The sequence below is a fragment of the Astatotilapia calliptera genome, chromosome 15, assembly GCF_900246225.1.
Source record: "Astatotilapia calliptera chromosome 15, fAstCal1.2, whole genome shotgun sequence".
NCBI classification, from domain to species: domain Eukaryota; kingdom Metazoa; phylum Chordata; class Actinopteri; order Cichliformes; family Cichlidae; genus Astatotilapia; species Astatotilapia calliptera.
In genome coordinates, this window is record NC_039316.1 from 36,054,476 (window position 1) to 36,126,393 (window position 71,918).

At 42.6% G+C, this 71,918-nt stretch overlaps 3 protein-coding genes across 7 annotated transcripts in view; 1 reads left to right on the forward strand and 2 right to left on the reverse strand.

Moving 5' to 3' along the window:
• The first annotated feature begins 19,000 nt into the window (after window positions 1-19,000).
• Window positions 19,001-27,674, forward strand: LOC113006895 (5-hydroxytryptamine receptor 3A-like). Its single transcript, XM_026143136.1, has 9 exons — window positions 19,001-19,124; window positions 19,703-19,863; window positions 19,968-20,012; window positions 20,378-20,484; window positions 22,657-22,826; window positions 22,986-23,146; window positions 23,643-23,853; window positions 24,374-24,583; window positions 26,687-27,674. Exons 1-9 carry the CDS (start codon window positions 19,070-19,072, stop codon window positions 26,989-26,991), a joined length of 1,425 nt encoding a protein of 474 aa, XP_025998921.1. The 5' UTR covers window positions 19,001-19,069; the 3' UTR covers window positions 26,992-27,674.
• A 747-nt stretch (window positions 27,675-28,421) lies between these two features.
• rubcn (rubicon autophagy regulator) lies at window positions 28,422-54,744 on the reverse strand. Of its 3 annotated transcripts, XM_026194764.1 has the most exons (22): window positions 54,421-54,744; window positions 52,402-52,555; window positions 50,709-50,792; window positions 48,672-48,831; window positions 48,462-48,568; window positions 48,011-48,236; window positions 45,417-45,839; window positions 44,743-44,790; window positions 43,751-43,846; window positions 41,895-42,010; window positions 41,513-41,708; window positions 40,498-40,605; window positions 39,138-39,212; window positions 36,524-36,584; window positions 35,410-35,542; window positions 35,188-35,333; window positions 34,792-34,856; window positions 34,458-34,696; window positions 34,095-34,156; window positions 33,850-34,003; window positions 33,621-33,714; window positions 28,422-30,769 (listed from the first exon to the last, which is right to left on the reverse strand). In XM_026194764.1, exons 1-22 carry the CDS (start codon window positions 54,456-54,458, stop codon window positions 30,633-30,635), a joined length of 2,922 nt encoding a protein of 973 aa, XP_026050549.1. In that variant the 5' UTR covers window positions 54,459-54,744; the 3' UTR covers window positions 28,422-30,632. The 3 variants fall into 3 exon arrangements, with proteins under 3 accessions (XP_026050549.1, XP_026050551.1, XP_026050550.1); XM_026194766.1 differs by lacking the exon at window positions 39,138-39,212 and having other exon boundaries at window positions 54,421-54,739; XM_026194765.1 differs by lacking the exon at window positions 44,743-44,790 and having other exon boundaries at window positions 54,421-54,738.
• A 7,363-nt stretch (window positions 54,745-62,107) lies between these two features.
• tsc22d2 (TSC22 domain family 2) overlaps window positions 62,108-71,918 on the reverse strand; it is a 31,160-nt gene continuing 21,349 nt past the window's right edge. For all 3 annotated transcript variants that reach the window (XM_026194273.1, XM_026194272.1, XM_026194274.1), the window contains 2 exons: window positions 63,044-63,095; window positions 62,108-62,722 (listed from right to left, as the gene is read on the reverse strand). In XM_026194273.1, coding sequence (XP_026050058.1) covers window positions 62,432-62,722; window positions 63,044-63,095 — 343 coding nt within the window. In that variant the 3' untranslated portion in view covers window positions 62,108-62,431. The remainder of the gene's footprint in view (window positions 62,723-63,043; window positions 63,096-71,918) is intronic.

A 71,918-nucleotide genomic window follows, 5' to 3' on the forward strand; every position in this document is an offset into this window, starting at 1 on the left:
AAAACCCAAAGATCAGATGTTAAACAGATTTGCTCTCTCTCCTCCTTAAACATTGTGGCATGAATAAGGCACGGCGGGACCACAGAGCGACGTTCAGAGCCAACTTTATTTGATTCACATCACACCACACCACCACCAACCCCTGAGTCCCCGTGTTTTAACACGGCGGGCGTGATTGCGGATGCCGTGCAGGTGCGTCCGCACGGCCCCGCAGACCACGCCCCACCACATACCCCCATCGCCCGATTGAGGCCGGGGAGTGATCCGGCCAAACCTACTCCCCCCCGCGAACTGGGGCGAGACTCGGCCCCTACACATCGGCGCCCCAGCCCCCGACCAAGCGACGGGGAAGCGTCCGTTCTGGTGGCCGCCCGCGCATCCAGCGGCAACGGCGAAGCTGGTCCGGAGGTCGGCCGCGTAGCAAGCGGACACGGCCCCACCGGCATGGCCGTGTGCTCCTGCACACAGGCGGCTGGGCAGACGCCAGGCGCGCAGAATCGACTGGTGGCAGCGAGGCTGGACTAGCCAGCCCGCCGATCCCCGGCCTAGCGGGGCTGTCCCGCTCCTCTGCCTCCAACTCCGGCTGCACAGGCTGCCCTGGAGCAGGGACCTCCGTCTCCCCGCACAGCTGCTCCGCCACCGCCTCCGCCACTCCCGTTTGGAGCGGCTCCCCGCACTGCGCCTCCGCCCCCAGCAGGCACCGCCCCTCGCCCCCCTCCGGGTGGAGCGACTCCTCTGCCTCCGGCAGGTGTAGACCCTCGCCCGCCTCGTCCTCGGCCTCCGATTGGAGCGGCTCCTCCACCGCTCCCGGCAGGAGCAGCCCTTCACCCGGCTGCTGCTCCTCCTCCTCCGGCAGGCTCGGACCCCCGCGTGGCTCGTCCACCACCTCCGGCTGCCGAGGTGACCCACACGGCTCCTCCACTGTCCTCGAGACACACTTGTGGGGGTGGCGCCCAGGCCCAGAGCAGCGCTGCCAGCTCTGCCATCTTCCCCAGGTGGCGTTCGCTCTCCTGCCGCAGCTCCTCCTGTTGGCGACGCACCTCCGCCGCCTGCTTCCGCTGGGTGGCCGCTATTTCGGCCACCATCTCGGCCAGCTCTTTCCTTTCCTGGCTCTGGTAGGTACCCGCCATGCCGCCTCCTGGGTTTCGGCACCAATGTGGCATGAATAAGGCACGGCGGGACCACAGAGCGACGTTCAGAGCCAACTTTATTTGATTCACATCACACCACACCACCACCAACCCCTGAGTCCCCGTGTTTTAACACGGCGGGCGTGATTGCGGATGCCGTGCAGGTGCGTCCGCACGGCCCCGCAGACCACGCCCCACCACAACATGTTTTTAATGTTAGTTATAATTCAGAATTGGCGACTGAAACACGTAGGACACATAAGAACATCAGGAAATAAAACACCGATAAATATAACCTCAGTAAAAGAAGTCAGCGGGGGTTACTACAGCTGTGTACCGGGGCCTGCGCTTTGTCGGTGGGATTGCTTGCGAGGCGAGCGGGTCTATCCCACGCTTTGCCGTGAGACTGGGACGACATCTCCGAAATCATCGAAACACTTTTGCAAAGAGGCTGTATCTTGACAAACCGACCAGACACATGAAGATTAAACCACTACATTCTCGGCTAAAAAAATATTAAAACGGTATTTGGTAACACACAAACAGGGTTTTTCAAAGCTCAGTTCTGTTAGCTTCCACATGCCGGTTGTTGTGTGCTAGAAACAATGGCCACCAGGCCAAAGCAATGGTTTTGACTCGATCAGCGTTAACCCCGCCCCCTGAGTTTGATGGGTGAGGCTGACAGATAAAATTATTTCATGATGAGAGCCAGGCGTCAGGACTGCCAAAATGAAATAAATAAATATATCATTAAATAATTAATTAAATGTGTCAATAATTAATTAAATGTGTCAATAATTAATTAAATGTGTCAATAATTAATTAAAATGTGAAATACATAAATAATTAATTAAATATGTCAATAATTAATTAATTAAATGTGTCAATAATTAATTAAAATGTGAAATACATAAATAATTAATTAAATGTGTCAATAATTAATTAATTACATATATCATAACTATTTATTTAATTAATTAATTCCAATTTTAATTAATTATTGCCACATTTAATTAATTATTTAATGGTGTATTTAATTAATTCATTATGGCAGTCCTGGCGTTCCATAGAAGAGGAAGTAGTTCCTTTGAATGTAAACGATCCGAATGATATAGTTTCTTTCCACTGTTCCTGTTAATGATGAACTACATATTTACCCTAAATTACTAAAATATTGATATTTTATATGAGAATCAATTCTAGAACATAAATGACTGGTATCGGAGGAATCGATATTTCAGGATCGATCCGCACATCACCACTCACAACAATGGCTGAGTGTAATTGGAGTCATGTGCGGACTTATTTTACCTCCACAAACAGCTGAGACGTGGTTTGCGATAAAAGTGGCAAAAAAGTGCTCCAAGAGTGAGGTGTTGTGGCCATACTAGGGAGACATTCAAAAGGGCTGTTGAGGGGGGATGAATGCATTTTACAGTGTTTATTTATCGGATAAAATACGTTAAATGTCACCGTTATTATTGGCCGGCCCGGAAACAGCGGGGGTGTCCAAATTCAGAGGCTGCTTCCACCTGAGGACCCGGCCTTCGTGGTCTAAAGAAAGCCGGGTAGTACATCACGAGCTCCCTCGGTGGAGTGAAACTCTGCCGTCTGCTCCTTGCTATCTAAAATATAACCAGGCGCTGACGTAAACTCTCGACCGTCTCACACTTTGTTTAATTAGTTTTTTGTTTAACGTTTATTCAGCTGTGTGAAAACCCCGGAGGACCCCTCCCGAGGGATTAATAAAGTTAAATTTAATTTAATCTAATCTAATAACTTTAATCTCAGCCAAACCGATTTACTCACGAACAAATAAAACACTGAAAAAGCCAAACAATAACATTTTTAAGTTATCAAAGTGACTTATATATCATGTTTAACCCGAGTAGTGAAAGGCCGCGGGGGTTTGAAAACGATGTGTCGGTCGGCTCAGATATTTGAAGTTTACACAGCTACATGCTCACCTGAAAATATGTTAAAAGTTTTTTTGCGACCCAGAAAGAGAAAAAAGAGTAATATTAAAACTAAGTAGCTGCCGTCATTGTTGGAAACTGGAATTGGCTGGGCCGCGCTATGAATTCTGCGATATGGTTTTTCAATTCTGTTGCCCGGGTGGAAAATCGGGAGAAATTCGGGAGAATGGTGGCTCCGGGAGATTTTCGGGAGGGGCACTGAAATTCAGGAGGGTTGGCATGTATGGTTGTGGCAACATCACTAACCGTGTCAAACACCTCAGAGTAAATCATATCACAGAATATGACGAGCGTATGTTGAGACGAACTGAAGAGGAGGACAGGGACAGGTGCTGCTAGGGCAAGACAGACGTCTCTCAGGGAGTCCTTTAGTGCTGCAGGCAGGCAAGGTGTTCAAATAGCGCACAACTTCAGTTTTTTATTTCTATATGATGAACCCTGCATTATTAAGTGATAAGAACAAGTAATCTGATGTCCTGTAATCATTATGACGCTATTATTATTATACAATAAATAAAATAAGTTTTATACAAAGTATCGGATCAGTATCGTCGATACCACCCTGAATATTACTTGTTATCGGATCGGAAAGGAAATCAGTGGTATCGCACATCACTACCGGAAAGGGTTACAAAGGCATTTCTTTGTGACTTTGGGACTTGAACTGACCGACCTACTAAAATTACTCCAAGGCTACGTCCACACGTACACGGGTATTTTTGAAAACGGAATTGTTTTAAAAAGAAAATCCTGTTGAGCCGTGCAGTTTTGAAAAAATATCTCCGTCCACATGTAAACGCTATAAACTAAATGGTGAGCAATCACAAGTCTAGAAAGACCCAAACGCATAGAAAAATATGCATTTGGGTGCAAAATACCCGTGCACGTGTGGACGTAGCCCATCGACGTTTCATCCAGGGGGTCACAAAAGAACTGGAAATAAAAACCTAAAGGCTTCACTTGTCTCAATTAATGCTCCCTGAAGCCTTTAGGTTTACCAGGGCAATTGTTCCACAGACGATGCCATCTCTCATCTCCTCCACACATCACTCACTCACTTGGACACTAGAAGGGGGAATTATGTTAAAATGCTCTTCATAGACTACAGCTCTGCATTTAACACCATAATTCCCTCCACACTCACCACCAAGCTGGAGCATCTGGGACTCAGCTCATCTATGTGTCAGTGGATCTCCAACTTCCTAACTGGCAGACCACAGGCAGTAAGGATGGGCGGACATGTCTCAGCCTCCACCACTCTCAGCACTGGAGCCCCCCAGGGGTGTGTTCTGAGCCCCCTGCTGTACTCTTTGTACACATATGACTGTGTGGCCACTACCAGCTCCACCACCATCATCAAGTTTGCTGACGACACCGTCGTGGTGGGCCTGATCTCTGATAACAACGAGACGGCCTACCTGAAGGAGATTAGGAATCTGGAGAACTGGTGCCAGAGGAACAACCTCCTTCTAAACGTCAGTAAGACAAAGGAGCTGATAGTGGACTTCAGCACTAAGCAGGAGAGGAACTACCAGACCCCCGTCATCAACGAGTGCCCAGTGGAGAGAGTGGACAGCTTCAAATACCTCGGAGTTCACATCACGCAGGACCTGTCATGGTCCTGTCACATCAACACCGTGGTGAAAAAGGCCCGTCAGCGTCTCTACCACCTCAGACGCTTGAGAGACTTCCAACTGCCCTCCAAGGTGCTCAGGAACTTTTACTCGTGCACCATAGAGAGCATCCTGGCGGGAAACATCTTAACCTGGTTCGGGAACAGCACCATGCAGGACAGACGAGCTCTACAGAGGGTTGTGCGGTCAGCTGAGCGCACCATCCGCTCCGAGCTCCCTGACCTGCACTCAATCTACAGCAGGCGGTGCTGGACCAAGGCCAGGAAGATCGTGAAGGACCTCAGCCATCCCAACAACAGACTGTTCTCTCTGTTGAGGTCAGGAAAGCGATTCCGCTCCCTGAAGACCAACACAGAGAGACTGAGGAGGAGCTTCTTCCCGCAGGCGATACAGTCTCTCAATCACACCACCACACAGTACTGACCCACACATATGGTTCTTACACACACTGGACATTCTGGACATTGTTTTCACTTCATCACTTAAATCACTTTAAGCATATTTGCACTGCACAAGACATAATGTGGATTGCACAACACTGGTCACTATATTCTTCATTTCCGGTTAATACTTGTACAGCTGCTGTTATTGTGTATATATTTATTTATATTTATATTTCTTCATACATTCTTATATAGTTCTATATTGTGTATTTTGTTGTACAGTTATTTTATTTTCAACTTTAATTTATATATTTTATCTTATTCTTTCCCAGTTAAATTTACCATCCATCCATCCATCCATCCATCTTCATCCGCTTTGTCCGGGGCCGGGTCGCGGGGGCAGCAGCCTAAGCAAAGAGGCCCAGACCTCCCTCTCCCCAGCCACCTCCTCCAGCTTATCCGGGGGAATACCAAGGCGTTCCCAGGCCAGCCGAGAGATATAATCTCTCCAGCGTGTCCTGGGTCTGCCCCGGGGCCTCCTCCCGGTGGGACATGCCTGGAACACCTCACCCAGGAGGCGCCCAGGGGGCATCCTTGTCAGATGCCCGAACCACCTCAGCTGGCTCCTTTCGATGTGGAGCTGCAGCGGCTCTACTCTGAGCCCCTCCCGGATGGCCGAACTTCTCACCCTATCTCTAAGGGAGAGGCCAGCCACCCTTCGGAGGAAGCTCATTTCTGCCGCTTGTATCCGCGATCTCGTTCTTTCGGTCACTACCCACAGCTCGTGGCCATAGGTGAGGGTAGGGACGTAGATCGACCGGTAAATTGAGAGCTTCGCTTTTACACTCAGCTCCCTCTTCACCACGACGGACCGGTGCAGCGTCCGCATTACTGCAGCTGCAGCCCCAATCCATCTGTCGATCTCCGGCTCCCTTCTCCCATCACTCGCGAACAAGACCCCGAGATACTTGAACTCCTCCACTTGGGGCAGGAACTCATTCCCGACCCGGAGTGGGCACTCCACCCTTTTCCGGCTGAGAACCATGGCCTCAGATTTGGAGGTGCTGATCCTCATTCCCGCTGCTTCACACTCGGCTGCGAACCGTTCCAGTGCGAGCTGGAGGCCCTCACCCGATGAAGCCAACAGAACCACATCATCTGCAAAAATCAGAGATGAGATTCTGAGGCCACCAAAGCGAAAGCCCTCCTCCACTTGGCTGCGCCTAGAAATCCTGTCCATAAAAATTATGAACAGAACCGGAGACAAAGGGCAGCCCTGGCGGAGCCCATCACCCACCAGGAATGAGTCCGACTTATTGCCGGCAATGCGAATCAAGCTCTTGCAACGGTTGTATAGGGATCGAATGGCCCGTAGCAATGGGCCAGACACCCCATATTCCCGCAACACCTCCCACAGGACACCCCGAGGGACACGGTCGAATGCCTTCTCCAAGTCCACAAAACACATGTAGACTGGTTGGGCAAACTCCCATGCACCCTCAAGTATCCTGGAGAGGATAAAGAGCTCGTCCAGTGTTCCGCGACCAGGACGAAAACCGCATTGTTCCTCCTGTATCCGAGGTTCGACTAACGGACGAACTCTCCTTTCCAGCACCCTGGCATAGACTTTCCCAGGGAGGCTGAGGAGTGTGATCCCCCTGTAGTTGGAACACACCCTCCGGTCCCCTTTCTTAAAGATGGGGACCACCACCCCGGTCTGCCAGTCCACAGGTACTGCCCCTGATCTCCACGCAACATTGCAGAGGCGTGTCAACCAGGACAGCCCTACAACGTCCAGAGCCTTCAGGAACTCGGGGCGGACCTCATCAACACCAGGGGCTCTGCCACCAAGGAGTTGTTTAACTGCCTCAGTGACCTCGCCCCCGGAAATTGGCGGGTCATTCCCCTCATCCCCAGACTCTGCTTCCTCCTTGGAAGACGTGTCAGTAGGATTAAGGAGGTCCTCGAAGTATTCCTTCCACCGCCTGACAATTTTCTCAGTCGACGTCAGCAGCGCTCCGCCAGCACTATTCACAGTGCAGGTAGAGCACCGCTTTCCCCTCCTGAGACGTCTGACGGTTTGCCAGAATCTCTTCGAGGCAGTCCGAAAGTCTTTTTCCATGGCCTCTCCGAACTCCTCCCACACCTGAGTTTTTGCTTCAGCCACTGCCCGAGCCGCATTCCGCTTGGCCTGTCGATACCTGTCGGCTGCCTCCGGAGTCCCACAGGCTAACCAAGCCCGATAGTTCTCCTTCTTCAGCCTGGTGGCTCCCTTCACCTCTGGTGTCCACCATTTGGTTCGGGGATTACCACCACGGCAGGCACCAACCACCTTGCGGCCGCAGCTCAATGCAGCAGCTTCGGCAATGGAGACGCTGAACATAGTCCATTCGGACTCAATGTCCCCAGTCTCCCTCGGAATGCTGTTGAAGCTCTGCCGGAGGTGTGCGTTGAAGATCTCGCGGACTGGGGCCTCTGCTAGACGTTCCCAGCACACCCTCACTACGCGTTTAGGTGCACCAGGTCTGTCCAGCGTCCTCCCCCGCCACCTGATCCAACTCACCACCAGGTGGTGATCAGTTGACAGCTCAGCCCCTCTCTTTACCCGAGTGTCCAGAACATATGGTCGCAGGTCTGCTGATACGATTACAAAATCAATCATCGACCTACGGCCTAGAGTGTCCTGGTGCCACGTGCACTTATGGACACTCTTATGTTCGAACAGGGTGTTTGTTATGGCCAAACTGTGATTAGCACAGAAGTCCAATAACAGAGCACCGCTCGGGTTCAGATCAGGGAGGCCGTTCCTCCCAATCACGCCCCTCCAGGTCTCGCTGTCATTACCCACGTGAGCATTGAAGTCTCCCAGCAGGACAACAGAGTCTCCAGGTGGAGCACCCTCCAGCACCCCCCCCCCCAGGGACTCTAAGAAGGCGGGGTACTCTGAACTGCCACTCGGCGCATAAGCGCAGATGACAGTCAGGACCCGTTCCCCGACCCTAAGGCGCAGGGAGCAAACCCTCTCGTCCACCGGGAAAAACCCCAACGCACCGGCAGCAAGCCGAGGGGATATTAGGATACCCACCCCAGCCCGCCGCCTCTCACCAGGGGCAACTCCAGACTGAGACAGAGTCCAGCCCCTCTCCAGGAGACTGGTTCCAGAGCCCAAGCCATGTGTAGAGGTGAGCCCGACTATATCTAGCCGGTACCTCTCAACCTCACGCACTAACTCAGGCTCCTTCCCCACCAGAGAGGTGACATTCCATGTCCCTATTGCCAGTCTTGGCAGCCGGGGGTCAGTCCGCCAGGGCCTCCGCTCCTGGCCGCCACCCGGCACACAATGCACCCGACCCCTATGGCGCCTCCTGCGGGTGGTGGGCCTGCGGGAGGATGGGCCCATGTCTCCTCTTCGGGCTGTGCCCGGCCAGGCCCCATGGACTAAGGCCCGGCCACCAGACGCTCGCCCTCGGGCACCCTCCCCGGGCCTGGCTCCAGGGCGGGGCCCCGGTAACCCTATCCCGGGCAGGGTAAACTGTTCCCTCGGTTTCCTTTTCATAAGGGTCTTATGAATCGCTCTTTGTCTGGTCCCTCACCCAGGGCCAATTTGCCATGGGAGACCCTACCAGGGGGCAAAAGCCCCCAGACAACATAGCCCCTGGGATCCCTGTGACACACAAACCCCTCCACCACGATAAGGTAGCGATTCAAGGAGGGGAGTTAAATTTACCCTTCATTCTAATTTGTGTTGTACAATTATTTCATTTTTAACCTTAATTTATATTTTATTCCCTCCTAGTTAAATTTACCCTTTTTAATTTTTCATATTTATTTCCTATCTTATTCATAGCCTTTTCTTTTTTTTGTTTTCTTTAGGTCACGAGCAGTTGTCCAAGCATTTCACTACATATCGTACTGTGTATGACTGTGTACGTGACAAATAAGATTTGAATTTGAATTTGAATAATCCAAAACACGAAATCATCATTTTAAAAAAAACGAAACTTAATAAAACTTAAGAAGTCAGGAAGGGGCAAAAAAAGCTTTGTGCTCAAAAAAAGATTGGGAGCATAATATTTTTGCACTGCATTGTAAAATAAAGCAATAATGGATTTATTCACAGTTACAGAGTGGAAAGTGTGGTACTGTTTTACATAACACTTGTCATGGACCAGGGTGGGGGTAGAGAAGATCATGAAAAAGGTTTGGGGTGAGAGAAAGGGGGAAGGAAGAAGAAACTATTGGTCCTCCTTTGTGGATCCATCATTCCCCTTAAACTCGATGTTGCTGGGACAGTTTTTCTTCTGCACTCTGCTCCAGAATCCACTCCTGTCCTCGGCTTTCTTTTCTTTCGCCTTCAGCTCTTGTAAGGTTTTCTTTAGGTGCTGCTTGGCATCTTTAACTTTTTCTTTTTGCTGTTTGGCCAGTTTTACTGTTTCAGGAGCTCTTTAGCTTCTTTTTTGTGCATTTGTAGGTCTTTCAGTGCATTTTTACAGTCTTTCTTGGTCACTTCAGCGTCTGTCATCGCTTTGAGGAATCCCATCAACTCCATTTTCTCCTCTGCAACTTCATCTTGCACTTTCATCAGTTCCTTCTTGAGATTTTTACTTTCCTGCCTTGCGGGGTTCATACACCTTCTTCAGGGTTAAATTCAAGCCCTTTCTAAGCACTTTCAAGTCCATTTTCAAGCTTTTCCAGCACATTCCCCCCCCCCCCCCAAAATGCATGTTTCACTTCGCATAACCTGAGTAAGTATGTGAAAATAATAACATCATTTTTGGTTGACCTTTGTTCCCCTTTTATTAAAACAGAAAAATGCACTACACAAAAATACTGCAAAAGGAAAACGTTGCCTTATATGCATAAAGTACATAAACTCAAAACGCATATTTCACTTAAAAATTAAGATGTGCAAATGTGAAAAAAACTTGTTAGAGATATTCACCTCCCATTGGGAAAAAAAAACAATCCTACAAAACAAGAAAACTGCACCAAACACCACAAAATAACACACAGTAAGGCCAATATCCGATGAGTCTTCTCATCGGATATTGATGCTTCTTTTCCTATATGACACAAAAAAATAGGAGACTAGATTTTTTTTTAATTCATTAAGATGTTTAACTACATTGCTGTCTGTATTATTGTTTAAGTCCTAAATGATCACCTTTAAAGTGTTTGTGTAACAACATCATGTACAGTAAGACAGGCATGGAGAACAGCACTGACTGGGAGGGTCTTTGAACAGATGACATCATACTTGCCAACCTTGAGACCTCAGAATTAGGGAGACATTTGTACATATACATATATATACAAAAAACTTGAATTTTACAGTGTTTATCGGATAAAATAAGTTAAATGTTATTATTGTACAGATATTCGGGAGGGGGACTGAAATTCGGGATTCTCCCGGAAAAATCGAGAGGGTTGGCATGTATGGATGACATACTTCAATAAGACTTTAAGAATGCACAAGCATCTACCTAAAATATATTTATTTAATCATCTGTGATATTACTAGCTACAATTATAATGTATTTTTCATCTCCCTTGAATGAACAGGCAGCCTTAAAGTACTTAAGCAAACTTGGTGCAGCAGTAAAAAAAAAAAAAAAAAAAGCATTTGAAACACCAATAAAATTAAAAGAACTGAGCCTGTGTCAAGGAGGGTGCAGTGGCAGGATGAAGGATCCAAAATGCAGGACTCGTACACAGACTGACAACTTAGAGCAGCCGCTTTTAATTTTGGGAAGACTTTCTATAGAAAAAAACTCAGAAAACTAGAGACGAAACTGGAAACACAAACTAGAAAACAAACCAGGAACTGAGAGCTAAAGCTTAGCCAAGAAACCGAAGGAAGAAACACAGCAAGGTGAGGGTGGAACAACGTGATACCATGTGAGTGAAGTTGGCCCCCCCACCTTCTTCAAATCCAACAAAAGTGGTATCAAACGTTTGTGCTACGTTTGTGCTGGTTTGTGCTGCTAAAATTGTCGTTTGTGCTGCCTCTGTTTTAAAGATATTAATGAAAATGCAAACGTCAAAAGGTCAACCAGCCCCCCACATCACCCAAATCAAACAGAAGTTGATGTCACAGGTTTGTGCTGCAAAAATTTTTGTTTGTGGTGCTATTATTTTAAAGATATTAATAAAATTCCATCCATCCATCCATTTGCTTATCCTTTTAAGGGTCGCAGGGGGTGCTGGAATCTATTCCAGCTGTCATAGGGCAAGAGGCAGGGTACATCCTGGACAGGTTGCCAGTCTGTCACAGGGCCAACACACAGGGACAGACAACCATTCACACTCACATTCACACCTATGGGCAATTCGGATTAACCAATTAACCTATCACCACAAGCTGCATGTCTTTGGAGAGAGCCCGGAGAGAACCCACGCAAACACGGGGAGAGAACATGCAAACTCCACACAGAAAGACCCTGGCTTGATGGTGGAATTGAACTCAGGACCTTCTTGCTGTGCGGCAACAGTGCTAACCACCGTGCTGCCGTAATAATAACATTAAATAACATTTATGAAGAAATTTAAAGGGGCATGCCAGTAGGTGCGTATCAGTTTATAATTAGATAAGGTGTTTTGAGCCAATAAGCTGGTTGTGGATCACTGGCTACCATGTTTCTTAACATTACCTTACTCCATCTAGTGTGCTACCAGCAGGGTATATGCTAAAATGCTAATGGTTGTTAAAACATTAACCTAATAATATGTGAACTGTAGCTTTTAAGTCAAATGCTAATATTAACAAAAGTGCTGTCATTTGTATGTGGGCTGTCATGAGCAAGTTGTATAAAATTAACATACACAGGAGTGCACTTCAGTGATTCAGCAAATCTGGACTCAAAGGCTCCAAACAGCCTGCAGAACTGTGAACCTTAGGTAACTGTCAATGTTACATGAAAGGGCCGACCTATATTTTTTGCAAGAGTCAAACTTCTGTAGCCATGGTCACAAAGGGCTATTAAATGAGTGGGCTATTAAACACGTGTGGGATTGACACAGACACAGATTTATCTCAACAGAGTCTGGATTTATCTACAAGTATTTTAATGATGAGCTTTGAACATTGACTAAATTCATTTTTATACTGATCAAATGAATTTTGAACTAGATCGTGGTAAGGATCAGTGTTGGGACTAACGCATTATTAAGTAACGCGTTAGAGTAACTACGTTATTATTGTGGTAACGAGCACGGTAACTAGTTATTATGTCAAAACCGGGAACGCGTTACTCGTTACTGGGATTTAAATAGGCTCGTTATTCGTTACTTCGTGTGGCGGCATCGCAGAGCTTCCACAGATTCAGTAACATTAGCAAGTGGTGGAGGCCAGCAGGTGGATGAAGGAAAAGGGAGGCAGGAGCAGAGACCCGAAGCAGCCGCTGGTCCGAGAGAGTCAGGTGAACTGAACTTCAGGTAAGAAGTTATGACCTGCAGTCCATCTGGGTCAGATATGAACCAAGTTTAGGTGGAGTTTATTTTCGTTATTCTGACTTTTTCGTACTGCGTGCTAGCTAGCATGACGGAGTTTCTATACAGCTGGGTGGGTGCTATGTTACTGATGTTGAACTTTATTTTGTTTGCCAACCGTCCCATAAAAAACAGAATCGTCTAGTATTCAGAGAAAATATTGCGCGTTTCTTATTGAGGTGAAAAGGAACATTTTGTCCTGGACTTCAGCTACAATGAAAAAGGCACAAAGCTGGAGTTATTCTGTGTTTACACTGCACAGCTGCCTCTTCTTCTCTCATCCTCTCCCCCTCCCTCACCCGTTTCTACTTCAATCATGAAACTGATCAATGATCAGCTGATCGGCTTTTCTCTCTTGTTTATTTATTGCTCACTTTGCGCCAGAAAGAGGAAACCAGCGGATGTCGCGGTAAACAACAGCAGCACGTTTGATCAGCTGTTGTTAGAATTTATTTAATATTACTTTCTACTATCAGCTGATGTTTGCTGGAGCCTCAGCTGTAAAGCTGCTGGTCATGATATGGTTTGGTTATCTGGTGAGAGGGAAACATGAAGATGAAACCAGGAGATGTCCTTACTGGATCATCAGAGCTGTGATGGAGAAACAGGTTTACCTTTTAGCTGACATGAATGAGTTGAAGGGAAGTTATGAACTGTTTCTGAGAGACAAATAACCCCAGGATCCTTTTCTAAGCAGCTGACAGCTGGTAACTGTGCAGGGGCGGGTCTAGCAAAGTGTTGCCAGGGGACAAGGTTGGGCATTAAAAGGGAGAGGGGGGCACAAAGAAACACTTTCTTATTCTCATTTAAAATGTCTCACTTTTAAAAAAATAATTATCTGAGTCTTGCAACAAACAATTGATAAATTGATACATATATACCATCAGAACAGTGTACATCACTGCCACAACAGTGTTTATTTTCATTCAAAGGCTTTATGATTTTTCCTATAATGGCGGCCGGTCTCTAGTCAAAATGCCCGGGACGATTTTTTTGTCCCAGTCCAGCCCTGTAAGCAGCTCATCTGCAGTCTGGTGTTACCTACATCTTCCTATTCAGAAGGCAGAATTTCCGAGTTCTGAGTACAATCGAAAGCACCACGACTGCAGTTTTTGTGTTGGATGTAAAAAGCAGGCTAGGATAGAATCAGGTGTGGGATTTCTCTCGTGGAAATGTGCACATTATTTTTTCCTTTCTATTGGTAGGTGGCACAGTGCACTTGTGGCAAGTAAGCAAGCTAGAAGACTGGCAAAGTTATGGAAGAAACACATTAACAAGAGAATTCTGAGTAAAACCAAAGTTATTTTCCCTAGTAACTAGTTACTTTGAAAGTAACGAGTAACTTGAAGTAACTGAGTTACTTTTGATAGAAGTAACTAGTATTGTAACTAAGTTACTAATTTAAAGTAACTTACCCAACACTGGTAAGGATAAACTGATAAACTCTGCCAAAAAAAACAAACATAGCAACCTGTGTTTGGTTTGTGATCACCAGGGGGTGCTATCATACACATTCTTCTGAGAGAAAAAAACAAGAGTTGAAGAAAACATGTGCTAGCTATCTTATTTGCATTTTTAAGCTAGATCCCATGAGCAACAGCAATCATCAACACTTCAATTTACTACGTCAAAACAGTGTATCAAAGTAAGTAATTTAAGATAAGATAAGATAAGATAAGATAAGATAAGATAAGATAAGATAAGATAAGATAAGATAAGATAAGATAGAACTTTATTAATCCCTCGGGTGGGTTCCTCTGGGAAATTCGATTTCCAAAAAAAGCACAGCACTGACAGAAGTTACAGTTACAGAATGTTATATATATATATATATATATATATATATATATATATATATATATATATATATATATACACACACACACATACACACACATATATAAATACACAGACAAATATAAATAAAATATACAAAGGGGATAAATAGAATAAATAGGAATAAAAAATAAAAATACAAGTGAGTTGCACATTTCAAGTATTGAGTCTATTTCACTGTTGACTATTTACAAAAAGTATTGCACAAGGTATTGTACAGTGAGGTGAAGAGGCACTACAGCTTAGTTGTTCACTTTTAATGTCAACTTAAAGATGTAGAATTAAAGTTATAACCAAATTATAGCACTAATATATCACATTTTTAATTTTTGCTTGACAGATGCCAAAGAAATCAGTGGTGGACAAAATTGCAGTATTTGAAGTCCTTCGTGCTTCTAAAGAAGCAGTCATAAAAAATGGAAAAGTTTCAACTCCAAGTGATGACATATGGCAAAATCTATGCAAACAACTTGGTGAAAAGATGACACCAAAAGCTCTTTACACTTTTGTTAAATTAAACAGACACAATGTATGGGCTGCTCTGGATTACAGTGATGAAGAGAGACTGACTGACACAGACAGCAGTGACAATGATAATGATTTTGAACAAAGCAGCTCTCCTTTTCAAAACAAAGACTGCAAGACTTTCAATGTGGAGCTCCCATTTGAACAGTGGATACATATGATTCCACATAAAGTCACATACAAAAAGAGTACTTTCAAGAAAAGGGAATACACAATTTTGAAGCCAGGTACATGGACTCATGTTGTAAACCAGGGAATCTGGAAAGAGGTTAAAAGTACATGCACCATTACTTTTAAACGAGCCAAGGTGTACCTCAGAACTGTATCTTGTTTTATTAAAATCAGAGGCTTTTGCAAAGAGTGTAGTGGCCAGCTGTACATTACATGTGAAAAGGAACCTGAAAATCACTGCCCAATGGTGCTGAAGTGTGTAATGGCAAACACGGATGAATCCATGCACACTGGCTTTTCTTTTTTTTCTTTTTTTTTTTAAACTGCTTTTGGTTAATTTATTGCCTGTTTTATTTAGTCGTTTTTTGTTTTTGTTTTGTTTTTTTGGCCTGTCCCGTTTGGCTCTTTTGCCATCAGAATTATTGTCTAAAGGCAAAGAAAGATGCCCAACGGATTTACTTTACCAAATTGACCATCCCAGCCTTGCCATAATGGTCCATTTGATTCACCTTTTATTGTTTATTTTATTTTCACTTGCTGAATACGGGACAGACTTGACTGGGGGAAAGAAAGAGGGAAAGAGAAACAGCTGAGAAGAGGGACGGGGGAGAAGGGCAAAAAACAAAAACCAACAGAACGGGCAGAAAAAAAAAGAAAAAGAAATGCATCTATCGATCACCTGTTGAGAAAGAAAAAAGAAAACAAGCAGAAGAGAACAAGAGTAATAGAATAAACAACATCACAATGATATATGGGAATATGACAGTAAATACTAAATATTAAACATTATTGTGCAGCACATAAGATCAACAGAACACAGTGTGCTTTGAGGTAGGAGCCAAAAAGGGTGTAGTTTGTGGGTGTGATCACCCGTGTGTACACCTGTGAGCATGGATGCGCTTGTTTTTTTAAAAGGTTCCTTCATGTAATGATCTGCTAGAGGGTGTGGGGGGGCCACAGCCCCGTCCTCCAGGGCATGAAGCAGGTATGGAGGAGATCAAAACTCCAGACATCCAGAGGCCCCCAGAACACAAGAGACCAAGGAAGACCAACAGAGGGGCAGCCGCGCCACTGTCCCAGAAAGAGCTGAGGAGAGTCCCAGATGAGGGCTCACCCAGCAGCCGCGGAGCAGAAGCCAGGGGGGGTTGCAGTGACGCACCCGTGAGCTCCGCCGGCAGCCAGCTGTGCCTGAGTGACCGAGCCACCCACCTCCGAAGTGGCCCGAGCAAGCCCCAGGCTCCAGGCCCCGATAAGCGGCCGCCAAGGAGTGAGCCGGTGTTTACCCGGACGCCCATCCCCGGACACAAAGAACCACCAACGCACCGATGTCTGAGGGAGTCCGCCACTGGCATATAGACACAGACATACAGGCACACACAGATACAAACATCCATTCCCACCCTCATGCTCTCATATGCACTCACTCCACACTCACCCAACGTGGAGACAGACATAAAGAGACGCTGTACACACGATCACACTCCCCAAGCGTACTCTACGAACCGGGTCTAGGTACCCTTGCTCCTGGAGGGGGAAACTGCACCCAGACCCAGGTGGTGTTACCCTTTTCCCTGCGGTGGGGAGAGGCAGACCGCCCCGACTCCGCAGCAGCAGGAAGGCCCCACACTCCAGACCGCAGTCGGACAGCCAACTCCTCCTCCTAGCCCCCCCGCTCCAGCAGGCCGCAGAGAACGGGGGTGAGAGAAGACTCCAAACCTCCCTCCACCCGCTCATATGTAGTGTTGATGCATATGTGTTCTAAGGGGCATTTAAAACCCAGGAGGGCATGGAGCTACCTGCCAGAGAGCAGCAGGTAAGCGCATGGTCCCTCCTGCTAGCCCTCAATGTCTACGTGTATTTAAAATTGAGAGGTGGGCAACGACGCCAGGGGTGAGGTGTACCCCCTGATGGTCTTTTGGATACCGTGTAGCGTGCCCATACCCAAGATCCTATATGTATGTGTAATGAGAGTGTGAGTAATGTGAATGTCTAAGTTGTGGGATAAAATTGAAGTACAGGCAGCCAGAAGGGGACAGAGGGGGAGATGCCTCCCCCGCACCCTGGTGACATACCTTTACCCCAAGGCCCTGCATGTGTGGGTGATTGTGGTGGAGTGGGAAGAGGGAGGCAGCTGGAAATGGGGAGGGAAGGAAGGGCGGGGCAAGTGACCCCTCCCTGGGGCCAGCCGCTGACCCCAGTAGGCACCCGCATACTCTGCAACCCACCAGCAAAAGGGGGCCCAGGCCCATCCGGACCGGGGCCCAGTTCAGCAGCGCCGCCTGGCCCTACAGAGCCCGGGACAGCCTACCCGACCCCACCACAGAGAAAACTGCACCCACCCCGTCATCCACTCATCTTCCAGACTGCACAAGACAATAGACGCCCAGGCTGAGATCTTCCTCCACCTCTCCTAACTCCTAACTCTCCTAACACAAAGCCTAACTGAAACCAACATAATAAACTCCAATTGCCCCCCATGGTCCCGAGTTATGGAATGAACCAATTTGCAGTCTTCCTTTAAAGCTCGCTCCGCCCCTTTTCCACCTCTTGGCTCCTCAAACAAGAGACTGGAGCAGCTGCAACTAAGGTAACTCAGAAAACAAAAGATTAGTCATACATAACAGTGTAAACTAAAATGTGCGCACTTATTTTAGAATGCAGTGTTATGTGGAAATGTGAATTAATTCTGAACCAAATCAGTTATTTGTCCTGTAAATTAATTCTTATACTTAAAGACAAGTGTGAATGCAATGTTATGTAAAAGCCTCTACACTAATATGGTGATATTACCACTGTGTGGCTGTAAGGGCAGCCATCACATCAGCACATTTACTTTTCTTTAAGCAGGCGTGGTGGGGTCCTCCTAAGTAAGTTTGAACTTTTTACCAAATTATTTCATCAAAGCTTCTCCATCACTGAGATCATAACAGGGATTGTTTGGGTCTTTACACTCATCTCCACGAAACCTGACAAAATGAGTCTCACTTTGCTCATATAATGCCAGGAGTGTCTCCATATTCCACAGAAGTCTATGCAAACATGTAACAGTATTCCATATTTATATATATTATTGATACTATAACAAAAGCTGTCACCAACACAATTGTCCTAAGGACTTTTTAACAGGATTTCCAACATAGAGGCAGGAATCAAGAGAGTTCAAAGACTCTGGAAAGAAAACTAGTGAGAGAGAGAATGTGTGTTTAAAGACTCCATAACAAATGCTAAGAGATGAGTGAATGATTTAGTCAAGTCAGGAACTGTGGTCTCAAAGAAGACAATCACTAGAACCCTGCACAGGAATGGACTGCAAGATTGCAAACCAAGAAAAACTCAACTTCTGCAAAAGAGACACCTTCACAGCAGACTGAAGTATACTAAGGACAACCTGAAGAAAGATTATGCACACTAGAAGTGCGTCCTTTAGTCAGACGAGACAAAACTAGAGCTCTCTGGCAATGGAGAGGCTGCTTGCTGCCCATTTATCTCCATCAAACCAGCTCAAATTGGTCTGTAAAAACTATTTGCCAGTTAAAATCTTCACTGATCTCCTAATATCACACCACAAATTATAATTGCGTACCTATGTCACATTATTGGAAATTGAAAGCAGCAGAGCCTGTTGCCAAAAAAAAGCTGTCACAACAGTCATCATGTGATTGACTCATACGGAACAAATCCAAGTGAAGATGATAAGTGATAAAAACCTGCTTTGAATCCAAACACTTGCAACAATGTGTGGATGGACGCGTGCATCAGGTACGTGTGTCACACTGCAAAGTCAATATTAGTTTCTGAAGGTGGTTACTGGTTTCACCTGCGCATCCTCACAGCTTTATCTGTATGTGACGGCACCCAAGCTGTTGTAATTTAGAGTATCAGCCACTTGTCATGTTAATAAGGGCTAAATAAAGCTGAGACAGAAAATGGCCGGTGTGAAAGCTGCTGAGCTGATCGTCATCTGTTTCATGTTGCTACAAGGTAAGGCAAGAAAACATTTTATCAACACATTTCACAACAAAGAAAGCGACAGCAATGTGTTGATTTACTTCCTGCACAGTCGTAACACCTTACACATATTTAGTAATGTATGAAGGATTTATTAAAATTTAGCATTAAAACGTCCTGTAAGAAAAACAAACCTAACTTAGAGACTAAAGTTAAAGTATTGCCTTCATTTCTTTATACGTGATATACATGCAGATTAATACATAACAGAGAAGCTAAATGGTTAAATGTTTAAAAACTTTCCCATCACTATTATTTTTGTCATTAATTTTCAAACGAAGGAGGTCATTCAGTTACATCTATCTCAATAAAGGGCAGCACTGGATCTGCTTTTATTTTTCAGTGTTTTCAGTACAATTACATTTTCATTACAAACTAAAGAAACGAGTAAACACACTCGGCTCTCACGTGTTTACCCGCTGTAATAAAATAAGCATCTGCTGCACTAAAAAAAAAAAAATACAAATGGAAGAACTGAGCCTGCGTGTTTTCATGTTCAAGCATTTAACATAATGGTACGTTTAATTTGCTTGTTCTCTTCTTGATCTCAGGCTTTGTGGCGGCTTTGAACTGCACCAGCCCAACTCCTGCTGCCCTGTTTGATGAACTCACAAATCATTTGTTCCCTAACAAACTGCTGCGTCCTGTCGAAACCTTTGCAAAGCCAATAAACATATCCATCAGCATAACAGTGGCAGGAATTTTAGGAGTGGTGAGTCTACACAGCTTATACACAAAATATTAACATCATGTCATCTATGTGGAACTAATAATCCTTATGACTCTAATATACTTTCTAATGTTACTCATCTTTAGAATGAAAAATCCCAAACACTGTCTTCAGTCATATGGCAGGTCCTGGTATGTTTTGAACAGCTCTCAGAACTAATACAATAATGTCACATTTCTTATATGATTATACTGACATTTTGTAAATTATTTCTGTTGCAGCTATTTGTATTTTCAGCACAATGAACCAATCCAGAGCGATCATAAGAATGAATCAAAATGTTTGGCCACTGAATTAATACATAAAGAATACATTACTTGTTATTTTAGATTTCCTTAAGTCTGTAACAGTAATTTCAAATATTTATTATCACTTGGGAACTTTTTCTTAACGTCTAACATGACTTAATGCCAGATGTTGTGTTTCCCTGTTTCAGCAGTTAGCATGATAGCTGTAGTGCTGTGGAACAGTTTTGCTGTTGTTCTGTTTAATGTAGGAGTGGGATATCGAAGGACTGAACTGGGATGAGAAGGAATGTGCAGCTAAAAGAGTTTCGGTTCCTCGGGACAACCTTTGGGTCCCAGACATTCACTTAAAACAGCTGTAAGTTTAATGAATTTTCTAAATCAAGTCGAAGAAACTAACTTTTAATTAAAACACTAAAAATGTCAGAAATGACAAAGCAGTCATGAGAGACATCGCCGTCCACAACTGAGCTGGGAGACCAACACTTGCTCTGTAAACAGAAAGTGGAAGAGCAGGTTTTCTTTGCTAAGGAAGCTTACGTCCTGATGAGTGCAGTGTACTTTGCTGTGGTCTGCTGGGGGAGCAGGAGATAAATAAACTAATCAGGAACCCCGACCACCCTCTGCACCACCTACTGGACAGGCTGCGACATTTATTTTCAGTGTTGTTCAATTCAAATTTTATTTATACAGCGCCAAATCACACTTTATATTGTAAGGTAGACCCTACAATAATACATACAGAGAAAAACCCAACAATCATATGACCCCCTATGAGCAAGCACTTTGGCGACAGTGGGAAGGAAAAACTCCCTTTTAACTCATTCACTGCCAGCCATTTTCAAATCAGGTAACTCCCCACTGCCAGGGTTTTTGAGCATTTTTACTCATTTTTGAAGAGCCACAGAAAACTGTGTGTTATGATCATATAAACGCTGAACCTACCAAAATGAAGAACAGACTCTCTTCTTTCATCCAAAAAAAAAAGCTTGTTTCTACCATTTTCCATTCTTTAGTAATCAGCTGTAGAAGAGAGGTGGGTTCCACCAAAAATGCCTGTTTTGACCAAAAAAGGGGAGAAAATGAGCTTTTTGTGAAAAATACATTTCAAGCAGAAAAGTGCCTTTGACACTAATATTTCTTGCTTTGTGACACCTCTAACATATAAAATAGTTTTTCACTTCTATAAAACAGAAATAACACTGAGAAAGGTTATGTTTTATCAAAACAATTTATTTACAAATATATGAAAAAATAAAATTCACTGACAAGCTGCCCGAGGTTGTATTCTGGCCCCTCCCATTGAAAAACGTAATTGACGTCTATAGACGTCAATGGCAGTGAATGAGTTAACAGGAAGAAACCTCCAGCAGAACCAGGCTCAGGGAGGGGCGGGGCCATCTGCTGTGACCTGTTGGGGTGAGAGAAGGAAGACAGGATAAAGACATGCTGTAGAAGAGAGACAGATGTTAATAGCAAGTATGATTCAATGCAGAGAGGTCTGTTAATACACAGTGAGTGAGAAAGGTGACTGAAAAGGAAAAACTCAATGCATCATGGGAATCCACCTGCAGCCTATGTCTATTGCAGCATAACTAAGGGAGGATTCAGGGTCACCTGGTCCAGCCCTAACTATATGCTTTAGCAAAAAGGAAAGTTTTAAGCCTAATCTTGAAAGTAGAGATAGTGTCTGTCTCCTGAATCCAAACTGGAAGCTGGTTCCACAGAAGAGGGGCCTGAAAACTGAAGGCTCTGCCTCCCATTCTACTTTTAAATACTCTAGGAACAACAAGTAGGCCTGCAGAGCGAGAGCAAAGTGCTCTAATAGGGTGATATGGTACTACAAGGTCATTAAGATAAGATGGGGCCTGATTATTTAAGACCTTGTATGTGAGGAGCAGGATTTTGAATTCAATTCTGGATTTAACAGGAAGCCAATGAAGGGGGGGCAGCACGGTGGTTAGCACTGTTGCCGCACAGCAAGAAGGTCCTGAGTTCAATTCCACCATCAGGTCTTTCTGTGTGGAGTTTGCATGTTCTCCCCGTGTTTGCGTGGGTTCCCTCCGGGTACTCCGGCTTCCTCCCACCGTCCAAAGACATGCAGCTTGTGGGGATAGGTTAATTGGATAATCCAAATTGCCACTAGGTGTGAATGTGAGTGTGAATGGTTGTCTGTCCCTATGTGTTAGCCCTGCGACAGACTGGCGACCTGTCCAGGGTGTACCCCGCCTTTCGCCCTATGACAGCTGGGATAGGCTCCAGCGCCCCCCGTGACCCTGAAAAGGATAAGCGGAAGCAAATGGATGGATGGATGGATGGCCAATGAAGGGAAGTCAAAACAGGAGAAATCTGCTCTCTCTTTCTAGTCCCTGTCAGGACTCTTGCTGCAGCATTTTGGATTAGCTGAAGACTTTTCATTTAGTTTTTAGGACATCCTGATAATAATGAAACACTCATCACCTGATTTGAATATATTGTTTTTCATATATATTTTTTCAGTGTTTTATTATTGTATTCTGTTCTATTCCAGCCTGGACGAAGCCAGCTCTACCAAAACTCCCTATGTCTACTTATATAATACAGGTCATGTATATGATGATAAGCCCATCACAGTGGTCACTTCTTGCCAATTGGGAATCTACACCTTTCCCTTTGATATCCAAAACTGCTCGTTGACCTTCGGATCATATATACACTTTGGTAAGGCTGCCTGAAAATTTAAAAAAATAATAATCTCAAAGAGTCTTAAAAATTATTTTTTAAACTCTAAAACATCCCTATAGAGCATCCATATTCTGATTTTAACACAAAACTATGTGCTAATATGCAAATAAGCAAAAGTCTTGAATGTCACTCTAGCTACGGATATTCAGATGATTCAAGGCGCCACAGCTGAAAAGGTCCTGAAAGAGTCCCAAGATGTGATTGTAACCAGTGGGGAGTGGGAGCTGACAGATATAAATATTGCCGATTCCAGCCTGCATTTAGACAGTGGAAGCTACTCTGAGATCACATACTATGTAAGCGTGTTTTTACTGACTTTTTCATCCTTCTGATAATTTATTTTGTACTGTTATAGCTGATCACACTTTATTGTTTAATAGTTCCTAATTATGGGAAGCCTTTATAAACCAGTCGCTATCATATTGAACATGTTTGTCGTGAGAATGAAAGTAAAGTAAAATCAGGTGCAGATGATGCATGAGTGAAACATAAAGAAACTGAACTGTGCTGTGGTGGCACAGGACAGCAGGGATTACGTCCAGCATTTTGGAAGTAGTTTCCGTTTTAAAAGCTTCATTTCTAATATTTGATGTAATGAGACATCTCATTTATTGACCAAAATTCTGAAGCAGTTGGTAAAAACTAAGTACATCCTATGATTCAGTGACTTTAGCAGCAACAACTTGATGTAATCATTTTCTGTCAGTCACATCGCTGTAAAGGAAAAAGATTGATTGATGCATACAATCTAACAAAATTCTTACAGGTTTAATACTTTTGTCTCTTCCCAAGATCGTGCTAAGACGGAGACCAATCGCCTATGTGGTCAACCTCCTGGTCCCCAGCTGTTTCCTAATCACAGTGGACCTCTTCAGTTTTGTGCTGCCCCCACAGAGCGTGGACAGATCCTCCTTCAAGATGACACTCATCCTGGGCTACACCGTCTTCCTGCTCATAATGAATGACCTGCTGCCTGTTACCGGGGAGAAAACACCGCTCATCAGTGAGTGTACATAAATGTAGTATCGGCTGCATAGTTCTTCTTTTGAAGAAATACACTGTGCTGTATTTATACACTTAAGGAGGTTAGAGACAGTGTTTCTGAAAGACAATACAGTGTCCTTTGGATTATGAAGGGTTGAATTCAAACATCTGTGGAACAGACGTCTCGAAATCAAATTTTCACCAAAACTGTCAGTTCCTAAAAAAACAAGTTTTCTAAACTGTGAAACTCTTCACCGAAGTACATTTTGCAAAACTGGATGATCCCGATCAGTGTCAACTTGCCAAAAGGCTCCACCTACTAAAGACACATTTATTCTTGGGGTGTGGGGGGTTTTTTTTTTAGCTCTAGTTGTCATGTCAATGACACACAGCAAGATAAGGCATCTATGGCTGTAATCCAGACATTTCTTAAACACGATGGTAACTAAGACTGAGAAAGAGAATATGAGCTCACATGTGAAAATGATTTAATGAAAACTGTTCTGAGTTCTTCCTGTCTTTGGTGCTGTTTCCTGCAGATGTTTTCTTCTCCATCAGTCTGGCGCTGATGGTTGCCAGCCTGTTGGAGACGCTGTTCATCACAAACATTCAGTACAAGCCCAGAGAGTACAGCGCAGTGCCTCACTGGCTCAGTGTCCTCGTGTTACGTTATCTAGCTGTTCTTGTTTGTATCCCTCCAAAGCAAAAGAGCAACCGAGTCACAGTCTCCCTCAATCCATCTCACAAAGGTACGTTATTATTTTTATAGTCCCGTTATTACTAGAAGATTTTGTTAAGAGCCCAAGCTGAAGAAACAGCTGTGGCCTGTATTGACTGTAGTGGACTATGTGTTAGGTTAAACAACATAATGCTGGCATTATGGCTGAGGATTGTGTGTTCCAGCTATAGGGAGATCACATTCCTGAGCCCCCCTGGGAAAGTCTATGCCAGGGTGCCGGAAAAGAGAGTCTGTTCGTTAGTCGAACCTCGGATGCAGGAGCAGGAGCTTGGTCCGCATAGCCAGCAATAAGTCAAACATGTTTCTGGTGCGTTGGACGCCAACAGTGCTGCCCTTTGTCACTGAATCTGTTCATAATCTTTATGGACATAATATTTAGGCATAGCCAAGTGGCAGAAGGCTTCCACTTGGGTGGCCTCAGAATTTCATCTCTGCCTTTTGCAGATGATGTGGTTCTGTTGGCTTCATAAGGTGACGGCCTCCAGCTGGCACTGGAGTGGTTTGCAGCTGAGTGTGAAGAGGCAGGATTCAGAATCAGCACTTCCAAATCTGAGGCCATGGTCCTCAGCCAGAAAAAGGAGTGCCCACTGAGGGTCAGGGACGAGTTCCTGCACCAAATAAAGGAGTTTAAGTACACTCTAAAATGAAAGCATGATGATGGCTGCATGTGTTTCTTTGCAGGTAACCAATGATTTAAAAAATGACCCTCCTTTTAACAAATCCAGTCCGCTATTTTAACTCAATAAATGAGTAATAATAATGATCTCCAGCCTTGTGCTCATCAACATTCTCATCTGAGTTAACAAGAAGATTGTGGAAATGATGTCAGCAGATCCTTTTATGGCAGCGATGAAATGCAGTGGAAATGCAGGTTTTTGGAATGACGTTTATTTTCATGTCAAAAAGGACTTTGCAATTCATCTGATCACTCTTCATAACCTTCTGAAGTATTCGCAAATTGCTATGATAAAAACTGAAGAAGCAAACTTTGTAAAAAATATTATTTGTGTCATTTTCAAAACTTTTGGCCACGACTGTATCTCGTGGTCTTGTTCACGAGTGAGAGGAGAGGGAAGCCAGAGATCTACAGACAGATTGGTGCTGCGACTGTAGTGATGCGGAGGCTGTACATCATGTTGAAGAAAGAGCTGAGCGTAAAAGCGAAGCTTTCAGTTTATCCATCGGTGTACGTTCCCACCGAAAGAGCAAGATACAAGTGGCAGAAATGAGCTTTCTCCAAAGGGTGGCTGGCGTCTCCCTTAGGGATAGGGTGAGGAGTTCGGCCATCCGGGAGGGGCTCAGTGTAGAAACACTTCTCTTCCTCTTTGAAAGGAGCCAGTTGAGGTGGTTTGGGCATCTGACAAGGATGCCTCCTGGGTGAGGTGTTCCGGGCATGTCCGACTGGGAGGAGGCCCTGGGGCAGATCCAGGACACGCTGGAGAGATTATATCTGTCAGCTGGCCTGGGAACGCTTTGCTGTTTCTCTGGACAACCTGGAGGAGGGGGCCGGGCAGAAGGAGGTCTGGGCTTCTCCGCTTAGGCTGCTGCCACCGTGACCCGGCCCCGGATAAGTTGAAAACCATGGATGGAGGGATGCAAGAAGAATAAACGAGTTGAAAGTTTCTCCTTCACTGAATTATATTAACTTGTACCAGAGAGCCAAACCACTGAGAGCTTCAAGAACTAATAGAAGGATTTTTAAGGCAAATCTGTGTGTGTGTCCTGGGAGCCAGTGAAGTGACATAAACGCTTGGGTAATGGTTATATTTGCCTATATGCAAGAACTCTGATGATGGTGTAGTCCTACAAACAGAGCGTTACAACAGTCTGACCCGTTCGATATGAACGCATGAATCATTTTCTCGCAGTCAGTTCGAGGTACCAATTTTTTTTAAAACTTGTAAACAATTTGATCCTGATGAATCTGGACACGTAAACTTTAGGTCACAACTCTCCACAGTCATGCCACGTATCTCTCAGCTGAAAAGTACGTTATGCTTATCCTTATTTAAGCCGGTAGTAATATAGTCAAGTCGATTTTAATCACCATCTACGACTTAAGAAAAAGTAACCACTTTTTGTGGTCTCAGGGTGTTTTGTTTGTGTTTCACAGCACCATCAGCGAACACCAGCGCCACAAACCTCTCCGACCATCAGAGCATCTCAGATGTTACACTTTCAGCTTCTCTGGACTCTCCGGACCCAGTTCTGGAACAACTGAGGATGTTAGGCAGAGAGCTCACAGCCATCCGAGTTCAGATGGACAAATACTGTCAAGGGACCAAAGCCACGCAGGAGTGGGAAATGATCGGGACAGTGATCGATCGTCTGCTGTTTGGCTTGTACATCATCTTCATTTTTGTGAGCTTTATCACAATAATAAGCATCTGGATATGGAATAATTCATTTGCTACATGATTAGATCAAAAACTGCATCACATGGATTAGTGCCATGGCAATCTTCACTTCACGCATGCACTTGACCCCGTGCTGATTCCTTATTTGTTTGCATATTTGTCACACGTACATGTTTCAGATCAAAGGAATTGATGACCTGAAACATTTTAGTGTGACAAATACACAAACCAAGAGCAAAGAGGGCATGAGTTAGATTTGCTGAGATCAGGAATTGCAGCATTATTTAGTATAATGAAAATAGCCCTGCTTCTGTTATCTGCATTTCATTCCTGTAATCAAAATAGCATCAGTTAATGAGCTGTAAGGTAGCTGGCCTTGGCAAACTCTGCATTTTACAGTCACAAACTGTGGTTTACTGTATCCTGACACTATTTACTGGAGCTTCCCCCCCCCACAAACATATCAGTAGCCAGAGAAAAATAATGAAAGAGGGACACATTCATAAACTTACAGGCCTCGGCTTACATCCAGTAACCACCATTTTCCTTGCAGATCAGAACCTTGAACACATTTAGACTCTAATGCCATTAATAGAAGTTGTACTTGTCTTTAAGATTCATTAGCAATTAAAACTATTACAACTATTATTGTATTGTTTTTCAATTTCATGAGTTGTGGTTTACCTGCATAATCATAAACAGCAATTTGTGACAAAGAAAATAAATACATGAGACATCAGCTTCTGTGACAATGAAATGTAAGCGATGGTTTCAGCTCTGCTACTTAAACAGCTTGGCATCGAAACTGAGTAACTAAAAATTACATTTTATGACAATTAAAGCTGCTTCAGTTTGAGGTTATACCGCCACCTCGAGCACTCCACATGTTGGGTTGGGCCAAGCCTGATTAGTACCTGTACGGAGACGACTGGGAGCAGGCTGTCCACCGATCAGGTTTGATTTGCAAACCACTTCAGTATTGAACCCCAAATTTGCTCCAAATGCATTCATCAGTGTGACCGGATATCACCTAAGGCAATCATTTCCAATCACCACACCAGCAGAAAATGAAGACTTTCAGCTGGGTTTTCATTTATTTTGATTTTCTGATGACTTGATTCTTCATTAACAGCTTCACTTTTGCAAATTAGGATTTTTTATTTTTTTTTTTTTTTTATTTTAAATAGATCAAAAATGAAAGTAGCCCCCCCCCCAAAAAAACAAACAAACAAACAAAACAGCGATTAATTTTTACGGATTTATTCATTTTTAAAATAACTTGGCTTTATTTTATTAGTTCAGTTTCTTTTTCATGGAAGGACTCCAAAATTATCATAATCAGAGTTTTTAAACAGAAAAATCTATGAGATTTTGGAGCCACTTCCAATGAAGTTTTCCTATAGACTCTTATAGAAATCAAACCAAAATGATAATCGTTTGATTCACCGTATAAATAGGATTATGGCTTATTAAAGGTTCAGAAGTGCAACATTAAAAATTATACATTCTCTTTTATTTAAACTGCATACAAATTACATGTATGAAGGAAATGTTCAAAATGGGTTATTGTTAATGATCTCCTATAGTCGATCTGAAGTACCTTCATGGCCCACCAGGGGGCGCCAGCCTATTGTTTTGCAATCACACAAAAACAAAACAGGCAAAGAAAAACCTCCACCTCTGGGTCTTGGCAGCTGTGACTCTGATGTATTAAATACTAATTATGAACATACATAGCAGATGAACTTCCAAGACTTCAGTTTTATTTACCAAGAAAAGTTCAAGTGAAGAATGACACTTATTAACAGTCTAGCCAGTCATTTATTATTAACATGATTACAGAACCAAAGCAAATGAACACACAATATTAATCATAATAATTAACTTTTTTAATAGCATACATTTGGATCTGTAGTGCACTGTAAGGCTCCTTCGCTCGTCCATGTTAAAGGCAACAAAACCAATAGTAATAATCATCTAAATGGAGGTTTGTCAGTAGAGCTCAGCAGTCACTTTGTTCAGTGTTTCTTCTAAAAAGCATCTCAAAATTCAAAAATCAGTCTCTGGCAGTTTTAAATAAAGATATTTTATCCTTATGTGCCCAAAACCTCAACAACTCAAATCTACAGATGGGATACATACACTGGAGTTTTATCCAGTCTATCAAAGGACTTCAGGACTACAAATGTGATCAATTCAGCTCACAACAGAGCCAATAATCAGACATTTCTATTCCTCTGTGCAATACTGGGTTTGCAAAAAAAGTCATCAAAATAAAACGATCAGAGTTGTAAAGATATTTTTTGGTTCAACTACTGAAATTAATCATCTGCTACAGGTGATAACAGCACGCTCATACGTGGTCAGAACCTTACGGTCAGTTTAAACAGTTAAAGGAGACTCCAAGCTAGCAGTCCCATTGGAAAAATTGCTTTCGCACACAACTCCGTGTTCAAACAGTGAACCGTCGTGTTTACACTTTCAAACTGCTGGAAGAAAAAACTAAATTTAGCCCAAGAAGTGATAATGGTCTCTTCTACCTTGTGGATCTTCACAATGTTGAGAAACTCAACCGGCAGGAACTTTTAAGACCGTTCAAGATCAGGGTTCATGTTCCTGACACATCTAAAAACTCAAAGAGTGATGTCCCACCATCGGCCCCTCCAACAAAAACATGGGATCAGTGCAATTAACCAAACCTTCTCCAATATTCCAAAACCTACAACGAGCAGCCGTGTGCCAGTTGGGCTACACGCACAGCAGGTAGACGTGTGCGCAAATAAACACAAGCACCCACACTCACAACACACCTCTCTCCAGTAACCAAATGCACACAAAGCAGCAGCACAATTCTTTAAAAAAAACAAAACAAAAAAAAAAACTCAATGCTGATTTGAAACACCTCCTCTAATGTCCAGTGTTTTTGAATGCAGCTTTGTCCAAGAGCCACACAAATGTGTGTAAAATAGCTAAAAACAGGACAGTAAGGAGCGAGGAAGAGAGCACTCCTGGGTTATTTAAATACACCGTCTTAACTGGGAAACTGATCAGCTCTTCAAATCTAACGTTTTGAAATCCCAATTTAAAGATTTAAAAGTGAAAAATGGGGACTTTCTGACAGGTCGAGAATCTTTGGCTGTTTTCACACATGAAACTACAACATAAGAGCATCAAACATCTGTGTAAGGCAGCACGTTTTCTCATTCACACACACGGAGCGATTTTATTAATTCAGGAATGATTCAGCACAGCTGAAGCAAGAAAGGTGCCCTGTTGTAAAACTCCCTTTGGAGCAACAGAAGCACTACCATACGGAGATGCTGGCAAGAATATTCAGTTCATATTTACAAGGAAATTTAAATAAAGTCATCAGCAAAGGACAGACAAATCTAATCCAATTGCCAAATCAGGGAGCTGATTTCTAAAAATCACTACCATTCTAGCAGGACGCATTCTTAGAGTAAAGTGCATGTCTAAAAGAGATTCATAGGAAAAAAATCAACACCAGCCTTGGTGCTCTTTCTGAGTGATGCGGCTGCCCTGATGTAGTAAAACCTGCATGTGAGGCAATCAGCTGTTTGCAAAGGCCGTCTCGCCGGGTTACAAAGGCTGGAACAGAACGGGAGATGGTCAGCCACTACAATCATCGTCGTGTTGTGCTTCTCCTCCTCCTCTTTCTCTGAGGTTCCCCTGTTGCCAGCTTTAAGGCCCGCCTCCCTCATCTTCTTGCTCCTCCATGTTTTTGCGTGCCATCCTCTCTCTCCGGTCTGCCAGCCGCTGGCAGCGAGGACAGTCTTTACCTGTGCGGAAGCAGGTGCGGTGGTAACACGCGTGGCAGTCTGAAAAAAGCGGAGAGAAAACATTTTTTTAAAAAGAAAGCCAGTTTAACTGAGCTTGTGTGTCATCTTAACAAGAAAGCAACACCTGCGCAGTGTAAACCAGTTTAACTAGTTTCATGTTTGGACTGCACAAACAGCAGCCAATCACAATTAGAGCTGAGGGACGATGGGTGGAGCGGGGAAGGTATAAAAGCCGCAGAAGAAAAAGGCAGAAAGCCACAAGGAGCAGGTATGTCAGGCAAGTCATATCCCGGGATAAGCTCAGCACAAGGAAACTTGTCCAGACATGTCCCGTTTCATTACTCAGCCTCATTCCCATACGATGCTCTAACGGGGATCTCTTTTTTTTCTGTTGATGATGGACTCATGAAAAAACAGGCAACTCAAATTCAAAAACAATGTTTATTTTACGAGGACATAAAATAAAAACCAGCTTAAATAATAGCAATCAGAAGCAGAAGCTACTAAAAAGCATAAATTACACATTCACATCCATGTCGTCACCTCCGCACGTTAAAGTAGTTCCTTCGACAAAAGCCTAAATACTAAAAGAAAATGGTTTAAAAACACAGACAGGCGAGGCAGCGTAGCAACAACAACAGCAGAGTCCAGATTTACTTGACTCTTCTTCAGCCGACATCACACACGAACAAAGGGAATGAAATCACCAGCTCAGGTGGAACACGTGCGAGAAAACGACTCAGACAAACACAAACACCCACCGAAACGAAGCATGCAGAGATGTAAACGTTTCAGAGCGACGCACCACTGTAGTATAGTTGCCACCCGTTCCCAGAAAAGCTCTTAAGAAGAATAAAAGCAGCAACTACAAGGAGCAGCGTCTCTTTCACTGTGACACACACCAACAACACGGAAGCAGCTCAGAGCTCAGAGAGAAAGATGGGAACGTAGAGCGCCAGCACCTCCACAACCTCAGCCGAAAGAGATCCACCGCAAAAAAACCCCGCCCAAAAACATCGCCCCTCCACCAGCACCGTAACTACAGAAACACACCAGACCTCAGTGACAAAAACCAACTGTAAAGGGAAAAAGATGGCTGAAATATGAAGGTACGACTACAACATCTAATAATAATTTAACACACAAGACATATTACAACACCTAAAGGGACAGTTCAGCATGTCCTGTGCAGTTAGAGAACACCACTCTTATGTCTGCAAAGTAAAGTTAAAACTACATATTTAACACTGGATGTAAACACGTGAGGCCCAACTCGTGCATCTGCAAAGTTTAGAGACGTTTATAGGCCGTTGTTTTACCTTTAACAGGCAAATATAAGAGTGGTATCAATATAATCATCATCATCATACTCTTGGCAATAAGGATTGTCCAACTTGGTTTCTGTAAGACTTTCTGGTTTTGGTAAACATTAATGCACAGCTACACAAGTGTTAACTGCCAAAAATGTGCGTTTGGGGTAGTAACATTTTAAATATCAAGACTGAACACTGTAAAAAAACATGTACCTCAAGGGTAGACAAAATTAAATCACTGTACAATAACTGCTCAATAGTCTTATTCAAAGGATAAATAACCGTGAGGCCTTTGGTTAACTGCAACCAGAAATCCATCGCTTGTTCTGGACAAACAGGAGCTAGTTTTAATCCAGCAAATGTATGAAATTAAACTGTTTGCTGTGAGCTGATTCCAGGTTTACTCAGGTTTCCTAATCCTTTGTGATCCCAGGACACAGCCCTCCTTACTCGTGTCCTCCACCTCCCCCTGCATCATGATCTATGTCGCGTCTCTTTGTGTTCTCCCCTCTTGTCTTATTTTTCCTCCATGCCTTCCCTCATCTTCCTGCCTCTGGTTATTTTCCTGCCTTTGCGAGTTTTATGATTTCTCCAGTTACTCCGCGTCACAATTCCTGATTCTTCTTGGCCTTCCTCCCCAGGGTTTCTTCCTCTTCCTCCATCACTTTCCCCACTTCCACTACTCTCCTCCTTCTCCTTGCTTCTCCCTCTGGAGACAACAGTTGTCAGCTGATGAGATTCTAGCCTCATAACGGGATGTTTGTCAGCCACAGATTCAGTTTTCCCCGTTCTCCCAGCTTGGGCCCCATCTTTCTTTTCGTCTGCCGTTCCCCGTGCTTCCTCTGAGGATCTTTTTTTAAACTCTTCATTTCTGTCTTCCTCTTTCACTTCTGGTTTCCGCTCATCCTCCACATCTGTTTTTGAAGAACCTTTGACTCGACTTCCTAGCACTGATGCCTTGCCACCTCCCTTCCCCTCTTTTCCAATTTCATTTAAACTTTCCACGCTGCTGCCTATTTCTCTGTCGCTGTCCCTTTTGTCTGCTTTTAAGATGCTTTTCTTTAATCTGTCCATCTGAAAAACCTTCAAGAAGTTCATTTTTTCCTTTCTTGTATGTCTGTCCTCCTTTTCCTTGCTCTGTTCCCCCTCACTGCTCTCCACCCCACCGTGCTGACCAACGCTTCCGTTGTCATCATGCGCCATCTGTTCCTTCCTCCCCAAATCCCCCCCTCTTGTCATTACCTGCTCCTCCTCATTAAGCTTATTTCGGGAAAAAGCTTTAACCAGTTTTCCAGCAGTAAAACCTTGAAATAGTCCCCCTTTCTCATGTCTCACTTGTGCTGTGTCTCTTGATGCTTGTCGCACTTCCTCCTGCTCCTTTTGCTCTCCACTCCTCACCTCATCTACTCCCATCCCTAAATCCTCCTCCCCACCCACCCCCTCTTTCATGCCCATCGCGAGGGCCTTTGCCAGGCTACGAGGCTTGGGGATCTTCCAATCTGGCCAGGTAAACTGAACGAAGAGGCGGGAGGAGGGCCTTGCACCACCCAGGCCTGCCACCAGCAGAGAGGGCTCACCTTCGCAACGCTGGCACTTGCTCAGGTGGAAAGGGAAGATGATGTCTTTGTCGTTCCCGCAGAACTCGCAAATAAAGCCTTTTGCTTGGCACAGCTGAGGATAAGATGAGGGGAAAGGAAATAAGGAAATTTTAGATTAACACGAAAAAAAACAAAAAGCATTGTATTTGTTGATGTTATTGTCCAAAAGCCCATTTTAATCTATAGAGGAACCTGACTCTCATCTTACCACACAGCCGGCTACGTGCATGGTACCAAGTTTCAGCAGCTCTTTCATTCGGGAACCCAGTTCCCCGTTGCGCACAGCAGTGAGGTCGTTGAGGGAGAAGAGGTGAAAGTCCTCTGTCAGGTGACCCGGCAGGCTGTCGAACTTGTCCAACAAGCTGAGGAGAGAGACACACACAACCTCGAATTAAGTTTGTTACCAAGCTTTGTGAAATGATCGTGGACTACGAGAAAGCAGAGATCTCTTACTCTTTAGCGAGGCGACACGTCTTGAAGAGATTTTTCATGTGAAAAAGCTGCATCCTCAAAACCTGAATACCACATTAGAAAATTATGTTTACTTCACTGTGCATGAGAAAAATAAACATGACTTGTAAGGCTGTGTTACTGTATGATGCAAAAGTCTCAAGTCAACCATCATCTCTTTATATTTTCCAGGAAAATCAGAAGTATGTGCAGTAATTCATTGAAGCACTTGCAAAAATAAATTCAAATACAGGATATAAGATAAAGACAGAGTGTGAATTATTTTCCAACACTCTTTCTTAATGATATTGCATGTTGGTGATGTTAGTCTGAACATGATAATGTCACTGCTGCCTCTGAACTCACTCGAACAGTCTCCAGAGATTTGTTTTTCTTGTACAGCTCGCTGTTGATATCGTTGAGGTTGAAAAGCGGATCTCCAGAAATCTTGCTCAGCAGGTCCCGGGCAAAGTTGCTGACATAGTATTTGCTGAAGTCCCACTTCCTCAGCACCCGGCCGGGAACCACAGCCTGAGAGTTTTCATGACAGCACTGGCAGAAGTACCGGCCGATGTATTCACAGTAACGTAGCCGCTTAATGTAGTCTGAGGCAGGGACAGGCAACAAAAACACAGGGAGGTAAGGTAAGGATGTGCACGCAGAACAGTTCCTTTAGCTTTTATGTTGTTGCTGGTTATACCTGGGTCAATGCGGGTGCCACAGCCAGCACAGCGGTAGTTCTGTTTAGCCACAATTATCTTCCTCCTGAAAGACAACAATAAGTAAAAAAAAAATGCAAACTGCAAACAGTTGTGTCTCTTACTTGATTACTGCATGTCTGAAATGATTAATAAATATAAGCATATCTTTAAATTTTCTGTGAAAGAGCCCACAGTCATCACTATTATTCCTGAAAAATATAAATTAAGTTCATTGGTGCTAACAGAACCCTAATTTAGACTCCTCTTCTCCACCTACTGTATCCACTTTAATCCCTGTAGTATGCTTTTATTTATTTTTCATACATACATTTATTTATTTATTTATTTTTTAATTTATTTTCACAAAGATGAAGACGCATATGATGTGGACTCACTTGGGTGCAGGATGAATGTTGAAGATGATCTGTGGTCGCGGCGGCGCCCACTCGAGGTTACCTCTGACCCGAATCCTTAACTTGTAGATGTCTGCGTGCTCGCCGTCATCAGGAGAGATCGGCAGAGAGTCTGGGATAGGCAACAACTGGGAGACAGCATGATCAGTTGAGTACAATGTTCAGTGCCATGTTTGGAAAACTGCAAGCGGCAGGGATATGTACCTTCTGAGGGGCATCCTGTTCTGGGACCAGCCAGTCGAGCTCAGAAGCTGCAGGAAGCTGCATGCCCTCAAACTGCCTGAGTAAACCCATGGCTACTGACTCAGCTGAGTTAGACTGGAGGAAGGAGGGGGTGCTACACACAGGAAAGCAAGACATTTTTAAAAAAGGGACAGTAAAATCCACAACTTGATTCATTTTAATGTTCAAATTTGGAATTCAACTGATTGATTAAACTAACTAAATGAAGTCAATGGAGTGTAGGAAACCTAAAGCACGCTTTGTTTTGTTTTGTTTAAGTGACTTCAACTCTGGTCTTCAACTCCAAATAGGTCCTTGTGTATTATCAGTAAGTTATTAGTATGACAATAACAGTAAGAGCAATGGGGCATGGGCACGTAGAGGAAATACTTTTGGCCTATTTCACCTAGCACCTACTTGGCTCAACTTGACTTAGTTGTAATGAAAAAGTGACCTGAGTACCATCCAATGTACACGAGCTTGATACAGCAATCCAGCTGAAAGTCCAGTGACGTCATTTGCATGCGACATGAACACCACAACAATGGAGGACATTGAGGTGACGTTATACCTGCTACTCAGTGTACGGCACTTTGTCAGCCACGGGAACCATAGAGTTTTGTGGGTAGTCATTTCCCTCGTTGCCAGGTTTCTGTGGAGACGCTCATGACTCATCAAGTGACGCCACCGAGTGTCAAATTGGTGGCATGCAGTCTGTTGATGTCAAATTTTCCAATTGCTTTAGATTGTTTGGAACCCTGGCTCAGTAGGTAATAAAAAAGGTACCTGGTATCAGGTACTGCCACCTAACAGAAAACCTGAAAAACCGAGTCGAGTCGAGCTGAGCTGCCCCCAGTAAGTACTAGAGGAAAAGGGCTATTTGAAAATGCCTGTGGTTGGGCCAGTGGCTATTATAAAGGGGGTCAGGAGACCCTCTGTCCTTGCAGTGATTGGTCTGTCTAGAACGACGATGTGGTAGTGGAGCTTTCATGATTTGTCGAGCCAGAGGGCTGTTCCTTAGTGAGGTACTGAGCCAGTTTTTAAAGTAAAACTGACAAAATTATGATGTAAAGAGAAATGAGAAAAATTTACTTACAATGAATCTGAGCTGAGAAAAGATCTGCCGCTGGAGCTTACACTGTGCTTTATGTCTGCATCTAGAAGACACAGCAAAACGTTAAAGGAGATTTGGCCGAGTGAAAACAAACAGTAACAGGACTCATTTTTAAGAGAGGGCTTCCAAAGGCTTGCAAGCAACTGGCGAGTGGATGGTGTTTCTTTGGTTTGTTGCCACTATTTGCTACAGCAAAGCAGAGTTAAAAACAAATAGTAATAAAAAAATTAATCAAAGAGGTTGAAGATTAAAAAGTGAAACAAATCGAGAAAGATAAATTTGACAAAAAAAAAAAAAAAAAAACCCACACCATCTCTTCTCTTCTAATTCAAGCTAATTTTAAATTCACTTAAGCAGAAAACATGCAGTGAAAGCTAAACAGTCTCAATATCATCACTAAAACGTGTTCTTAAAAAAAAGAAAGAAAAGAAACTAGCGAGCAAAGACAAAAGCAGCACAGGTTTGGCAGAACAGGAGACCGCCTGCATGGATTTACCAGTTTCTTTCAGGATCAACATTCCTGTTTGCTCATATGAGTGCAGGTTACAGCCAAAATTTCAGGATTGCAGGCAATTAAAGTTGGTGCAGAACAGATAAGATGGATTTTAAAAATCTTTTGATTATGTGTGTTATGAATAGCTTCTACTAAGCAAACTCAAGACCTACAGATACAAAGGTCTGAACGGTTGCATTTGTTCTGATTGCTCGAGATGATTAAAAATCATCGTGTGAATGTGCAATTTTCAATTAGTGGCACAACGTAAATCATGTGTGCATAGAAGCTCTGACAATTGATCTTTTTGATCAGTCTGTGTTCAGAGGAGTGAGTTGCAATTACAGCACAGTTAGAAAGCTGTTAGATTTGTTGGGATATTGTAGTCAGTGGTGTTAGCCAATTTCTTTGCCTTCCCTTTAAACGGTGCATTTTCAGGAAAATGCTACGAGAAAATTAAAGCTGTGATGTCTAAATGAAATCCCCCTAAGAGATAACCGCTTCTTTGTTATTCCTCCTGAAGTGTACCTTATCAGGAATAATCCTAGCACCATTCTGGTTACTGAGCTAACTTCTTTAAATATGAACACGTGGTGGAAGGACGCATGTGTGACAACACCAGATGGTCATTGGACACATGTTGGAAGTAATGAATAATGACTGGGATGAATGAATGGATGGATGGATGAATACGTGATAACCTCAAATGTACAACAGCCACATGATGCAACTGGTTAACTCCCTCGTCTCCTCCCGAGAGCCTCTTTAAACCCCGACAGGTACAGGCACATTCGTCTTCCTGCACCACCAAAACCCCGGAGCATTGAGCAACAAGCACTAACACAAAAAGGCAAGAGCACAGTTTCACTGAGGTGAGGAGGCAGGTGGCTCATCTCCAAACTGACAAGTTCTTGTAAAGAGATTAGATACTGGACACAAGGGAAATAAAATAACTGAGTGAGTATGAGACTGAGCCGATAGCATCTTAACTGTGTTTGGTTTTTAGTTATGGAAGGAAACTACATGTTGCCACTGCTAAGAGTGGTTATTCAGCACGCTATCATTTGCAATGCCAATTTCATAAACTCACATTTTATTCTTAATAGAACAAAACACACCAAGTGCTTAAACTGAGACATATTATACACATAAATATTAACTTGTTTTGATTTGATGGCAGCAACATCTCAAAAAAAGTTTGGACACAAGAAACAAAAGGCTGAAGCCTAAGTGTTTCTAACCTATTTTGTCCACATGAACAAACACAAGATGGAGACCATCCAGCGTGTTATCAGCACTCACTTCAAACAATGGTATGCGAGTACATTATTGCCTATGGAATTAGCAGCTTGTACATCAGCCATCAGACCTGAAAGGTATATACAGGTTTTAGAGCAGCACATGCTCCTATCAGGATGACATGTTTGTCAGAGAACACCTTGAATGTTGCAGACTCCATGTTCTGAACTGGCCTGTCTGCAGTCCAGATCTTGGAGCACAATGAAACAAACGAAAAACTAAATAAAAAGTACAACAAAGACAACTGAGGACTGGAGAGCAGCTATTGTGAAATAATGAAGGGATGCTATGCTCCAGTAAAATTTTAAATGAGCTTAAAATGTTCTTTTGTAAATAAGACAAATCTGTACGTTCTCTTTAATATACATTTTACACAGATTCCAACTTTTTTGTAATTCGGTTGTAAATTAAACCCAGAAATGTATCATCAATTTTTAATGCCTTTGGTGCACAGCTTGCATAGCTCTCAATTAAATACTTAAAAACTATAAAAGCAGGTAAAGATAAGATATTGCAAAACCTTATATGCACAATAGTATAAAAATTAGTGGTGAGAGCTGGGTGAAATGGAAGTTGTTTTTTTTTTTTTTTTTTTGTTTTTTTAAAAAGTATTACTATGAAACCAAAACACTAACTAGCACGGCAATTATGCAGGACCCACATCCAGCACAGTTAGAGCGATTAATGAAAGAAGGTTTTTCAGTTTGGAGTAGAACCACCAGCTTCCTCTCAGAGGAGCACAGCCACAGTAAACTGCCTGTAAGTAGCTGTGGAGCCACGCCCACCACTCCAGCCCGCAGATACCTGAGAAGAGGGAGGCGAGTGACAGGGAGAGGCCGTTCTGAGACATCGCCAACAGGGACTGACCCTCACAGCCATCTGAGAGACACAAACTGTCACCACATGCATACATTTTTACACTCCACAGAGTGTGTCAGTGCCACCCTGCGCTGCCGCATCCAGAGGAGCATGTATATGTGGAAGTCATGCAGGTACAAGGGTGAAAACACATGAAATGATTTTACTCCAATCTTCTCCTCTGACCTCTCATATCAACAAGGCTTCTTAACCTGGAGAATAGCCACGCACTGGATATTTTCTCCTTTTTAGACCAGTTTCAGTAAACCCCACACATGGTTATGTGTAAAGATAACAAGTTAGCAGTTTCTCCTAAACACCTTTCTTCCCTTCTGATGCTTGGTTTGAACTTGAACACAGTATTACAACCAGCTTAATGTTTTAATTAATAAGTACTTTAACAGGTATATTGAATTAAATGGCTGTTGAGTTCATATACTGAGGAAACAGTAAAATATTTTAGTTCTAGGTAAGAATGTTACCAGTAACACCACACAATAAAAAACAACAACAAATAAAACTGCTGCTTCATTATTGCAAAAGCAGGAATACATCTGAATGTATTGCAACAACCAGTAAAGAGAGTCTGTAACAAGCACCAGTGCTAAAGGACTGAAGTAAAGACGAGTTGTAAATGATATCAGGTCGACAGATGAATGACTAAATATCAGCTTCACAGCATCTGTCCATGATTGTAACTTCCTGAGAACTTTTGGGTCAAAGTTTCTTTTTCCCCCTAACAACCAACCAAACCAATTATCCTCTGTTAACATTTAGTTAAATGTTACAGGACAGCCCTACTGTTAGCAGAAATCCCAAAGATGTTCATTTCCAAGTACAGTTAAATACATGTATATACATTCATACATAAAACCCACCAAGACACGAGAAAAACCACAACCCTTATTAGCAGAATCAAAGCAATTCATAGACTACGGTTGTTTGTAGCATGAGAAATATGACAGACCTCCTAGAATAGCTACGCCTTTCAAAATGAGTATGACTATACAAATACTTAGCGTGTGTGATCACATGACTTTAACAGCTATATATAAATGGCAACAGCAGAAATAGCTAGTATTATGTGAACTCTGCACTCAGACATTCATATTTAGGGTCTTCGGTGAAATGTGACATGCTTGGTGAGCAGACAGGCTGATGAAGAGGTTATGAATTATGACCAGAAAGTGAATTAATCGAATCAATGATGAATTATAAAATCTAGGAATAAAACTAATAATTATTCCAAAATATATATATTTGATTATTTAGCCCCCCACCCCACCCCAGTGTTCCCTCACTCTACCTCGCAGTTCACACTCCTCCACCTCCTCCGCTGAGCCCGAGTCAGACAGGCCCTGGTAGGAGTCCTGAGAGCTCCTCCTGGAGCCTCCACTGTCAGTGGAGTGAAAAGCTGCACAGAAGAAAGGACACAGAAATAAACAACACGTGCAATAAAAATTTTTTTAAAAAAAATCATAAATGGTTTCTCCAGTATTTCTGTGGTCCATCTGTATGTGTAAGTAAGTAAGTAAAGTTTATTTATATAGCACCTTTCACAGACATGTGTCACAAAGTGCTTTACAAAAACACAATACAGTCATAAATACATCATAAAAACCCTGGTCTAATTAAAAGCTTTTTGAAATAAAAATGTCTTTAGCTGCTTTTTGAAGGTCTCCACTGAGTCCAAACACCGTAGAAATAGGGGAAGTGCATTCTAGTCTGGGTGCAACAGCTTGGAAAGATCGGTCCCCTCGGGTTTTAAAACGAGTGTGGGAGACCACTAAAAGGTTTTGGTTTGATGACCTCAGGTTACGAGTGGAAGTATGTGTATGAATCTAATCAGCAATATGGGGGGGGGGGGGGGGGGGGGTCCCTGTAATGCTCTTTAAAACAGGGGTCATATGAGCTCCCTTGTTCGAGCTGGTCAGTAGCCTCGCTGCAGAGTTTTGAACAACCTGTAGACGAGCTAGCCCTTTCTTGTTTGGACAAGTAAGTCAAGTCTAGTAGAGACAAGAGCATGTATGATCATCTCAAGTTCACTTGTTGACACGATGGATCTAAGTTTAGAAATGTTCCTCAAGTGAAAAAAGCAGGTTCTTACTGTCTGATTTAAATGTGAGGATCTATTAAAAGCTGATACTTGTTTTAAAGATCTGTGCATCAGTGAAAGCTACTTTAATTAAACAGACACATTGTTTTTGAAGATTGACAACTAAAAAGCTCTCTCTCTACTGAGAGACCTAGAATCACATGAAGGAAGTACTGTGTCTGTGTACAGATGACAAAAGGATTTCATGTAACTGATGTTTGCACACCGTGTTGGGAGTTTGCTGATGGCGGCAGACGGCTGCGTCTGATCTGCTGCCTTCGCAGGCGAATCTTCTGCTTCAGCTGCTGAATCTCGTTGTCACTGTCTCCTTCCTCCTCGCCCTCCTCTTGGCGCCGCATGTTGTACTTCATCAGCTCGATGGCAGCAATAAGCGACTCGGAGATGCTGAAATGGGCATTTTCCTGCAGCACACAGAGGTAATTAAAAAGGAGAATATAATAGAATAGAATAATAATTTAATTGTCCCACAAGGGGAAATTTGGTTGTAACTATCATCATATCTTCACCCATAATTTCTACATTTTTCTCCATTTCAATTATGTTTGCACTGAGATTCAATTTACATTTGCAATGAATTAAGCCCTGACCTTCTCAAGGTCTGCACAGCTGCCAAAGTCCTGCTCTGACAGGTAGCTGATGAGGCTCTGCCCCTCTGACGGCCTCCTGAACATCCCCTCTGAGGTACTGCTGGACTGGGACCCATCTGAAGTAAACAAAGCATACACAGAAACACAAAGCCATAAAAACAGACATTTACACACTGCACTGGAATTTTAGTGCCATAATGTTGCCTACAAATCAAAAGGTTCTGATTTTTGGCTGCCAGAAGAAACACTTTAATTGGGTGTTGGTCAAGACAGATTTACTTTTATCCATTTTACATAATATTGGACAATAGAGATCGAAAATGTGACGTCATTTCCGGGGTAAAACCGCAAAGGATTGTAGGTACAAGAGGCAGCACGCGCGAGCTATTACAAGACAACAGTCACACAGAGATAAACTGAGACACAAAGAATGGCAAGAAGCTGTTGTATTATTAACTGCCATAGGCGGTCACATGACAGTCACGGGAAGCCGACGGGTAAAGAGATCGTTTTTTATCGGATTCCTTCGCGGAAGAAAAATTGTTCAAGTCATGTTTCCGAAGTCACGAAGAGGCGACGGATGGCCTGGATTACAGCTATTCCAAGACCAAATCTAACGTTCCAGCTCACATGTTAGTCTGCTCCAAGCATTTCCACAAAGGTAAATCTTTTGTTGTAGTTAACACGTAATTTATCATAACATAATTGTTGATGTGGGTTACAAATAAGTCTTATATGGATTTGAACTGAATTCGTTGCGCTTTGCTGCTTTGTTCACTGTGGCTTTGCCTGCTAATGTTTGTTGTGTTTTGCAGGAAAACCAGCCTACAAAATGCTGCGGTCCAGACTGGGCACCCTCTATCGACCTGGGTCATACTGAGTTTAAAGCTGCTACCACAGCGAGATTTGATCGGTTAAGAGGGAGAGCGAGATCAAAACAGCCACGAAAAGTCCGACATATATGTGCCCAAGGGTTGTATTGAAGCAATCAAGTGATGAATAACTGTTTTCCAGTATGTTGTTTTGAAATGTTTTGTGGTTCTTTTGTTTTGTTTTTTTGCATTGTTGATTTGTTTTTCACCGAAGCAGCTAATAAAGCATAATGGATTTGCCTCTTTCTTGTAAGAATCTATAATAGAATGAAACAATAATGCCAGTTATAAATAAAGACAATAAATTGAATGAATTATGAAAAACTTATTTTATTTCTATTGGATCTGAAAATGTTGTGTAAAACTACAACCTGAAAAGACAAATAAATTGCGTTGGCCTGCACAGGAGAAAATGGAAAAATTTTAACGACAGCTGTAAAATGAAATAGTCCAAATCAGAAAATAGACACACCAAAATAAACTGGACCTGGGCTTGTTGCAGGGATCTGAAGTTACTAAACATTTCGTGAGTGTATGCACTCACACTTAGGACCATATAATTCTAAATATGAGTGTGATGAAAGTTGGGCAGCACGCCAACGTCTTTAGCGCACTCTGTATGCTTGTATGGTCTGACCCTTTCACTCCTTTGATTTTTTCCTCGTACTTTTTTTTTTTGCCTTTTCATCAAGTCTGTCTTTGTACGGACCTGCTGTGTTCGCCTTCGTTTTGTACGCAACTGTTTTGGGGGCAAATAAAATGCAAGCAGGGATTAAAACCGCAGAATGAACGATTACCGGTGCTGGAAATGCTAGCGCCTGATGCAGTGTTTTGATTTTGCTGCCATTCGTACCTACAATGCAATACGCGAAAGTCGCGTGGTCTGTCGATCTCTATTTAATGACCTAATTGCATTTTGAATAAACAAAACTCATCAAGACGTCAGCTGACATATGCGTGTCAGTATTCACACAGAAAACTCACAAGACTCCATGTAAAGAGAACTGGATGTGCTGGTATCACTGTGCTGAGGTGAGAACGGGCTGTAGTCTTTCATGCAGCAGTCCTCGCCTGCTGATTCTGAGAGACACACACACAAAAAAAAGGATGTGTGTTAATACATCCTTCACCTCATTACAGTATTCTTTTAAGAGAAATGGATGCAAACATGCTTGAGTGCAGGAAAAGCAGCTGGTTAAATGCTTTGTGTTGGACAATGACGTCTAAGGCTATTGTGTAGTGTATGGCTACACTGAAACAAATGTGGCTTTGAGTGCCAACCAGCCTAACTGCAGAGTGAAACAGAGGTAGTCTATATCACTCAGTGACCCACTTTTACTTAAAGACCACAAACTTACAGTATTGTTTACATTGTCATTGCTTTGCAAATGTAAACAATACTGCATTAAAGTTATGTTTTGCATTGGGAATCTTCCTCTCTGTGAGCTCCAGAATTTATATTAAAACTTCAAAACATCAGAAGAAAAGACAAGACTACATGATTCTTTGAATACAATACTGACACGTAGTCTTAGGGAACCTTTATGGTCGCCGGTCACCCCCATCACACTTCAGTTAAAGGCAATGTTGCTTTTTGGGTTCTCAAATAGACGGGACACTCCCAGGTATTTAACCTCTAATGGGGCTGTAACACTGACAATTTTGAGAGTCATTGAGCCACCTCATTGTCATGCGAGTCGTAAGGGTCACATGAGCCAAGGTGTGAATTGTAATAGAGTCCCAGAACAAAAGAAAGCAAAGTGATAAAGTGACTTCTTCACACCAATCTGATTTGGTTTAAATAAACAAATAAGAAGAAAAATCCAAAACACAAATGATGGGCTGAAGACAAGAGTGGAAAATAAGAGGGATGGAGTTCTTCACCATGCACACAAAGAACTTTTTTTTTTTTTTTTAAAAAGCGGAGGGGAGATGAGAAGTCATGTGATGGAGTACAGTGAAACTGCACCGCCAACCTGCTACCGGGTCCTCTATTATTATGGTGATTTTTCTGTGGCCCCCTCCTTTGTGCAAACAGTAGAAGGGAGAGATAAGACAAGGACAGAGCAGAAGAAGAGATGATTAATTCAAGCCAAGAAAGGGGAAACAGTCTGAGCAAACGGAGCCGATATTAACTGGTTGAAAGCTTTAAAACCTCAGACAGGAAGCGTGCGAGAACACGGCTTAACCGCATATCAGAGAGCTGTGAAAAAACACACATACTACGCAGGTAGAACTACAGCTTAACCTCACCCTTAACTGCATTAGTCAGGTACATTTCTGCTACTTACAGTAAAATTAGGGTTAGTTTAATTCTGAAAATGACCTAAACTCATGAGAAATTTACAAACTCGCTCCAGAGAAACACGCCAGACAATTACAAATAAATACCACAAGTACTACAGGCCACGTTGTGATCTATGAACATGCAACACAAAGTAACTAAGCAAGAAGTGAACTGGCTACCAGCTGAAGCTGAAGTTCACCGCTTTAGGAAGTATTACAATCAATTTTGAAGTACAAGTTTATCTTTAAATGTTTCTCATAGGAAAGAGAGGCTCCTTAATTAAACAGAAAATTGCTATACACTGTAATTTAAATAAATAAAACAATCCCTTCCAAACGGAAACTCTTGAAATCTCCTACTCACCATTCCTGAGTTTCTGATTGACCCCCGTGTCAGAGAATGATCGAGTGTGTCCTTTGAGCCCCCTCCCCGGCCCCTTCTGGCCCTCTGAAAAAGATGAACGCCTCTGCGGGGCCTGTGTAGTAGAACGCTGCAGGGATTGGTCCGTGTTCCCCCCCCGCTCGCTGCTGTGGGTGGAGCTTTGGGAATTGCATCGATCGTTGCGTTGCCCGAGGTTACCGATGGCCAAATACTCTGGACCATCGTCAGAGTCACCGCCGCCACCGTACTCGTCAGCCTCGGGCTGAAGGAAGGAGTTTGTGTCCGTTAATGAGATTGAAGGGATGGACGCTGAGCCAGGTGGGGGTGTCGCACCTCGTGCGTTCTCCCCCGGACTGGTGACAACCACCCATTCAGATTCCAGGCTGCTGGTTTGAGAGGTAGTGTCTGCAAGACAAATGGGACAGATTAAGATTTGTACTCAGATTTTGCTTATGGGTTTTTGGTTTTTCACATATTCAAATTTTACTCCCAGAATTTTCTGCCCCACAAGGGCTTGCGTATGTAATAGAGATGGCACGATACCACTTTTTTATGTCCGATACCGATACCGATATCATAAATTTGGATATCTGCCGATACCGATATGAATCCGATATAGTGTTTTTTAATCAACAAAACTGTTTTTTAAAATATCTTGCTGCATTTTGCAAGTCTGCAAGTTCATACTCAAGTTTAAAACAACAACTACACTAAAGCTATTCTGTTATACCTGTATACAAAAAAAATATTTCATAGTTCAGCAATACTGATCAATCTAATAAACTTAGACCTACACCATCCTCCCTATTCTGGTATTTTAAAGAGTACTTAGCGTAAATATTAAGCAACCTAACTAATAGGGTTCCAACTCCCAGCAACAACAAACATAAATAAATAAAAAATAAGGAACCACCCCTCACGCGCCACCTCATGATGCTTAATCGACGTAATCAACCTTAATTTGATGCAGTGTGAAAAAAAAAATGCATAGAAATCAATTATTTTTCAAGAAATATTAAATAGATTCAACATCTTTCTTCAACAAAATTGCAGACTGCACAGATGGTACCTTCCCAAAGTAAAAAGTACTATAGCTTACTAGGGTATATATTAGACTTAATAGTCACTATATACAGTAATTGACTTCTATTCATTTTACATCAAATTAAAACTTTGGGTGTCAGATAATTATTTATTAAAAGCTCGACATTTTAAATGAGAATAAGAAAGAAAAGTATGTCTTTGTGCCCCCTTTTCCCTGTTAATGCCCTATCGGCCCCCCTGGCTAAACTTTGCTAGATCCGCCCCTGCACAGTTACCAGCGTCAGCTACGTAGAAAAAGATCCTGGTGTAGAAAGTAATATTAAATAAATTCTAACAACAGCTTATCAAGCTTAAACGTTCTGCTGTTGTTCAGCCGCTGGTTTCCTCTTTCTGGTGCAAAGTGGGCCAAAAACAAACAAGAGAGACGGACTCCCGACAGAAAAGCCGATCAGCTGATCATTTAAGCAGTTTCACGATTGAAGTAGCAGCCGGAGAGCGAGAGGCAGTCGCTTGTTAAGCTTAACGTGGGAATGCTTTACAAACATTCAGAGATGGACTTACACACTTGCTTTACTTCTCTCGGGGATAACTTTGTCGGAGATGAAATGCCAGGTTGCTAGCGAAGCTCCACATGCTATCCAGACCACCGACAGGTCCGGCATGCCACAGCTGCTCTATCACGTGATGCATACTGCTCCGACTGCTAACGTTCTGAGGTGAGTTACGGCGTGTTGCAAGTTTTGCGAGGTGCTTTCGTGATATTTAATGGATCGGATTACATTTTTTATTTTTCTCCGATATCCGATCCAGTAATTTAGGTCAGTATCGGACCGATACCGATACGTAATATCGGATCGGTCCATCTCTAGTATGTAAGTATTTACATACATATAAGTATCGCGCATGTCTGTTTTTGTTTATACAAACCGACTGTCTAAAAATGGTGACACGCTGCAGAGATTTTAAATCCACTTAAGCTATTTTTTAACCACCCTTGTCCATTTCAGTGAGCACATTCAGCTCAGGACACTGACTTCGCCAACTGCATTAACACATTCTTCACCAATTGGCTTTGCCAACAAACAATCAGGCCTCTGTACGGTTAACTCAGCCTGCCTATTCACATACAAACTGTAGTGTATTCATAGCGCCTTGCCACAAATCCACCCGAGAGGGGACATTCCCCAACTCTCTGTGAATGATACTCATGGCCATTGATCAACGGTTCTTGATCAATGGTCATGAGAATTTGCATAATTATGATGAAGGAACTGACCTCCCAGCCCATTGTTCCTTCACTGGGCTGGTTTCAGTCATTATGCAAATGTACTGTTTATAAGATTGAAACCTGCAGTCAGCTGAGACTGAAGAAGTCACTTGGATGAGTGACGAAACGTTTCTCCCAATGAGAACGCGACGTCCAGATGAACAGAATCAACTTTTGGAGATTTACTTACCTGGATGATTGAGCATGCATCAAGACACTTTAAGTATAAGAAAAAATAAATCCACAACCCAGCCTCTTTTCTCACTTGTGCTGTTGCTGTTTGAGGATCCAGCCGCTGTAGCGCTTGCAGAGTTTTGGCTGGTGGCGACTGCTTCTCGCAGAGAGCAGTTGGAGGTGGTGAGTCTGCGGCTTAGAGATTCTCTACTGGGAGCCTTGTCGGCGTTTCTCCAAGCCCCACCAGATCCGGGCAAGACACACAGACTCTGGCTCTTCAGTAGTCCCAGGCAAGGTGGGCCCTTCAGAGGGGACAGCTGGGCAGCGGAAAGAAAGATTTTTAATAAAAGTAAAAGGAGTTTCTTTTCTTTGAAAAATTAAATCACTTTAACACCACTCATCAAAGATGGGTGATGGTTAAAAACTGAATGATGTGTTTACAGTCTGGTCAAACTTGAGTGAAACAGCGATGAAAAACATTTGCACAAGTGACCTTTTCATGAATAAACAGGTGATATGTGCAAAGATGTCAGAAAACCCACCCCAACAGTGTCTACTTGGGCGAGCAGTTTGGGATTATTCTGCTCCACAGCTTCCAGGCACTGGAACATGGCGGTCACATGAGGCTCGCTCAGCAGAAAAGCATCATCTGAAAGACGAGAGAGGGGGGAAAACAAAGTTAACACAACTTATACACCACAGCAATCTCTAATACAAGTATATCAACCTGGGCTGTTATTAACGTGGCTCACCATTGTAGTATTTACGCATGTGTCCCAGATGCTTGAGCAAAGGTCGGAGCTGCGATGACAGCATGTGAACCTGTAAGCTGTGAAGCAGCCAACGCTCAGCCTTGTAGCTTTCACCAGCACTCTTCATCCCAGTGCTTAGCACCGGCTCCAGGTGCCTGAACTGAGGATGGACAGAGAACAGCAGATGGGGAAAGTGTTGACACAGGCTAAAACTTTTATATGTCTGTAAAAGCACATTTCCATCTCTAATTATGTGATCAAACTTGTAAACCAAAAAAAAAAAAAAAAAAAATTCGGCTGATGAGGCCATAAACATTTCCTTAACTGGATTTTGTTTTTGTGACCATTCAGCAGGTGGTGCTGGCTTTGGCTTTGGAGTTCATCCTTGGCAGTTAATTGTTTCTAACACCTACCCAGATCTTCTTCTATATATTTCAAACTAGTTTCTATTGTTAAAAGAAACATTAAGCCAACACTGAGTCAACCTAACTGCTCCTCTTTTGAGTTTTCCTGCAAACATTCCCCATAAGTGTTTCCCACCAGTTGGTCTAAAGCTACGAAGAGGGTTTAGGAAGAAGAGACAGAAATAGACACCAGGCTTGAAAAGAGAGAAAAACAAGTGGAATGTCAGATGATAAAAAGCAGCACAAAACTAGAGGACGGCGGCTCAGATATGAACAACAATCATCACATGGTGATTGCATTATGCCCGAGTGAGCCCTGCTGGTCTGTAACACCAGGGGAATAATGAGGATAACTAGATTACTCCAAGTCCATTTGCTGTTATACAACTCCATTACCTCCTGACAGACAGGACTGGGGTTAAAGGCAGACCGTTTTCCACAACAAACTAGGAAGCAAAAAGTCAGCAATCTAAGCAAGTGTAGTGGCTCTACCCAGGCCATCAGATCATGTGAGTTTGGGGGGGATTTTTCAATAAATTTATTATAAGGCCCGTGTTATTTTTCTCAAACACATTCTAACATCACTTTATGGGGATTTTCCACAAAAGGGAGGCAGTTCCAGCAAATCTAGCGCTTCAGGCTTGATGGGACAAGAGCACATTACAGGTTTTAAAAAAAAAAAAAAAAAAAAAAAAAAAAAAAGGTAAACTATCATTTTTCCTCCAGAAAAGATAAATCCTCCAAATCCAACAGTGTCATTTTCTTAAATGCAACCTTCACACTAAAGATGTGTTTGGTTTGTAGTAAACAAATGCTTCTTCTGAGCCTAAATTATGTAATTGCTTACTCTTTGCTTTTGCAGCTCTCTCAGGAAACTTGCTATACTTTCAAAACTAAAACACACAGCAACAGCAACAACATAAAAGATATAAACATGCATGTGTGCATCCCTGGTAGCTGTGAACAAGGATTGGAGAACTGAAACATTAGCTCTTTTTACAGGTTTCACATTTACAGTAAACTAATAATAAAAAATAAAAAAAACAACAACAACACCACCAGACAGTGTTTAAAGCTTTGAACAAGATGACTCAGAAGTAGGAAACGAAGCGAGAGAAACGAAGAAAGAAACTGATTTAGAAATGAAAACCGCATTAGCAACCAATGTAGCGTAAATAAACCACACTTAGCATTAAATCACAGTAGCATATTTTTCTCAAACACTGCTAAACAGCAACTATTAATTATTTAGTTAAGGAGAACCAGAGCCAAAAGAGTGTATACTGTATTTTGCCACATTATTTAGGGGGGAAAAAAAATGTAAATCACAATATAAAAACAAAAAACTTGCAGTGTTTGATTAAATAAAGATGCTTTTTAATTTTTTTTTATTTTTGAACTGCTGTTCCAAATCTCTGTTTGTAAAGGCCAGCCAATCAGAAGAAAGCCGGCTTAAAGTGGGTGAGCGCTAAAGCAGCTTGTTTCAGCCAGAGGATGTATTAAGAGTCTGTATCACAGTTTCGAATAAGAAAGAAATTGAATCATGCACAGAAAGTCTAGTAGAAATATTTATGTGTCAGGAAAGAATAAGAAAAAAAAAGTTACATCCCAGCTTTAACATGGCTGGGCATACCTGTTCAACGTGGGAGGCGAGTTGTGGGCTGATGTAGCGAACACACCAAACAAACGGCCAATAGTTTCTCTGCTTGTAGTACACCTGCAACACAAGGCCAAAGGCGTGTATGACCCAGTTTCAAAAGTATCAGCTTCAACCAATACAGCAAGTCATTATGAAGAACGAGAGTTGTGTTTCATATCATATTTTCCTTAAATTTTAGAAGGGCAACTGAAAAAATATATATATTCATCCAGTTAGTTAAAAAGAAAGTTTTGGTGAATTGGTAGTTTACAGAATCGCCCTTAGTAACAATAAGTTATGATTTTCTGTTAAATTTATTAGTCTCTCACAATGCTGTGGAGCAGCTTCTCTACAACACCACTTCAGTTCATTTGCGGGCATTTGTTTATACACAGCTCTCACGGCTCCACCACAGCATTTCAATCAGGCTGAGATCTGGACTTTGACTGGGCGGCTGCACTACTGTGATTCTTTTTGTTTTCAGCCATTCTGTTGTGCTTGGGATTATTTTCATGCTGCATTATATAATTTTGACCAGGCTTTAACTGTCGGACCAACGGCTTCACATTTGACTCAAAAATACTTTGATATGCAGAAGAGTTTAACAACTGCAAGATGTCCCAATTTATGTGGCTGCAAAATAAGCCCAAATCATCACTTCTCAACTACAGTTCTTGACAGCTGGTATGAGGTGTTTGCACTGGTATACTGTGTTTGATTTTCACCAGACATGAGGCTGTGCACTATGGACAAAACTCTCCAAAGTGCTCTCATCTGTCCAAAGGACATTGTTCCAGAAGTCTTATGATTTGTTCAGATGTGGTTTTGCAAGCCTAAGCGCTGTTGCCATGTTCATTTTAGAGAGAAGAGTCTTCCCCTGGTAACGCTGTCAAACAAGCCAAACCTGTTCTGTTGTTTTTTCCCCCCCATTATACCATCATTTAGCACTTAACATGCTAATTGACGATCAAACCACCAAAACATTTGCTTCTACAGGAGGTCCTCACCCTTCCTGATGATCTGTTAATAAAATACATTTGCACTTTCCTGCGTCTTATCCTCCTAATTCACGGACGTAAGGGTGTATTTAGATTTCACAAGACTGCACAGTCCTGTGAAAACTTTTTTCCCCCACATGACTGTAAACCACCTGATAAAAATCACACGCTTCCATCCCGGCCAGATTTATTATGGTTTTATTTTTTTCCGGTTTAGTTCACATTTGTGTTTCACTTTTGTTTTTAATTTAATATGAGGGCAGGTTGTTTCCAAAGCAGGTACTCCCATTACCATGATATGGAGAGTATCTGTCAGATCAGAACAGGTTTTTCAATACAAACACAGCACTTCTGTCAATATCACTCACATAAACATCCCAAGTCTCAATACATGCATGCACCAAAACCTCATCAGGCATGCTGTGTTGATACAGTTGATCAGGGTAAATGCACCTTCAGTGCAACACAAAGTGTTTTTGTCTTCATACCAGAATCAGATGGCACAGACACAGCACGGGAAATAAGATACAAAACACACAGGACGTATCTAGCAAAATCAGCATTCTTTATTTTCCCCCAAGCATGCGAATATGCTGGTGTTATTTTAGTAAATGCCATCCTTGTTCTGTTAAAACAAAAACAAAAAAAAAGGTTTGTTGTTGAGATCGATATGGGCTTCGTGTGCTGACCTGCTCATTCCTCAGTCCATGGCTGAGGATGTTGTTCATGTCCTTGTGCAGCCGCTGCAAGCCACCATACCGCGACCACACGTTAGGGTTGTTGGTGGACAAGAGGCCCTCCACTGTGGTCTTCAGGCTGGACAGCAGCTTCCAGTGCTCCTTTCTGGAAGGTAACAGGGAAGCAAGAAGACATTTAACAAAGAGGGAGGAGGTACAGAGGTTCTGGTGTTGGCAATGCAGCTGATTAATCCATTAATCATCTAGACCAAAATTCTTTTCTCAGAAACAATCAGAAATTCAATGACTTATTGGAAATGCTGAGGATTACTGAATGTGTGAGCAGTGTGATTACATCCCAACATGAACATGTTGACTTTTCCCGATAGCCAAGAGTCTGCCTATCAGGAAAGGTCAGTACGTTTGAACCCATTATTGATGTTCATGACGTTCTATCATGAACATCAATATTTTGTGTACAAATGTAAATAAAAGGCAGGTCTTGAACCTAGTGAGAGCCCACTTGAATTCTACAAGTACCTTCATGAAGTATACTGCAAAACAAATTCAGTCATTGACATGTACCCACTGAGTACTGAGTCAACCCTTATCTTTAGGATACAGTCAGCAGTGGAAGAAAGAAAAAAAAAGTCAGATACTAGATATTAGACACTCCCCAAGAGCCATAAATTGCTGGCTCACAGGACTTCCTCATTCCCCCTCAGCTCAGCAAGTCAGACTTCACCAGCAGCACACAAATGAAAAAAATTAAACAAAGAAACCTTCACGTTAACAACTGAGGGTGAACTCCTTGATTATAGGAGAACTTAACTGGACATGTGCTCCATGGTGTTAAATAAATCCAGTAGATAATATAAAAACACAACTGCAACAAAATAGAGAAGATTATGTGTTGTAAGGCTGTGAAACCAGACTAAAGAGTTCTTTGATCTAGGCTGACATGGCCAAAGACAAACACAACAATTTATTTTCCTAATAGATCAAAAACAGTATCTCAGGCAGAGACGGTGTGTGAAAGTAGAACGGCCAGCTAGAAAAGTCAATAAAACCTGGAAGAAGCACAACAGTGAGCACAAGGTCTTTTCTTAGGCATCAGCAGAATTTCTGAGCAGCAGCAGCATCACGAGTTAAGACACAGAGCCAACTAATCAAATCACATAATATGTGTAACACAGGAGTGTAAGCGGGACGAGGCCGGAGGTTAGCGAGCATTCTGCACATACTGCGGAGCGTGGTGCATCTGTGAGAGGGGTAAAGTTATGTAATTAGCCCCTCCACATCCAGGGGTAAAATTCCTCTAGACTCGGAGAGATTGAGGTTTTAAGGATTACCTTCCACTCTTATCTGTGCGTGTTCATGTACGAGAAACCCCGGGCTGTGCAAACTAAGAGGATCGGCAAACATGTATCCTTCTAATCTGCTAGGGAAAACACTTGGAAATCCTTGAACTTCCCAAAAGTCTTCCAGTACTTGCACTGTCAGTAATTCTGCTGATCTTCAGTAAACCTTCATAAAAATAACCACCTGCTTAGTTTGCTGATATAACCCATATTTTAATCTTATTAGACAACAGGTACTTTATGTGGTCAGTTTAGCTGTTAGCACCATCTCACTGTATGACAGCTAACAGCTCTAATAACGCTAACGAATACAAGCCTTTCCGTCATCTTCCAAATGTGCAGTCTAACAACGCCATATTTTTTTTACAACACAGTAAATAATAAACCAGGAGACCTTTGGGATAGAGCCATTAGCTCCAGCCTGTCAAACCTTGGCATGTCAGGTTAGCCTAGCCTAGCTTAACGGGTAATACTGGTATTAGTTCTTCACTAGTGTTCAAACCTACTTAGGCTCGCATTTTTTTACAGTTGACTCAGCTTAAATGCGTTCACTGCTGGTCATCTTTTTAAACAAAGATCACAGGTAACCAGTGACATAACTCTTTAGTTGCCTTGTTTATGAAACCATGGGTGTTAGCCGTATACCAACGCTGCCTAACCTGTCACTCACCTGCGCTCCTCAGATTCTCCCTCTGCCCTGATCTCCATGTCCTCAGGGAGGAACCGAGTGCCGTACAAAGCCGCCAGCTTCTCGGAGAATATCCCGTCCTGTTAGGTACAATAGAGATGTATCGCAGTAGCAGAGTTGCTTGAAAGAGTCACCCGGACTTAAAGTCTTCCGCCATCTCTACCCTGTCTGTCAAAGCCGTGGATCAAAACAGAGGAGGCCGCATGACCTGCTACAATCATCAGTGGGCGGTGGTGTTCTGCGTAGCTCTGCCCACTATTTAACGTAACAGTGCTTACTTTAAAATAACACCAGATAATACCGCCCTCAGTAACTTGCAAATAATTTGAAAATAAAAGGCTCAGTTGTGTTTTATAAATAAGTTTATAAAGAGTTATGGCTTTTAGGCGGCGGGTGAGGAAAGAGCTTTCTAGAAGACTAGATAGAAACCCGGTCCATGTCGCCACCTGTTGTTACAGAGTAGTACTGCAGGTCTGTATTTTCAAGCTGAAACTTTAAAATATTAGCAAAGATTAAACCCATAACCACAGCAAGGGAATTACCACTGACCGTTATAATTTTACACTGCAGTAGACTGAAACATTTACTCAAAAAAGAAATTATTATGATTACAAAGGACAGCCTGATATAATAAATGAGGGAATTAATCTGAAAATCTACTTGTAACTACAGTGGACTCTCTCTCTCTCTCTCTCTTTATACAAATAATAATAATTATTATTATTTGTATTTTTTCACGCTGTTTAAAGAGTCGTATCTATGCCTTCAATACATCTAGCTATATCTATAGATAGATATATAGCGTGAAAAAATACAAATAATATTAATTATTATTATTACTTATCCCTGTGGCAGTGGTCCCACTTGACCAGTATGCACAATAATAAGAATAGAAGAATCTCTTCCGGTTTCAATTCTGTCCCGTAGAAAGATCTTTTTACTTTAGTTAAAAATGTGTTCACAACGAGACAAGAATAGAATAGAAAGAATAAATAGCAACCAGAAGAGTCAGTCGAAAGGATTATAGTGCAGAAATGACATTTTTTCACTTTCAGACCACTTTATTGGGTACTACCGGCTTGAACCCCCCATTTTCCCTTCAGAAATGGCACAGACCTTGGTTACAGCCAGCTGTTAACGGAGTTAAATATGAGTGTCGATGAGCGGTTGTGCAGGTGTACCTAATAAAGTGGCCGGCGAAGCTACTTTTCTGCCCTCCCCACATGATGGCGCCACAGTCTTACACTGTGTGTCTGCACGAGGCCGTAGGACTCTGCTGTGACGCCTGATGGCAGTGGAGAGTCAGCGGAGTACAGTGTTTCCCTGTAACAGCAAACTTTCATCCTCAGTAACTGCCAGGCGTGGTTACAAATGACTGAATGGTGAGTAATTGCCCTTGCATAACGCACATGGACATGTATAACGTGGACAGTCCCTCGCCATGTACAAATCACCCCTGTGATTAAATAAGACTTCCTTCCTCTGTGCTATTTGACAGTGCGTGTCTGTGTTATACAACGTTAGACATTCTTAGCTGAGTCAGACGTAAGGAACACTTTGACCGTAACAGAGACGTCCGACCTTATTTCCGTACTCTCTGTAAATATCAACAATGTTCAGTTTCAAAGTAGAATGTACCTCCAGAAAAAAGTACCACTGTCAACATATTTATTGGATTTACTTTAACCAACTCGAAATAACAGTTTAATTTTGGTATTAGACGGGGTAAATGCTTTCATGTGATATTTTTGTGTAATCAAATGTTCTTTAAAGAATAAGATGTCCTGCTTGGCTCATCAGAGCTAATCTGATTTATATGATCATAGAATGTTTTTAAGTTTTTAAATTCAATATTTCCATTTGAAATTTAGTGAAGCAGGAGAATGGAGTGATGTAACTTTGTACCAGCAGCTTTCCAACAGGGTTTAATAAACCATTAAGTTGCGCTCAACATATTTAATATGACCCATCTTGACCTTTGACACACATTTTACCTGTCACCTGACATGTTCATGAGTCAGAACATGTCAGGTGACAAGATCGAAGTCAAATCAAGGAGCGGAAATGTTGATTTTAGCGTTCTTCCTTCATTCATAGTGTTGCATTTGCTGAACTGTATTTGCTCACAGTGACGTTTGAAACACTCCCAGTTTTGAGCAAATACGGGGTGAACATGCTGCCGCATGACCGCATGTTATAATGTGTGGAAAGTATGTGGTTGGGAAGACCTGTCACGCTGACACAAAAACCTGGTCCATCCAGTTCTTTAGTTTTGTAGCAACGTGCAGTTTGCATCCTTTGTGTTGTAGCGTAGCCACAAATACATGCCCTTTAAATTTCAGCAGATAGAAGAAAAACTGAGAAAACTAAAGTATGAATTTTGCCATTTTGTGCAAAATGCAGATCATCTTTCATTATTCCTGGCAGAGCAATGAAAAAATTATGAATGCAATGACATAAAAACCAAAAACTTCAAATAAAGCTGTCTAAAAGTTAAGGGGTAAATAAAACAGGGCGAAATCTTCATTCTCTTTTTAATCTGACTTGAATTAACCTTGATGAGATTAGATGCAACTCTGTAAAGCTCAGACAAGGAAACTGGATCCACATGACGCCACCTGTAAACACAGAGAACGGCGTTCCAAGGAAGTCGCTGTTTTCTGCAGAAAAGTGCAAGTAAGGGCTGATCAACCAACCTGCTGTTTGACTCAGACAAGGCCAACTCCTGATACATGTTATTCCAGATTTTAGGTATAAATGTTGAAAGCATTCACAGTTTTCAAGAGAAAGAGGTTTGAAAGAAAGGGAAGCTTAAGAAAGACTCTTACAGCCCAGTGCAAACAGCATTAGCTGTATGTGTCGACTGATGTTTTGCAGTTCAAAGAGGCAAAAGGTGGCTGTGAAGAAGCTCACATGGGTTTAGAAAATTTCCCACTTTTTATAAGTAAATGTTAACTGAAGTGCAAACATGATTTCATGCTTATTCAGTTTCGTACAGAGCAGTTTCCTTAATTTATCCTCACATAATCACACCGACAGATATTTGCATGTGGCATATATTTCCAGAGAAGTCATAAATCACATATTTTGCTGATGGGGAAGGGCATTCGGTTTATTGCCTGTTCGGTCGTTGCCAAAAATCAAATTGAGCCAGTACCGAAGAGGTTATGACAGCCGAGGGTCCGTTTTAATAAATGAAAAGGATTTATTACATAAGAGTGTCCCAGAAAAACAACTTAGAGTTAAATTGGTTTACATGTGACCACAAACTCAGCTAACTGAGAGACTCAGGCCAGAGGGATACTTGGAAAAGAAAAGCACGGTATTCCGAATAAGCTGAATAAAGACCTTTCAGTTTCAGGTGTTGTAGCTGTGTTGGTTTGAAAATAACTACCTTTGTTCAAATTTATGCCTGAGATGTCAGGCAGGCGATGAGTGATGCCTTCATATGAGCTGGTGTCAGTTTCCGTCCTCCTTCAGGAGACGTTGAGGCAAGCAGGCAGAGTTACTTCCTCCTTGGAAAAACGAATTACTCAGAATGAGATATGTTTTTCCTCAGAGCTCTATCAGTCTGTGAGGAATTTTGGAAGAGGACAGATGATTGTTACGGTGATATAATGAGGTCATAGTGGGCTGCATGCTTCGTTACACATGTAAACAGCTATTTTTGGTCAGAGCTTTGTTTTCATTGTGAATTATTTTAATTACAATCATTCATCAGTCACTTTGCTAGTTAAGTCTTGCTAGACTCCCTTTTTCCTTCGAGATGGACTTAATTCTTCGTGGGTTAGATTCAAAGGTGGTGGAAGCAAAATATGTCAAGCACATATCCATTACACCAGCCTGAGCTAGTGGTATAAGGTGGGATGGATCCATGCTTTCATTGTGGCTGATGCCAAATTCTGGCCATACCATCCAAATGTTGCTGCAGAAATCATGACTTGTCACTTGCCAACTATTTTCAATCCACCATTGGAGGAGTCCATGCAAACTGTAGTCTGGCTTTCCTGTTCAAAGCTGACTGGAAGGCCACCCGGTGTGGTCTTCTGCTGCTGTGGCTCATCTGCTTCAAAGATGTGTGTGTTCTAAGCTGCTCCTCTGCATACCTTTGTTCCTACAAGTGGTTATCTCAGTTGCCGCTGCCTTCCTATCAGCTTGAAGCAGTCTGGTCATTTTCCCCTGACCTCAGGTAACAAGTCATTCTTACCCAGAGAGCTGCTGCTTACTTATTTTCAGTCTGTTTGTTTTTTTAATTCTGGTTGTGTGGGAAAACCCAGATTAGTTTCTGATGCATTCAAACTAACCTGTCAGTTCCCAGCAACCATGCCACATCCAAAGTCATTTAAATCACCTTTCTTCCTCATTCTGTTGCTCAGTTAGAGCTAAAGCAAGTCCTCTCAACCATGTCCTCATGATTAGACACCAACATGATAAGACACTGCTGACGAATTTGGCAGCGATGCTAAGTGGTGAGCGTGAGGCTCCTCATATCAGTCTGGGGAAAAGGGAGGGGAAGATAAAATAATAATATTTGTAATAACAATATTGAATTAGGAAGAAAAAGAATAGTAAAATTAAGAAAGATATTGGTGAAGAATATATGGAATAACTAACAGTCCCCAAGTCAGCAGCACTGGAATGATGGAGAGCCGACTCACAGACTATACACAGAGGGTAGCTTTGCTGGAAGAGGTTACCCAGGTCAACAGCAATTCTGTTTTATGATTCATGGAGTGAAAATTCTCCTCTGTCTTACTGTCTTTCAATGGGACACGTCAATTTGGAGACAAGTTCGCTGCTACAGAGCTGAGTCGACCCTAGACCTGACCCTCTTTAACAGTCCCGAAGACCCAGATGAGCCCATAAGCAGGCTGTCGATAATATTAAACTGAATTCTGTGTTGCTCACAGGAATGATGATGAAAGTGAGCTGGAGCCCCTCCAAAGCAGCCCACTCTTCAAGTTGACCAAGTCCTTGAACTCAAGCTCCAGCTACTGTGAACAGGGTGGAGAGTAAATAAGGTATTCAATTAATCAGTATCATTATAATACAGTATTATTAATTCATTACTAACACATAGATATAGATAATCCAGTAATGACAGGTTTTATACATACACAAGACCTTGGCAATAGTAGTGCAGAGAATTCTAGCAGTAGAGGTTTGTAATTGTATTGTTGATAAGTCTCCTAGGAGGCAAACCTCGGGGGGATGAAGGGATGTGGCATTCCAGTGTGCGTGGTGTTATATAACTGCAGCGTGGTGCCAGGTTAGCATGCAAGTACTTGTCAGTAGTAGTGCTTTGTGTGTATATCTGATTCTCCAGATCCCTTTTTGTGTTACTTTTCACCCATATAAAGTTTATTGTGAACAGGTGTACCTAATGAAGTGGCCAGTGAATGTAGTTTCTCATGTTTGTTATATTCATTTCACAGGAAAATTGAAGTCACGAATGTTTTCTGTGCCTCTTCAGACAAAACCACCTCACACACAATTACTAAACGTTAATGAGCCAACTCTCAGGTTGACCCCGTTTTTCTGCCATCATCGACTTCACTTCTGTATTTGTTCCCATGCAGGACCCCTGTAACCTACAGCAACTTTTTTATTTTACAGTATTGTTTATTTGCCTGTTTGACACTCTGGGAGACAAAAAGCCAGATTTAGGCAAAAGAAAAAAACAAAAACAGTAAGTATATGATTTAAAGGTGAAATCACAGGATGTGACAAATTTTATTTTGTAATTTTGCTGCTTACAAGAAAATAAATCTTGGTAATGCTGGCAGGATGACACTTCACATATCCCCCGTGTGTTGCGAAAGGAAGAATAAAGACACATGAAGACATTCTCATAATAAAACAGTAATTTATTATCTTTTTTTTTGTTGTTGTCATTGACTGAAAACTAGAATTGTCTGAACAGCACATTACAAGGGCATCGTTAAGATATTTTCTCCAAGGCTCAGTGATCACTTTCATACAGTACATTTGGCATGTACACGGTATCTCCTTCAAATGAAAGAACAGAAAAAAAGAGAAGCCCATTTGCCAAAAAAGAAAAGAAAGATGACTGATTGTACAATTACCAAGCAATTTGGTTCTAAGCCACAGAGAGAGATGCCGATGGCCTGCTGACAGCAAGCGTCGGCAGAGGAGGCACAAAAGATGCAATTGCAGACAGGACATCCCATAATATGCTCATACGCAGCTGACTGAGTTCCAGCTTGAAAGTGAGAAATGTTTAATAGTTTGGATTGTTTTGTTTTGAGTATTGCTGTTTAGTTTGTTTTTTCCACTGTAAGCAAACTGTTATTCATTACAATTAAATGGTGCATTCATCAAAATCTGCAATGTAACAAACCCTTCTCTATGCATATGAAATTTAACAGCATTTAGATGAAAACAAAGACTGCTCCTTTTCTAGCCTCATGCACAAGACTTTTCCTTCCATTCTTCTTCTTCTAACTCACACCATCAGCTACTTACTCCAACCTCCTATCAATTTTCTCTCTCGGAAACTTTCAGATTTTCATTCAACAGAAAAACAAGAGTTCTGGATAAAAACCATGAGGTACCGAAGTGGTTTGATAACAGATCACGCAGAATATGCAAAATGGCGACAAAGAAGCACAAGGAAGGAAAGAGTAGAAAAAAATATATATAAGTGCGCGGTTTAAAATAAAAAAGGAAAAGAAAGACTTACACAGCTTTGTGTCTTTGGTTATAAAGTAGGTCAAACAATTTTCACAGCTTTTCATCACCCCAAAGCCAAACCCAGCAAATTCATTTGTTTTGACAAAGAAAGTCTAGAAAAAGTTAATCAACAGTTTTCTTTATCAAAACATCCCATCACATATATTTATCTTAAACAACAGGTGTTCTCCCGTACAAACTGCCCATGCTCTTAATACTTTACACTTTACAAAATATACATTCAACCTGGATTTCATCTAATGTAAGCGCAGCTTTAGTGTTAGCACTATTTCATGAAGAGGCCAAAAAAAAGTTTCTTTTTTGGAAACATTGCCTACCTGTTGAGAACTACGAGTTGCAAGAATCTATCAAATTTAATACCCGACAGATTCTAAAATACCAAAAAGAAAAAAAAGAAGTTTCTTTTTTGTTTTTTAATAAGCATCTCCATGACATTGTTCATTTACATTATGAAAATAGCAGCCCTGAAATAAATAAACGCAAATACTAAAACTGAACTAATGAAAATTTATTATGATTCATGTCAAACGTATGGTGGCTCTGAGAACAACACAAGATTTTTCGATGCAGCATATAACAAGCCGAGGCTGTCGGCTCGATCCGCTCGAGCTGAGCCGCCTGCCGGCGGCGTCCTCTTGCGCTCAGGAAGGACGTATCCTCCAAACCACCTCTCCATCACCCTCTCTGCACTCTTGGCCTCTTCCAGCCCTGCAATGACGTTGGGTGCAGACACTGGGAGGTCAGCCCCTGCTGGATGTTTCCAAGGATCCACGTCACCCCTCTGGTCCCTCGCAGGTACACGCTGCTGTCTTCCCCCCATTTGTTGCCCCACAAATCCAGCTCTCTGTGCCCTCTGACCCCCGCCATCCCCTACACAACATCAACATGCAGTTGCTGGTTTTTGTTTTTTTTTGTTGTTTTTTTTTAAATGCACACTGGCTGCCCTGCTCCCCCTCCCCCCCCCCCCATTTGCCCCCCCCCCATCTTCTCCTTTTTCAGCTCTGTTGCAGCCAAACATAAGGCCCGAATAAGACTTTGCACAGGATGGTAAATGTCTTAAACAATGTGAAGGCCTGATGACATCAGCACACGCTGACACAGCTCTTAGTGACAAACACAGATGTTGCTTTGTTGATTTGTCCTCAAGTGGAGCACTTTGAACACAGAGCCAAGTCCATTTGCTGTTTGGGGTTAAGGGGACGGTAGTAGTTAGTTGTTGCCTTTGCCAACAGACTCCTGTCCATGGGACGTGTGTTTCTGACAGTTTATAAAGAGGGAATCACGCTGAGGTGATGTCGGGCTGATGAGGGACGCTCTGGCTTCCCTCGTGGTGAACCAGAGAGGGGGTGCTGTTTGTGACGAGCGGGTGTTGCTGCTGCAGCGGCGGCGATCTGCTGCCATGGGTGAGCTGATTGGTCAGATGGCTGAGCTGCTCCGAGTTGGCCAGTGACTTCAGCACGGCGTTCTCGCGCTCCAGCATAGAGTTTCTCTCGTACAGCTCCTTGATGTGCTCCTTCAGCACCTCCACCTCCTCACGAACAGCGTACATCAGGTGACTCTTAACCAGATCCTGACAGGGAGGACAAACTAAAATTAGCACAGAAAAATAAATGTGGTCTTTGTACCGAGGCGTCACTGCTGCAGTTGCTTTTTAACAAATCCCCGGTCAATCAAAAGGGACCAGCAGCACAGAAACCAAATGTTTGGGCAGATTTGAGGCTAATTTTTCCTCTTTCCTTCTACAAGACGTTTCACGTTCATCCTCTTTCAAGCACTTATCTTAACATCAGCAAGGTAAAAGTTATTGTGAAATGTGTAATTGTACAGACTGGCAAGGAATCCATATCACAGGATTCATTCTGATATGACTTAAATATGCGGAAAAACTCACCATTGCCTGCTCAATCTTGTTATCGATGGCAACGACGCTGGCTCCCGAGGCACTGTGGACGGAAGAGGAGGAAGTTTAGATATCAATCTTGCTTATGACCATTGGACATTTCACATTCACTAAGTGCCAAAATTGGCTCTCCCACAACTTGAGTTTTCACTTGCATCGCTCAGGTGAATCAAAGCAAACCCTCGAGCGTTTTCACTCATGCAGATTAGCTTCTAGAGAATGAGATTAGACCAGGAAAAAACAAAACAAAAATAAAACGCGTACTATTTTTAGTGAATATTCCATTGTGTTTAACACAAACTGGCAGAGGGCCCATGTTTGGAAACGCAAAAATGCAAGACGGCACGCTACAAACGTGATGCCGTTTTCAGAGACCAGAAGCACGGGAAAGATTGAGGTGGAAGGTGAAGACATGTCTTGTTATACACACCAAACTCTGTTTCAGCAACAGCTTTATAACCCGGACTTGAAGCCTTTGCTCTACACGCCTGCATTAAGTGAAGTTGGCTTTCATCGCTCACACTATCTGTTCAGTATAAACAGCTGTCAGACTCTACTTTCAAATGTGCCACCAGTGAATCAGAGCATAGCAGCAACCCACAGAAACCAAGACAAAGTTCCACTTGTTATAACAGCTAAATCAAAATTCAACTATCTGCACATATATCCAGGTCAGACTGCATCTATGCATGGCAGACAGGGAGTCTGGTCAGTCTTGCAAAACGTGTTCGGTAATCAGATTACATCATCAGTGCACGCTCTCTTTTCTAAATTGTATCTGCATAAAATACCAAGCACCCACTTAGCTCCTCTCTGCCTCTTACATCGTTATAAAAACATCTTGATGTGGCCTCAGAGGAGCTCAACCCTGTAGTTTACATCTCACCATTTCTTCACCAGAAAGCGACGATTAAGCGTTTAATTAAAACACAACGATTAACTTACGAGTCCGTGCTACAAATCCTCATGAAACCAAACGTTTGCCCTTTAACCTCCTCCACAAAAAGCGCCTTTGTTTTCGAACGATCACCGCCCTGCTCCGCTGTGGAGCGAAAACAAAGGCAATCGATGTGTTCTGGAGCCGCTGGACGGCGCTCTGACTGGGAACTGGAGCAGCAGACGGAACACAATGTGCAGACTGCCTCTAATTATTGTTTTTAGAGCGTCCACGATGTTAAAAATTGGTTAACGTTATAAGAATGTGATAAAAGTAGATGTGAAACAGTTTCCTTTGAATTAAATACAGACGCAATTATTGTGTACCGAGGTTGGGGGTTGTAAGGAGCTTAAGTTAAGAAAAAAAACATTTGTTACGTTATGTTTACATCTTTTTTAAACGTAATTAGATAAAAATTAAAATTAAAAAAAGAACGTGGAAATCGCACATTGCGCTAACATCAGCCTGGTACCAGTCTATCCATCATTTACACTCCGCGTGCTAGAGCGCACGTAGTGTACGGCTCCGTGGACATCTCGTGGGGGGACACGTGGTATAAACACAGATCAAACTGATGCCATATGTTCGGGAAGAGAGTGGTCAACACTCGGAACAGCTGCTGGCAAAACACCTCAAACTATGCGGGGGACAAAACGAGCGCAAATGGCCACCGAGCAACACTCAAAGCACGTGTAAAAACATTGACAAGGAGCCAAATGTCTGCAGTTCGTAAATAAGAGTTTATAAAAAAGGATGCAGGTATGTAAATGTTTTCAGTTAGTAACGCAAAGATGCCGTAAAAACTCCAAACGCGGTCTCCATATGCACGCGTAAAATAAGCCCACACGCGCGGACACAGAAACAGCTTTTAAAGGTGTTTACCTGACGCATCGCGCTCTGTAGGCCACCAAACGCCCTGAATGTGGCGGGGATGTTCCCGGCGAGCAGGGCAGGCTGTAGCTCATTTTGCAGCGCATGGTTCCTGAAGTTTTCTCGCGGCTACACGTTTCTTACTGAGTAACAAACACAAACAACTGTCCTGTTTGAGTGGAGGCTCACGGTTTCTTAAAACCACTGCTTGGTCACATGGTGAGGCGGAGTTCAGCCTTCGCCGCCTCCTCCCTCCCCTCACCATTCATTTACTCCGAGAAGCTTCTTTCACAAGTTACATTATTCAGAGCCGAAACGTACGTGCGGAACAGCCACTCCAGAGGCACACGGGAACATATTTAAAGGCTCAGCTTTAATTCAAGGAGAGGCACAGCTCTGTATGTACCCTATATCTTGAGTTAGTGCCGTAAACTCCATCTGCACCATTACAAGGCTTCTGCAGGCCTGTTTCTCCACGTTTATTCTGTCTTTCCTTGAAATTTTGAGTCAAACTGCGGAGTTTGGCATATAAATTGTGCATAAAACACAACAAGGAGCGGTAAACAACAGTTGTTTTAAAAAGAATTTGGTGGTTTTATTGATCACATTAAGACTGCATTAAAACATCACAGGAATAAATTCATGTCCTTTTCGGCTAATTATATTAGCAAAGCAGTCCCTTCCTCCTCTGTCATTTCCAGTAAAAACACCAAGATTAAAACATGAGATGACTTCAAACTGCCCGCTTATTTTTCCACTCACTCAGTGGTTTACCAAGCACCTAAAATGGTTTAACTAAACGTCTGAGATTAGTCTGCGATAAGAATGGCAGCCAGGGTGTACCCCCACATTCCGGCTCGTTTGACTGCTGGGAGAGGCTCAAGCGTCTCCACTGCCCGTAATCCTGAATTGGACAAGCGGAAGCAAAGGGATGGACGGACGTCAGAGATGTGTAATGACGGTGAGGTAAATGAGTTGCATTCCAGCACAAATCTCATTCAGATATGTGATTTTAAAGTCGATAGATGACGGCAGCAGCAACAGAACACATTCCACCCTTTGAACTGAGCACTTCCACATCTGGGACAGTGAAAGAGATATGTCCACGAGCTTTGGCTGGAATGTGTTGTTATCAATAGCAAAAGACAAGAGGCATGCAGGTTGAATTAAAAATACAAAAAAAAAAAAAGAGAAAAGTTTGGCTTTGCAATCTGTACTTGAAGAGTTAAAGAAAAAGCTAGAAAGGAAGAAACATGTTGTTGTCATTCCATGTTCAAGGAAAACAAAGCAAACTGTATATTTTATTCAAGGAAGAAGACATGTGGTGGTTTATATAAGGACCACTGGCTGTGTTAACCTCAACACGGGCCTTCCCCGCAGACTGCAGCAGAGTACAAATGTACTCACCACCCCCCACCACCCCCAAACAAAGTCTCCGGGACCATAGGCAGCACATTCCAGTTCTGGCCACCTCCGGCCCCGAGGCCAATGCATTCAAACCCAGACATCTGTGTCACAGCCACCAGGGCTGGCTGCAGAGTTTCTACCACGCGTGCCTCCCTTTTGACACCGAGCCCATCTCCTCTTACACTGCACGGTGTACCCATCCTCCACCTGGATCCGTGTACATCACAGCAGACACGTGCAGGAGCCAAACAAACTCCCTAAATCATCACACACTGTTTTACAGCACCAGAACGCCAATGTGTTCTCCATTAGGGTCACAAATGCACCGGCACTCGTCCCCGTCCCAAAGCACATAAACACTCTCTGTGGGGGAAGGCAGCTGAATAAATGAAACCTTTGTCTTACAGTAATAACCCCCCTCAACGATCATATTTCAAAACAATAGCTGGAGGGTGGGGGCTGCAACAACAGATGAGTGTGCTCGCTGACAACTCACTGTGGCTCTTGTACCGATGCAAACGCTGGCTGCAGCCGGCCGCTTGTTTGAAAAGACAGGAGGGTGTAGTTCTGCCGCTGCGCCAGTTGGCGTCAGCAGATGCCCCCGATTAGCTGCGATTCAAAAGTTCAGCAGCTTCAGGAAGACAGCAGTTTAGCTATGACTTCATTATTATGGCACAAATCAGCTTGAAGTTTACGTTTAATCATGACGCAGCTGTAAAATTAATTTTAAAATAAAAAACAAAGAATGTTTTTGCTCCATCGGAGCTACAGGGGACCAATTCTCTTTTTATCTGTCTGAAAGGGGTCAAAAGTGCTGCGTGACCCAGCAAACAACCAAGCAGGCTCCACAACACTCTGCTCAACTAAACGATCACTCACTCTGAAAACAAAGAAACCAGTATTTTTGCAACAGGGCGTTCTCGGCAGCAGACCTGTGAGCCCCTCATGTTTACCCATCTGCTTAAATCAATCAGATCATATCCAGTTTTTCCACAGAAACAAGTACTAAAAACAGAAAAACAAAAAGAAGAGGAAACTTGGATTTCAGTCAATGCAATGTCTGCCGACATGAACAGATTTTTTTAGAAATATGTTATATTTAGATTTTCAGTTTCTGATCACATCAGCCTAATAAATCAATCAAATCCTCACATGTGAAGCTGAAGAAACAGTTTCAGATTATTTCCTGCCACACAAATAAAACTTTTTATTCACTAGCAAAACCGCAATTAGAAACTCGTTAGTCAAAATGTTCTATATTGAAATCAGTTATCAGGAAGGGCACAATTTACCTTCTAATGTGTGTGAAACGTGTGAGTCAACACAGCCTCAATGCTTTTCATGAAAATAACCTGAAACTGGAATATTAAAAAGGGGAGAAACAGGTTACACATCCCACAGGGAATTCTTGTGGTTTACTGCAGTTTATGTTTCCTGCAAGCACATATATTTGCATACTGAACTAAAATAATCCCCCAAAGACAACAATCTCGACAAACTACTTCTGTCCTCCATGGGCAGCAAAGCTTCAAACAACTGTGACAATTGCAGGATGCGACAAGTATGTTAATACGAGTCTGTGAACGTGGCACATATTTGGATGCTGTATTGTTGGGAGCATGTCTATATAAGGGGTGGTCCATATTGACACAATGGAGTCTAAACAAAATAAGAGAGACCACGGGGAAGTTTTATTTCTCCAGCACTAAATCCAAGTCACAAGTGGGCGTGTCTGCTGCCACCGAGCTTCCTCGTAAACAGGCCGGAGGAGTTGCCCCACTGCAACCTCATCTGTTGCGCAATATCGCTACACTGCTGCACAAGCAGCTCCTCGTCTAACATACGCGATGTGACTGGAAGGGAACCGGCCCGTCCTTCCACCACATGGACAGCTCCAGCAGACATCTTGGTAAACAAAACCGGATGACCGGGGAGCATGAGAAGCAGTCAAGTCCCTCGGGGCTTATAAAGCGAGGATAAAATCTGAATTCTTCAGACGGCAGATGAACTTCGTCCATCACTGTTAATTTAAGCAGTCCACAGAAGGCCTTTTTTTTTTTTTTTTTCATAGCACAGTCTTAGACGTGATGTCCATACCTACCAACAAGCATGAAAACATATCAAGAGACCAGTCGCGTACATGTAGGCCACAATTCAACTAGACAAAAGCTGCTGGTTTAGGGGACAAGCTCACCAAAGCAACATCTGCAATCTGTTCCCCATCTACAACTAACTACTGCTAGTGAAGCTGACGTTTTGTGTTGCTGCAGGAGAAGGGGCAGGCGGTAAGAAGCAAACGGACCAGCAGAAAAAAAAAAAAAAGAAAAAAAAAAAATGTAACCAGCAACCCTGCTGGTTACATTTTTTTTTTTTGTTAATGGCGACTGTACTCGACCTCGACAGCTCCTACAGAAATCCATCAAAACCCATATGCAAACAGTGAGAATGCAGCTCAAGGGTCCTCTGACCATAATTACCTAAACACAATGTGCTGCAAGATCAAATTACACTTTTTCAACGCCTGAGAGACTTGAGCTTCGCCACTTGTTTGTCTCAATCTGGATTAAGACCCCCGCTGGAATGTGCATACGTAATAGTTTTGTTCCTGAGGCTTTAATGGAAAAATCCCGGCACCTCAGCGTTAACGGGCCTCTGCATTCAGGGGAGCATTTATCACAGGATCAATGACTCAGCCTCATTTGGGTTTACTCTCTGAAGCAAAGGGTGTGGGTCAGACTAATGTCGTTAGGTAGTACAGTCTAATTACCCCTAATACACATGTCAGTGTCTTTATCAGTGGCACTTCAAGGGGACTTTTGGGAAACGCTGATGTTTAATGTTCTAAACATTGCATTTTAAAAGCAACCACAAGACAATCTGACTACTTAACACCAACTAAATCGCTGTGCTTTAAATAAATGATTAACACCAGCAAAGACAAAAATTAATCTCCTCCTCAAAAAACAGGATACTGGCTTTTAATTTGGTGACTTTGCAGATTTGGTCAGACAAAATAAAACAGCCATTTTTAGTGTTTTCTGACCAATAACTGCCAATGTCCATCGTCTACTGTAAATCATATATCAGTCTGACCTCATGGTGGTTCAGCTGGTAATTTAATGGTCAGTCAGTGGCTATAGGAGATACCCTGATATATAACTAAGTGTGAATGTCTTTAACTGTTCGAGCTCTAGGAGACACGATGTTGGAAAGGCCTGTGTGTGCTCAGCAAACCCTTTCTGGATAAAAACAGATCAAATGTCAGCAGCTTCCAAAGATAAAGTAGCCAGAATGAAAATGCTGCCACTAAAACAGTACAATCTTTGTGACAAGTGGTGTGTTATGCAAGCTTTAAGATCTTTCATGGATATGACTGCCATCCATCAAATTCTCCATGAATCTAAAAAAAAAAAAAAAGGTGTCCCATATGAGATCAGTGCTCTGTGCACGTCCAGTCCTGTCCTGGCTCCCACACAGCTGTTGGGTAAACTTTACATTTTTTAAAAATAACTGTACTTCCTTAACAGATAAGACACTGCAAATGTATTGGGATGGATCTGATGAGGATAAGACCCGCCCCCAGGCTTTCGGCAATTACAATCTGAAGTCAGTCCAAGAAATACAGCCCTACAGTAAAGTACACTTTTTTTTCCTTTCTAAATAACAAAGGTGCAATAAATGGTGACAGTTTATAAAAGTTATATTTCTCAGTTCTATTTTGAAGACAACTGCAGCTAAGTTGATGAAGAAGTTTACCATGACAGTGTTGTCCAATCAGCACATCAGAAGTGAAACTTCAGCATTCAAGAGTTAAACTTTAATCCTCTCCCCAACAATGACTGCTCGTTTCTGAGTCATAAACAGTGCTAACATATCTGATCTGGTTTAAATAAGTCCCCGCTGGCTGAGCCTTGGCTGGGCCTGAGGCCACCAATCAGGTGTTCTCTGACCAAATATAAATCTGTCTATTCTTTATTATCCATAATCATCGAGTTGATCTTTGTGGACAGAGGACTGTAAAAGGGTTGCTGCCTGTGGGTTACGTGGAACTAATCACAGCCTTATAATAAATCCATTCAACACAGACAACAGATTGCTTTCCTGCTATGTTTACAAAAGCAGAGTTCAAGTTGTAATCTTGTTAGGTTAAAAAAATAAATGTGCAGAGTTTTTTTTACAAGGGAAGACTAAAGCAGAGCTGTGGGGGATCAACTACAGACCAGTGAGACTTTGAGTTTGTGAAATGATGTCCAGAAACAACTCTGCATCCTGTGGTTATACTTCTTATTAGCAGTTAGAAAACTGAAAAAAATAACTAAATCACTGCATGGGAAACCTAAGACTGAGTGTCTTAGATGACATGTATTAATAGACCTCTCTGCTGAATCACTTGTTATTAATCTCTGTCTCTCTTCCACAGCATGTCTTTATCCCGTCTTTCTTCTCTCACCCCAACTGCAGCAAATGGCCCCGCCCCTCCCTGAGCCTGGTTCTGCTGGAGGTTTCTTCCTGTTAAAAGGGAGTTTTTCCTTCCCACTGTCGCCAGAGTGCTTGCTCATAGGGTGGTAATATGATTGTTGGGTGTTTTTCTTTGTATGTATTATTGTAGGGTCTACATTAAAATATAAAGTGCTGTGAGCCAACGTTGTGATATGGCGCTATACAAATAAAATTGAACTGAATTGAATGTCAAAGAGAAAAAAGTTACACATGAATGCACATTTTTAGTACAATTATACAAATATGAAGTACAAACTCACTGCCACTGTTTTTATGGGTGAATATTAAAAATTATGTTCAGTTTACCAAACAGTCCAAATTTAAATCTGTATCCTGATGTAAAAAAAAAAGAAAAAAAAGAAAAAAAGAAAAAGCTATAATGCGTGCCTTAGAGTGTTTTTCGAGTTTTGTGTTTTCAAAATTAAAATAACATTTGCGTGTTTTATTTTAGTCACAAGCAAAAATTTCTAATGCAGCATTTTTCCACACGTGTCCAAAAAGGCTTTCAGCAACCTGTGGTTTTAAAACTAATTTGGGTTGTAAAGCTACAAGCTCTGCATTGCTGATAGAGCAGCAGAAGATTTGGCACCAATACGTTTTGATCCCAAAAGCCAATCAGAAACTTGTCTAAAAATGAGAAGATGAGCGGGCACTGTGCTCAACTGAGGTTTTACATTTTTCCATAAACCCACTCATTTTGAGGAATGCTTTAAAGGGCCCTCAAAACTGTTTGTGTGCAATTCCCCTCTTCATTTCCAACAAGTCCGACCTTGCAGGAGAGCTGGCTCGGGACAAAGGGAGGTGGAATGAGGCGTCTCCTTCAGGTTTACCTGGGGTTAGTTGAAAAGTTCTGAATAAAGCTGCTCTGTTACTCTCAGAGCCCATAGGCAAAGCCAAGCTGGATGAGGAACAAACAGAAGCACAGAGTCTTTTGCCAGCTGTGACGACGCACTGTTGCTCAACTGCTACTGTTGTCAAGTAAACAAGGACCCTTATTTAGGTCATATGGACGATCTCGTGCTTAATGCAGTATTACGGGGCGATCGTGGCTCAAAGAGTTGGCAGTTCGAGCCCCGGCTCGGATAGTCTCGGTCGTTGTGTCCTTGGGCAAGACACTTCACCTGCCGCATACTGGTGATGGCCAAAAGGGCC

Excerpts from the sequence above, each read along its gene's own strand:
- rubcn (XM_026194764.1), bottom strand. The coding sequence starts at position 54,458 with ATGGAGATCAGGGCAGAGGGAGAATCTGAGGAGCGCAG. Across the intron at positions 52,556-54,420 it reads GGAGAATCTGAGGAGCGCAG|AAAGGAGCACTGGAAGCTGC; the intron begins GTGAGTGACAGG and ends GTTACCTTCCAG. Across the intron at positions 41,709-41,894 it reads GCTGTGCAGACCTTGAGAAG|GAAAATGCCCATTTCAGCAT; the intron begins GTCAGGGCTTAA and ends TGTGTGCTGCAG.
- LOC113006895 (XM_026143136.1), top strand. The coding sequence starts at position 19,070 with ATGGCCGGTGTGAAAGCTGCTGAGCTGATCGTCATCTGTTTCATGTTG. Across the intron at positions 23,147-23,642 it reads ACTCTGAGATCACATACTAT|ATCGTGCTAAGACGGAGACC; the intron begins GTAAGCGTGTTT and ends TCTCTTCCCAAG. Across the intron at positions 24,584-26,686 it reads CCTCAATCCATCTCACAAAG|CACCATCAGCGAACACCAGC; the intron begins GTACGTTATTAT and ends TGTGTTTCACAG.